General features: G+C 39.9%; 1 protein-coding gene across 2 annotated transcripts; it reads right to left on the minus strand.

Annotated features, from left to right (window-relative positions):
- Window positions 1-2,619: 2,619 nt before the first annotated feature.
- Window positions 2,620-31,485, minus strand: TES (testin LIM domain protein). 2 transcript variants are annotated; one of them, XM_049814239.1, is made up of 7 exons: window positions 31,323-31,485; window positions 19,719-19,804; window positions 11,045-11,297; window positions 9,562-9,897; window positions 5,999-6,214; window positions 5,270-5,428; window positions 2,620-4,076 (listed from the first exon to the last, which is right to left on the minus strand). In XM_049814239.1, exons 1-7 carry the CDS (start codon window positions 31,347-31,349, stop codon window positions 3,885-3,887), a joined length of 1,269 nt encoding a protein of 422 aa, XP_049670196.1. In that variant the 5' UTR covers window positions 31,350-31,485; the 3' UTR covers window positions 2,620-3,884. The 2 variants fall into 2 exon arrangements, with proteins under 2 accessions (XP_049670196.1, XP_049670197.1); XM_049814240.1 differs by lacking the exon at window positions 31,323-31,485 and adding an exon at window positions 21,689-21,772.
- Between the last annotated feature and the right edge of the window lie 40,604 nt (window positions 31,486-72,089).

Genomic DNA, 72,089 nt, shown 5'->3' on the forward strand with positions numbered 1-72,089 from the left:
TAAGTTTTGCTATATGAAGTAGTTAAAAAAAAGATAAAAACGTTAAGTGTGCTAAAGCCTGTCATGTGCAAGAACATCCACATCTCCTGAAATTCCCCATGCTTGGAGTGCCACAGACCTTTGCTCTCGAGGCATGGAAGAGACTGCGTTGCAGTGTTTGTACAACGGGCCTCCTGGGCACCTGAGCCCTGTGGTCAACCAACAGGTAATACCTAGATGCTCCAGCCAAGGTTATCAACACATTAAGTGAAGCAGGATTTACCAATAACCTCAACAGCATTGCACCTTACCTGTAATTTTTGGGCACTAGGTAAATTTCAAAATTTCAAGGAGCATTAGAAGCATAAGCAGAAATCTGGTAATTTTAGGGGTTCCCTGAAAAGGCTGACTGCTACTACCATATGCAAAAGAAAAATCAAGTTCCCAGATGTCCCAATTAGGTCAGTGACAGCATGGTCTCTTTGGTGCCCTCAGCTGCACCCCACTTTTGTTTAATCCCTATTGTTAATCCCTATTGTTAAGTTGTTCTACTGTATAACCCTACCCGTTCTTCACACCCCATTGCTAAAAACACTACTCTAAAACCCTCAAACTGAGTCATAACAACCTACATTGGCACAGTAGCCACATAAAATGCAACACAGAACATAAAGCTAAGACAGGCAGAAAGTTACATCCCAAAGGCATATTTTTTTTTTCTCACACATGCTGATAACGACAAGGCCTAACTTGTCTTCTGCTGTGAATCTTTGTCTTCATTTGGTGCTTAACATGTGAAGACTTTAAATCAAATGTGTCACTCGGGCAGTAGCATGATCAACAGAGCTGGCTAAGTGCCTCCTCAAGCTGTTTCTTGCAGCCAATTAACTATTTCTGAAAATAAGAATATGTTATAATGAGTGCTTATAAGGCTTTCTTACCAACGAAAATCATACTCTTAAGTGTAAAACTTCAACTTTCATACTTTGAGTTCAAAACTTCATCTACAAAGTATAAAAGCTGGAAGATTTTGCAGACTTTTATTACAGCTTCTATTCTTAGTTTACCAAGATAAATAGATCCAAAGGGACCTCCATGATAAAATATCCAAAAAATACAAGATGAAAACCACCCCAATGCTTAACTGCCAATATTTTTGTGGTAGTGACAGAATGAAATCTCCTTAATGCTTGTTTTCAAGCTCCAGTATGTTGACATATCTTTCAGCTAACACAAAAAGCATTATCTTCAGGAACATAAATTCCTTCCTAGCTCATTACAAGAGATGTTTAGCACTCCTAATCACCTCCTCATCTACTGTGTAGTCATACAGCAGTAACTTGGTCTCCCCTATGTATCATCTGCACATTACACTTGACCCTCCTATGACATGATCCTTTCCAATTACTACATGGACATAGATTGAACTTTGGCTACCCCATGGCAGAAACACCTAGATGCATCAAGGTTCCAGGGAAGAGAGCCAGAAGCGATCAAACAGACAAGGGAAGATTCTCAAGAAGAAAGCTAGCTAAAAGACAGCAAGCCAACATGCTTCAGAAGAGGCATGATAAGAAGCCAGTTCCAAAAGATGATAGACTATTGAGATGTTTGGTTTGACATTAATTTCCTTAGCAATTCTGTCTTGATGGAATGAGTAAGTCCTGAGGTAGTGCCTGCTCATCCTTTTAAATGAAGGTTACACAATAATAAAAGTTTAATAAACAAAACTGCACAGAACAAGATTTAAAGTGAAAAGTAAGACTGCTAGCAGTGCAAGCAATCACATTAAGGAAAAATAGCGCTGTTACATGGGGCAGCAAGGGAGGGGCAGAAAAAGTTGCACAACAGCTTTTCACAAAGAGTTCTTTATAAAGATCAGCTGCATCTTCTAGAATAGAAGATAGTGAGTGGATGAGGACAGATGCACTCAAGACAAGTAGAACTCAGACACTATTAAGTCATCTTTATAGATAATCATTAAATAAGACCTTATCCACCCCCCGAATAGCATTCTCACAGCATGTCCTGCTATAGATTAAGGAGCACTTAAATGGAAAAATGGAAATATTTTCTCTTACTGAGGCATCCTGGTTTTCCTTGGTTTAAAACTGCAGATCTGGCAAGAATACAGCCCCATTGGTATGAGCTGAGAGATATATACTTTTATGTACATCCTGAGGATCCCTGAGAAAAACTGTACAGGCTTCCAGAATATGGACCTAAAGTTTACATCTCAATTTAGACAACATACAAAGTATGTATCTCACACCAGTGTCTTATTTTTGCAGTACTCAAAGGATCACAATGTACTTCATTTTCTCAGCACATTAGCTTACCTGTGTGAATTCAAAACTTCCCATGCCGTACCTTAAAATATAATTAAAGCTATAGCTTATGTGAACAAAAACTAAGTTCACGCTAAGCTCTGAAGTTGCGTTTTTGTCGGAACAAGACCCATTTTTCTGCACCTATAACCACATCAACAATATTACACAAGACAGTAAGCATTTTAGAGTAATACAAACTTTAAGTTTTTTTGAAATAATATCAAAGCTAGAGAAGCATGGAAACATTTCCCCTCCTCTTTGCCTCCCCTAAAGGGGATTCAACAAGAATAGAATTAGTAGACAACTCAAGTGAACAACACTGATTTTTATTTGTACGTGTTACAATACAGCCACCATAAAACTTGAGCTGAACATAAGACTTGCATAGATTTTTTTTATTTTTTTTTTTTTTGGGGTAGGGGGGGCAAAGACTCTCCATTCACTGTTTGGCACAAAGATAGCTAACAAGTTTCACTGTAGTTCTTCTTAAGAAAAAGAAAGAGAACCACACATTTGGTTTATCTAGTAAGCAAAGCTAATACACAGCTATGATTTTTTCACTCAAATTGTGAAAGTCTTCTGGGAAAGACTTCTTTGTGCTTTGGTTAAGAACTTACAAATCAAAAGCCCAAGTATGATCCTTTTGCAGAATTACATTCTTGGAAATACATACAGTATTGTGTGCCACATCCCTCTGATGGAAGGCAGAATTTATAAGAAGAACATTCATGAAAAAACAGAAGCCAGTTCTGATAGGCTAAGAGTGACACCCACTGATCTTGGTGGTGGGTTTTTTTGTTCGGGTTTTTTTTCCCTCTTTTTTTTTTTTTTAAATCTAGGCAAGACCTCCTATTATATTTCTCACCCTGCCATCTGTAAAATAACTTTCATAAAATGAAAACTTTTTCAGGCATGAACAGTTGTAAAAGAGACACATGAGCCAACACAGTTTTCTAGTGGTGCAGAGTTAGTCTACAAACTAGGTGTGAGAGTAGTCACTATCCCTCAAGAACCCATGTGTCAACAACAAGCAAAAGATTACAGACAACTTTTTTCTTTAAGCTTCCTTCTCCCTGCATACTTGAGGTCTAGTGAACAAAATGATGTGGTGATAAAGCTGATCATTCTGTCTAAAGTGCTTGATGAAAGCAGGGAAACTATAAAAATGATAAATTAGTGAACCCAAAAGTGGAAGAGTTAGATCTATCACACAAAACAGGAAAAAATTGGAGCATTTTCACATTTTCTTCTTTCATTAGACAAGATACAGCAAAAAGATCCTTCACGGTGAAGAGCTCCCTTAAAGTGTATATAGTTCATAACATTTGTATGCCAGAAATGCAAGAAAAAAGTCATTTGACATAAGATGTGGGAACAGTGTTCCAAAAAAGAAAGTATTATTACAGGTAAAAAAATTAAGATTACATAGCAAGTTTTAGTCATTAAAAAAAAATCTTTGGGAAAATGCTATTTAATGCTTTCAATAACTATAAGTGCCCCAATACTATGTATTTTACAGTAGAAATGCAAGAGCCTTTGGAACGCAGCAATGCTTGGTTCTGTGCATGTCTTCTCTTAAGACATCATCTTTTTCTTACATTCCACTGAGCAAAAGACCATCCCTTCCACTGGCATGAACTTCTGGCCAATTAGACACTTGCTGCAACAGGAACACAAGAAGCATTCCTGCGTAGCGTGCCAGTTGAAGTTGTTGTATGTCACACGCTGAACTTCTGGATCTATAGCATTATGACAGCCTTGGCAGATCTGTTTAGAAACAAAATGACACTTAATGAAGCATACAATCCTATCTACAAGTCCAATAAGAGTTGGAATTCTTAAGTGTTTTTGGAGAAGAGACAGGTGTTAAAAGAAGCCTTTGAAATACATTTCCAGCTTTTGATTTTCCTTTATTTTTAAAAGCTGAGTTCCTGATCAGAATGCAGCTGAGGATACAAAACAAAATAATAAAATGCACACAAGAAGTTAGTTGCTGCTCAGACTAAGCTTAGACAGTTATGATTGTTAGGGTTTCCCAATGCCCAAATAATGATTAAAACTTCTCATGCCAAACAGCACAGATCTTCATATATTAACCCATACATTTGAAGAGATTAGTTACAAATCTTCCTGTGCAGTGGTAGCTGTAAAGCAGTGCCAAAGAATTAAAGATTACTATAAGGTCTTGGATATAATTCCATCTTAAAATCTGGTTGTCAAAAATTATCATTTAGATCAAGGAAGTTAATGTTTTAAGAGGAAAAAAAAAGCCTCTCCAAAAGATAATTCCTTACACCTACCTCAGAAGATTATTAACTGCCAGCTAGAGATTATAGTTTTTCCCCTCCATTAACTACATATACAGTCTAGATGCGAATTAGACTGAACTCCCAACTAACAGCTAGTTAATTGGTAGATATGAATGGACCATCATCTCAGATTAGAGTTCCTAGCACAACTAGGAATCAAGAACTACCATCCTTTCCCAAACTTCTACCTTTATCCCATCAGTCACTCTCCTTTATAACTCATGTGGTTAGAAATACAAAGAAACAAAAGTACCTAGATTGCAGTTGCCACTATGGGCTTTTAGCAGACAAGCTGAAGTTGAATCCCACTGGTCACAATGAGCTATAATTGACATGAACTAAACATTTAGCAGCATAACTCATCTTCACCAACTTTACTCCTCCTGTTACAAAATCCTGCTTCATCACTGGCAAGGTTAAAGGTATTTTCAGAACAGCCTCCCTCCTGCCAGTGTTCAAGTTTATGAACTGACAAAATACTTGTCTGCTTTTAAGTTTTTCTTCAGAGAAAAAGATGATTAACTTGAGCGTAAGCTTGCATTCAATTTATACTCTTCAGATACTCCCACACTGGGATAAAGTGAGAGTTTCAAGCTCCATAGATGTATGTTCCCTTCCTTCACAGCACCAACAAGTCTGTAAGGATCTTACCGCAGCATGGTTCTTCACATAGCAGGGTTTGCAGACTGGCTTGTCATTCACCATTACGTAGATTTCCCCAGCCAGAACGCAATCACAGTCAAAACAGCAGAAGTGTTTCAGATGCCAGTTTTGACCTTCCGCTTGAGTGTATTCATTGCTAAATATCAGCTATGACAAAGATACAAACAAATATTATTATATACATTTAAATAGTATGTCTCTTAATAAAGCTAGCCTCAGGATGCTTTATAATTTCCAAGGAACTCTTGGTGATTCCACCGTTTCATATTATTTCAACAACAAAACCGAATGCATTCACTTGTTTGACTGTTTCCCAAAAGCCTCCATTTCATTTATTAAAAACCAATAGATGCCAAAGACACCAGACAGGCTGTTCTCTGTATGCTGCACAAGGTGTAATTTAGTAAGGCACTCCCCCTAGTGTCGTTCATGAGGAAACAACTGCACAACTGGGACTGCAGAAGCATTTGCACTCGTGTATTACACCCCATGTTCCCGTAGACAGCAACGACCGCTCCCTCTCCCAATCCAAAGTAAACTATGGATCTTCCCGAGTGTGGAGTGTACATATCGGTTTCAGTTCCTTACAACTACAATCAGTTAGAACTGGTGAAGGCACATCGTGTCCCTGTACTAAAATATTTTACTAAAAATCATACTTGCTTCTCAGGGGAGCAAAGTTGTGTGCTAAAACAAAAGGACTAGGATATTTCCTACCTCATCACATCCAGCACAGCGGGGTTTTTCGCTATCACAATAATGTCTTCCACAGTACAGGTTACCATTCTTCCAGAAATAGATCATGTCTACTAGAAGTTCACTGCAGGTGCAACACACAAAACAAGCTGGGTGCCACAATTTGTCATACCCAGCACGTTCTGCATAGACAGCTGGGTCACCTTCTTTCATGTTCAGTTTGCAACGATAGCAGGACTGGAAAGGGATTATTACCAAGTCAAGTCTTTGAAAAGGTACATTTATAGCAATCATATTACCAACATTTAATAAATCCCACCTTCCAAGACTGAAATTAAAGCATTAGTTTCCCATGATCAGACAGTAGCGTGACATGATGCCACAGTACAGGTTTAACTAAGCAATTCAAGATGATGCACATTCTACTGACATAGCACTAGTGCTACTTAAATGGATTATTGTATTTTGCCATATTCACATTCTTACAACTATAGTCCAGTTCTTAAAAAAGCAACAGGCAATTAAAATTCATGTTATGTTCTATAAGCCTTACATACTCAAGAATAAGAACAGAATAATAAGGAGCCCCCATCAAAGCTAACTGACTAGACTACAGCTTAGAACCCATGACAAGAAAATGGCTATACTTATAGGTCATGAGAAGAACAAGCCATACCTGCATCACTGGTGAGAAAAAAAATTTTGAATACTTCAAACTCATTCTGTTTAAAGCTGTGTTCTAGGGATGCTAGTCACTCATGGCTGTTGTCCAATAGTCTGTGATTAAAGATCTTAGGATGGGGAGAGTGATTATAGAAAAGGGACTACAAAGTTTATGAACACAACTACACTACAAAGAGTTGCAAAAGTTCATAGGCAGTCTTCTGCCCCATACCTGCTTACAGGGAGGGTTTTGGCATCGAATCAAAAAACACAGGTGGTTTATGTTACTGAAACAAAAATTTTTATCTACATTTTAATCACCAGTTTGGCATTTCCTGCACTCCAGTTGGTCTGTGGACTGGGTTGAACATTCTGGGGAGGTTTTCTCTATGATTCACATCACTACAAGCCCAGCCACAAATGGCTTTTTTAATTGTGTGTGTGTATATATATACATAAAAATAAAATAAAGTCTCTCAGCTGTAAGGCATATCGATCAGATCCCCACACTTATGTCAGACAAGCAATTCCAAAATATACATAGAAAGATATCAAAAGGGGAGGAAGAACAGCTTGGAACAGAATGAAAAAGGAACTAATGAAAGGGAAAGTGTAATATATATGTATATAAAGCTTTTTGATTCTTTCTACTTTAGACCTCACACTCCAATAGAAGCCATTTTCAAGGTTTATTAGTTGTATGGACCCAGATGAGGGCAAGATGATTCATTTACCTACCATGTGCAACATCCCCAGCCTAGGTGGTTAAAAGATGCATAAAAAGATTTACTACTTTGCAAGATGAAAATATGCTGAATATCCATTTTTCTGTTATTCAGCTTTCAATCATGGTGAAATAGATTTATTTATTTTTTTTAAACACAAAGGAAATTATTATAGGTATATTAGCATTAATAGTAGAGACCTGGTTGTTTGCATTTTGTTGTTGCTTTTTTAATCAGGTTTAAAAGAATTGCTATCCATTCCTATAACGAAAATTAATTTTTCAAGGGATTCTATCTACTACAGCTACAAGAACACATACTTTCAGACTCAGTCTGAAAGACAACATACGAGAAGATTTGGAGAGCAAAAATGCAGAACTAAAAATAGATAGAAAAAAGTGTAGACAAGTATGGCAATTCTTCTGCAAGGCATTTAAGGGCTCTTCTCTGTATTGGTTTATTTTGAACTGATCAAAAAAATAAAGTTGTTGAGATAATGCTATAGCATATAGCTGAAACTAAGTCACATTGCAGAAATCAGACAAAAAATACTTAAAAATAATATATCTAAATGCAATTATTTAGCCCAGGGTAAACTCAGTACCCAGCAATAGATAAGCAATTCAAGTGTTCACTTACACTATTAAACACTTCTAAGTATCTTTCTAAATCCCCGCCCACAGTGATGAGATATACCTGGACTAAACAGTAGGAGGTATACTCAGGTGCTCAAGTAAGAAAGTTTGGAAGTGATAAATAGGTGTAATGTAAAAACAAAGCACCTTTTGATACAATTACTCAGGAGGACAGAGTACCTCCTACCCTTGACTTCATGTAGTCCAAGCTAGTTGGCCAGCAGGGTAAAATGCAAGGTATTTATTTCTGTAGGTGTTTCTTGAGGAGACAAGTGAAGAATTGCTGTGGTGAAACTAAAGTAACCCAGCAGGAGAGGCTGAGTTAAGACAAAATGACAGCAACCTAATCAAGCCATGATAAAATAACTTTTTAGAATCTTAGAATATCCATGACAAGATAATGGTAAAAATAACTGAATAATTAGTTTTAGAGAGTAGCTACAGATAACCAAATGGCACAGCATATGACTGATTAAGGTAAGGGGGCATGTTGAAAGCTAAAACTTAAGTGTTAATTTTATATTCCATGAGAATTACACAAGTAGTAACATACTGTGTCAGTTTAAAAAAAAGAACAAAAAACAAACAACAAAAACACACCAAAAAAGCACACCACAGACACCAATAACACTAAAAGCCATATTCTACAGCCATGTTAAACTTCATTTCCATCTAGAACTTGAATATTCATTTTCTGTAAGTAACCCGGAGACAAATAATCTTTGGGATTCATACATAAAATAGCAACATTTCTGGAAATCAAGTTACAGGAATTTTTGCTACTCTGAAGTGAAGGTCTACCTTCACTAAACTAATTTAATGTTATTTCAGTAATCCTATCCCTCCTTTGTATTCATAATTGGTAGCCAAGGCATACAGAGCAGAAGTTAGCAAGTTATGTTAGAAATACTTTATTAAGGGTATAGTTTTAGAGATATCAATGAAAACTGGGTAATTTTACATACCTTATTTTTTGTTGAGCTATTACAAGGCAGAAATCAGATGCCAAAAAAACCTGACCAAAAAAATAGATCTGAATATCAAAAGAAGGCTAGTCAAAACAGCTGTTACATGGCTTGGCTTGTTGGACATGGGAGGGAGAGGTGTTACTTTACTATTTCTTAGTTTCATTTAATTTTAAACACAATTTGTCAAGTGGGTAATTTTGGTGCTCTTCCAAGAAAGAAGAGAAAACAGGCTTCTAAAATTAAACTAAACTCTTCAAGGGGAGACAAGTGTAGCAATTAGTCTGTAAGACTACACAAGTATCTTGATTATTATTCTGTAAAAGCCACCCTGCTATACTGTATCTCCAAGCTAACATGTTTTTGCAACGAGGATGAAAAGGTCACCTAGGAAGTTACTTGCTACAATGCATTAAATACGGTCAGAAACTAGGGTTCTGTGTAGACATTCACAATGTTTTCCAGTTGCCCTTCTTTCCCTTCCCAGATTTTCACTATTCCAAGTTAACAAATAAGTTAATTGGGTTAAAATGACCAAAGAGAGCACTTGGATGGTAATACAAGTTCTTGTTTTATCTTTCCTTTCTTATACTTACATACTGAGATGCCTTCTGATCTGGGGACCTGCCCTCCATCGCTCCTACAGCAGCTGAGGTGCCTCTGTCACCATTGTTCAAGTTACTCTTGTCAGTATCTCTCGTTTCCACCTCACCAGGGAGCTTGACATCTCCTACACCAAGCGCCTCGCTTTTGTACTTCTTCACAAACTGTTCCATCTGCTTAACTTCATTGGGGGAGAGCTCGTGGCATTTTGAAGGATCCTGATCATGAGCAGGCAGCTGCTTAGCCAACTGCTTCTTCCTGTACTGTGCGCCTTCCGAGCCAGCAACAGGCTGCTTCTCCTTTGGTAGCATCTGCATATACTGCCTAGCCTGAACCAGAAGGAATTAGATATCAGATGCCACTTCAACTATAGACCCATCCTTTTAAGCAAACATGCAATTAAAATCATCTCTGCTGTTGTTAGCAACAGTCAAATTTGTCAAAAACAAGGTTCTTTCCATAAACATTAAGCTCCCGAAACACAGTAGAAGGAGATAAAATACGGCAGATGCATTAATTGGCTTCTTCCCAGAGTAAGAGGCAGGCTTCCTTTTAAGCCTTTTACAACATGCATAATAGTTATTACTTCTTAGAGTAAATAATAACATTTACACAGCACCTTGTCTCTTCAAAACTATCTAAAACTACTAATCATCAGTATAGCTTTAAAAAGTAGAAGCTAAATAGCCTGTGTGGAGCATACAGCCCATTGCTGAAATAATTCTAGCTAAATAAAGAAAAAAAGCTCTAGTTTTAATAAAGCAAGGACAAGCCTAAAAATGAAGGTGGTAAATGAATGTTAAGTAACAGTCAATTTACATACACAAGGTTTGATTAACTGACTGAAAAAGGATATATTGAGAGATAGGTCAGAGATAATGCAATTCCGGCATGGATCACACAACACTGCAGTACAGTAGATTAGCAATCAAAGTTTGAAAAGCAAAATCCTCAGAAGGCTATCTACCATCTCATCTGCTTCAGCTGAAAACATACTGGAAGAGAGTTGCTCTTTTAGACATCAACACTGATCTTGTTCTTACCATATACAGTAAAAGCTATATGCAAGACTGAGTGTTCCCCTTAACTTTAAACAATGACAAACTGTTGTGGGGTTGTTGGTGTTGTGTTTTTTTTAAATTTCTTTTTCTCTTGAGCACACATTCCATGCAAATATTTCAAATTTACTAAAAAAAGGCAGGTTAGAGAAGTTTGACTTGAGGGACTTAGCAGATAACACTTAATCCTATCTATGAAAAACCACCTCATTCCCTGGTTCTCAAGAAGTTCCATAGACAAGCATCCATACGTGCAAGATGATAGAGGCAAGACTCATTAAACAGGCACCATATTTTTAGTTTTGAGGAGAAAGAAAAGATGACTACAATAGGCAAATCTACCCTTCCAGTAAGCTCTACTTCTCTATCTCCTATCAACTCCTGCCTTGAGCATGAAGAAAAAGTGAGTTGGACTTACAAGTGTCTGATTCTGAACAGGAGGAGCCCACTCAAAAGTCACTGTATTGATGGATATATTCTTCTTGGCTGGCACTGGATTAGTCAGTATCATTACATTGCGTTTATACATGGGAATGCCATCATTCTTCAGCTTTGCAATAAGGGTCGTGTATTTTGTATCTTCAAAGAGCTTCCCCACTTTCCGATCTTCCTCATTACTTGTGAGGACATCATGCTCTTCCTGGCCACATTTGCAGTTGCGGCATATTTTTCTGAAATGTATGGAAACAGCAACAAAGTTACAGTCTCAGCTGAAAATTACATCTCACACCAGCTGCACGCATAGTAACAAGTGACTGGGAAACCAAAACCTTGTTTTCAGTGCTTTAATGAGGGAATATACAAGTTATTCTGCAATACGTCAAACACCTCTTGAGGACGTTCTTTACTTCTCCTGTTGTATTAATTACATTCTTTATTCACAGATACTGTGTTCAGATAGATAGTTAACTATACTAACGCATTTTGAATATGATGCTACATCATTCCTTCAGTTACATCTCAGTACTGATCACACGCATACATGTCCGTTATCACCCACCTACCAGGTTTAGTCACCCATGAGTTAACTTAAATGCATCAACATGATCATCCCAGCAATCATTTATTTGGGCTTTTAGTTTTTCAGGTTCTCTTTATACACTCAAAATTACACTATACTATTTTCTTCATATGCATTTCACTGTATGCATGATATTTGGTTATCACGGGGCTGCTATCAAGTGGAAACAAATATTTCCTAGAAAGGAAAAAAATGCACACAGCCATACATACAGTGTAATTGCACCAAGTTCTGTTCAAAGTTCAGCATTTAAAAGAAGATGAAAGAAAAGCAAAAAGCTTATATGGACAAAGCCTTTCAAACAGCTCTGAACCAAGTCAGAGGTACTCTGGCACATGCTGTACAGAGAATTTTCACTGATAACATCCTTAAAAGGTAGGAGGCTTTACTTACTTAGATATAAGTGGTATTCTTTCATATACAACACATTTGAACTCCTTTGATTAAGGGATATTAGATAGCAATTTATTACCTTAGGCATAATTAAAAAATTCACATATAAACCAGAACCTTGGATTAGACAAGCTAGTTTACTATTTATTAATGGTTTCCCCAGAGCTTCAGTTCAAAGCAGTCAGCCACAGCATATGGAAACTAGCTAAGCTAGATATTCACTAAAGATTCTTATTATAGCCTACAAAAATGGATCAACCTTCTGCATCTCTAGTTTGAAGACGACTGAGTAATATTTTACCCCATTATTTATTCTTCCCCTAGCAAATAGCATAAAACTACTACCCATGAAATGCTTCTTAACCCTGCTTGCCAAAACCCATCGAAATCTAACATTGTTCTGCATCTTGCTTTCTAAAGTCTTGAAGGCAAGGCACATACCTTATCTTAAGTCATCTAACAGGTACATGACAAGAACACACCATGACTACAGAAGGCCCATTAGGTGATGGGAAAGGAAGGAAGGAGGACCCGAATATAACTGGTCGTGTGAAGTGATACACAGCCAACCCCAAAGATATGCACTACATATGTACACCAATTTATGATGTGGGGTACTGTCATTCAGTGTGTGATGAATGCTGCCCTGGTCATGTAATTATACAGTAACCATAAGTCATGGTAACCTAAGTTATAAAGGCCACTCCAAACAGAAATAGCTAACTCTGCAATAGAAATGAGCCACGCCACTCTAAAAATAACAAGAAAATAAGAACATTAAGCAGAACAGACTCTGCTATGCAATGCATAAAACCCTAGAGATCAATAATTGAAGTGCAGGCTGTCTGACAGCTTGCATGACTTCCAACTCATTTCCACAACAGGAAAGATGCACAGAATTTCAAATATTTGGATACCTAGTAAACACTAAGCACTTTGCAACCTCCCAGCTTACCAAAACATTCAAGCATGAACTAGCATTGCCCATTAAGCCTAAATGCTGCACTATGCATCTCAAGAACTCACAACATAAAATTCTGCAAGATCTTCAGCAGTCTACGCGAGTCCTTTACCTAGCTAATAGAGACTATTTAATATACTAATAAAGCAATTTATATTCACTTTGCTCATCTTTTAAGGCGTGCATATGATTATACCTTATTACCACATCTCAATCACATCTTCTTTGAAATCTAATATGAGGTGACAGAATCAGACAGACCTTACTTTTTGCAAGCTTAGTTCCTTATTACATCGTGACCATCATGCAGCTATATATCTCACAGCACACATGCAACTTGAATTCAAGCAGTTAGTCCATCTGAACAATAGCTTACCAGGTATTTTCTTCACTTTTTCAACTTAAGTCTTTAGGAATAGTAAGCCCCAGTTTCAGTTTTGCCTCTTGACAGGATGTGATCTAACTACATTGGTGAACGAACAGACATTCTCAGGCAACCTTCACAGACTCATAGAAGTAAAGTATAGTCTTGCTGTCCAGAACTGCTCTGCTTGCAAAACAGAACTCCGTAAGAACAATTCATACTGTTGTACTGCCTGCGTGGTCACAACAGTAGTGTGACAATTTGTGCAGCTCTCCCCACTCTGTACAGCATTCAACTACAGTGAAGCAGCATTGACAGCCTGCAGAGACCAGACCATCCCCAACAAGCTGTGGTGGAATTCTTCTCCTGAGACTTTCACACATGCTGGAAAAGCCACAAGTGCACCTTGTTTTTTCTCATGCTACATCATGAAATTTCATATCTATTTTCTAGCAGTATTTTCTCAGAATGCAGAACAGCTTTGAGATCCTGTTTCTGTTTCCAGCTAGGAGAACACCCCGACTCAATTGCTTTTAAACACCCTCAGTCCCACCTTGAAGGCTTAACATGTTGCACCAACTTCAATATCTGTGAGAGATTTTTCTGTTGTCCTGATAAATAGATGAACAGATAGTTGCAAAAAAGTAAAAACATACAACTTGTCCTCAGGTCCTTCCTGGGTCCCACTGTGAAATCCACCATAAAACTACTGTGCTTTAAACTTGCATTGAAAAGAATGAGCTACTCGCTGATCTCCCCCAACTGCAGACTTAATTTAAGAATTTGACTGTGTACATCTCAGTCTAATGCCATCTCCTTTCTCTTTCAAGATTAAGTGAATGACTGCCTACATGGAGTTTGCAAGAAGCTGTTACAGGGGCTATGTTACAAAATTACAAGTGTAGTGGCCCTGGCATTAGAGCTCGTGGATAATTAAGTCTCCAAATGCAGGAGAAAACAATCCGGAAAGAATGTGGAGAATGCTGAGTCACAACTGATGTCAGCATATCTCAGTAAGTCAAAGGAAAATCCCTGAGGCTGTTGCCATTTTCCCTACTCCCCAAGGCTCCCCTGGATCTCAGCCACATGAAGATGTCTGTACACTGCTAACAGCCATAAAGAAAGGCTTCCTGTCCTGATTTATAAACCCTTTTCAGGACTGGAAATTATTCAAGAAAGGTATCCAGTTGACATTTACACACATAACTCTTCCTGCTTAGTACTGTTTACAATTTAGTCATACCTTCTTCCACTAAGTTGCCACATCAGACTCCTGTTCATTAGTCACTGTCCCTTCTGCAGAAGGGATATGGCCAATTACTTCTACTTAGAATAGACAGGCCGGTCATTTCTTTGACTACAATACAGCTGTCTTACTGAAGCGACCCTGTCCTAATACCTCAAACTTACACTTCACAAGTCTGTCTGATAACTGATGCTTAATTTTTATTTTTGGTGTTAAAGCAAACACCTCACATGTGCCAGGAAACCCAGTTGCTATTATATACACACACAGAGATATATTTATAAACACATGTATATGTATAAACTTAGCTACCTCCTTTGGCTCTATCAAGAAGACAGGCAGTGAGAATTTCTTGTTCTCGCCATCTGCATTATCAAAAAGATTTTCGCTTCACTTGAGGGCATTCAGCAAGATCCCTACTTAAGTGGGTATTAGGGACTCCTGCTTATGTGTTCACAGCTCAGGACTTCAAAGGAGAGAAGTGTTCCTCCAGTCAAATCTCAGCAATTTGTGAAGCTTTTCCCATTCCAAACATGGAAGGTAGGGAGGAAGCTTCAAAATTTGTAGAATTAGAAGTTGCATATCACTGTAAAAGATGGATCTAGTAGATTGTGCCTTGCTTCCAGGTCTTGGGTAGGTAGAAAGAAGGAAGGTAAACAGATTCCACCCTCTCTCCCAAGCTGGTGAATTCCTGTGTCCTGGATGTCTACTGACAGCAAGGATTAAAGACTTCCAGTTCTTTCTCCAACCCCAAATGTCAACCATCCTCCTACTTTTCTATCTTTTGGTGTATGGAGAAGAAAAATAATTCAGATCATGACCCTTCCTACACTGGCTTTGCAGTCACTCTAGTGACAGGAGGCTGCAGCTGCAAGCACAGGGATACCCTCAACAAATACCTGGCAGGTCCCGAGGTTTGTGTCCTCCACACAGAAAGACTAACCTCTTCCAGTGATTCCTTCTGTTATGCTTTCTTGCTATTAATGCAGCTATAGTAATCACAAGTGTTTTGAACTGTGCCTCAGCACTTGCCTGTCAGCTGTAGCATCAGAAGATGTTAAAGCCAACTTAATGCTCTCCCTGCCTTCCAGGGACTGTATCCATGCAGAGAAACCAGATGCTGAAAAAGGTCATTCCCAAGCTTAAGATTCTTGTCTCCAGAAGCTCTTTAATATCTTGGCAAGCTGCAGAGACAATTATTGCTTTCCTGTATATACATGGCCAAGATAAATCTGAACATTCCCTCCTGCTTTTAGCAACTGACTCCTGTCCCACACTTCCCTCTAGTGGGAAACGTGTTCCCAAAGAGCAAACGTATCTGACCAGCAGTGTCTTACCACCAGCCTGCCCTGTGAATTTTGTGGAGACCATTTTGCAGACTGACAGAAATCTTAGCACCTGAACTGAGAAGACCGTGCCCACTGCTGCTACACTTTGATGGAAGCATGATTGTGAGGGCAATTTTAAAAGCAAAAGCTATTAACACACTAAGATAATGCAGGTAATTGTTCAATTGTTCACCATTTAGCTACCGTTGTAGACCATGGCTCTCGCTGTATTCATTTTGTGTTCAGGTCACAATACAGGTTTTCAGAACTTCAAAATTTAGGAACAAATTTTACAAAGGGCTTTGTTTACCACCATTTCTAAACTAGCCTAAATTAACAGTTTTGCACCTATATAAGCATCACACACACTGTGCCAAGAATTACAGCACAAAGTGCCTAAACAGCACTTGCCATCCCAGAAGAGGTATTTTCCAAACACTCCCAGTATAGGGCAGAAGAGGGTAGCAACTCTGTGTAAAACCCTGCTACTAGATAGGTATGCTTGGATTTTTTTCGTGCTCTTTCCACTCTGACTCGTCAAAGGCAGAACTGAGGCTCTTTTGTACTGAAATACTGAAATTACATCTTGGCTTTTTGAGGTACATTGGAGTTTTCACGTATCAGACTAAGAATTATGTGATCTGCTGAAGCTCCTCAGCTCCCCCCAGGAGAGGGCAGTGTCACCCTTACACAGACTACAGCAAGGGCTGCAGCCTGCAGACAAGCACAACTGCTGCCTTACTGTACTGGATCTGGCGCCTATGGAGGTAACTCTCTTCATAATGCCCATATGGTGCTGCACTTTGGATGGGTGGCTAAAACAGCATTGATAGTACTTGCTATTGCTAAGCACCTCTCTCTGCCAGTGTCAAGGCTTCCTCTTTTTTGGACTCTGCCTCAGCAAGTAAGCTGGGCATGGGCAAGAAGCTGGGAGGGGGCACAGCTGACTCAAATTGGCCAGACAGATACTCCATACTAGTGTCACGCTCAGCAATAAAACAGGGGCAGAGGATGAAGACGACAGGGTTTTTGACTTCCAAAGTGGACACTGCCTGGAGACTGGCTGGGCACCAGTCTGCTGGTGGGAGGTGGCGAGTGACTGCCTTTGCATCACTTGCATGCCCACCCTCCCTCACCCATTAAACTGACTTCATTTTGTTTCATGAGTTTTCTCACTTTTCTTTCTCCATTTTGCTCCCTGCCCCATTATGAGGGGACAGGGGGTGAGCTGCTGCGTGGGTGCTTGGCTGCTGGCTGGGGTCAACCCACCACAGTTTTCTTTCATCCCAATGCATAACAGCTTCTTTAACTATAATCCCTACTTCAACACCTGTCTTTTACAGGTGAGTAGCAGTGAAATCCATGACTAAACTTAAACTGATTTTTAGCATTTGTGTTATAAAGACAATATTCTGTCCACTTGTGCTACAGTTTGCTTCTACTTAAAACAGATTTTCAGATTTTAAGGCTAACGTGACTAAGTGAACAGGTATTTGGGATCCATCACTTTCTGTTCAAGTGGTAGACTCCCAAAAATCTCTGTATCATGCAAAATATAGCAATATTTTTTTTCCTTTGAAAGCTGTTTATACAAAACTGATTTCAGACTTCAGATTCACACCCTCACTGTCCCCAGTAGAAGCTCTGCTGAAGAAACAGCTACTTTCTAACCCATTCTTGAATTGCCTCAACGGCTAACTTTTCAACTGTTTCAGAGGCATGTGCCACGTTTGTCTGACACCTAGATTATGCTTCTCAGACTACTTCTTACTGCCTTATTTACCAAGTCTATCCTATATAGATTTGACTTCCAAATTAAATCTTAATCTTAACTAAATAGTCACTAGTTTTATGTCTTTTTCTTACTCGCTCTTCAATCCACTGCTCTCTACAAGCTCTTGCTTTCTAGGAGAGACAGTGTTCTGACAAGCTATGTATTCAGGACCTGGCACAATGAGCCCTAACCACAAGAGCATAGTGAAAAGCTTATAAAGAAAAACACACAAAAACCTCCAAATACGCACAGAGAAGCAAACACACATTCTAACCTTGTAATCATGCTATTACGTGACTAAATCACTTCAGACATTTTATTTCTTTTTATCCCAAATTCTTCCCTGTTAAAGAATAAGCTAGGAATTACAAGGTCTAACAAAAGAGGACAAAAAGAAAGAGTTGAGAAAAAGTTAACTGGAGTAACCTTTTATTTTTTTTCTCCCCCACTTGCAATTTCCCCACCTATCATAGACTATGAACAAAGCTTTCTCTCAAGTAGGAAGTGACATAATTTCTCATCTAACCATGGATAAACAACACTATTTACTCCTGCAATTTTTTATTATTTTGTTTTACTGAATTACCTAAACACATTAACTATGTTCCATTGTAATTTACGAGTACCACTGTGAGTCCCATCACTGACTGAGTGCATATTGAAAAAGTCTTTCCATAATCTAAAGATAAAAAATTATTAATTTATCACATTTATTTACTAGTGTATTACAAATAATGACATGGAGCAAGAAGTGGTAAGTTGTTTCTATAGCTACATATTACAGATATGTAGCCAAGAATATATATTCTCATCAACTTATAGCAAGTCTTTGCCATGGTCTGTTCATCTGAGTATTTTATAAACTGAGTATGGGCTGCAGTTAAATACTTGGGCAAAGTTGTAAAGTCTCCTAGGCCTTATCTGCACCTGATGGCACTATGGCTGGGACATAAAGACTACCTTAAAAAAACCCCACAAAATAAAACCCTACTGCAGATAGTTATGACTGTAGCTAAATAACATTGGTGAAATGTAATCATTTTAATTGCTAGTGTGCGCTAGTGCTACTAACATTTATATTTATGTACCTTCCAGGCTGTTCCCTCTGAGAGAGGGTTGGGGTTTTTTGGTTGTTTTTTGTTTGGTTGGGTTTGTTTTGGTTTTTTGTTTGGTTGGGGTTTTTTGGTTTTTGTTTGTTTGTTTTGGGTTTTCTTTGTTTGTTTTTTTTGTTTTTTGGGTTTTTTTTTTTTGGGGGGGTAGGTTTTTTTTTTTTAAGTCAGAATCACTAAGCTACATCTTGAAGCACACCCAGTATGATCAGTGAACGGGGCTACATAGATATATACATTAATATGCATATATACATCTTGTTTAAGTAAAACAAGAAAGGTCTTAATAGAATACAAAGTTTCTGCAGAAGAAATGGCATAGACCACAGCATAGACTATTTGCTTCTACTATCATCAGCTCTTACTGGTTTAGGAACAGTGCATCATCCAAGGCCAAGTACTAACTTATTTTAATTATGACATCTCTTCCCCCTTTAAGTAATTTGTAGATGTATACAAAGTTTCAACATCTTTTCAACATAGATAAGATATTTCACCTAAAATCTCAGAACAAAGCTTATGTACTTGGTCAGGAGCTGAGAAAGCATTTTATTACTGAGATAAAGCACACTTCCCTGTCATCTCTTACTGCAGGGATATAGATGTTTTTACAAACCTACTTCAACTGTTTATTAAGCTAAAGCAAATGCTTCAGTAGAAGTACTACCATTGACTTCATTGCAGATGAAATGTATGTTCGTAAGTGATTACATACTTAAACACTCTGTTGTAATGCGACTGAGAAGTCCTGGCCCTGAACCTAGACACAGCTTCTTTAAAGCATCTGAATAGCTTAACTGAAGGAGAGAACAAAAGCAGTTACTTACACATTTGCAAGTATGTGCCAAAATCTGCAGTGCTGAGTCACAGCTTAAGAGACATCTGGTGTCACTTACCTCCAGAAATGAAGCTCAAATCCTTCACACTTATCCTTACATTTTAAGCAGGGGGCACCAAATCCTTGTTCATGGCCCAAGCCCATCTGCGTACAGAGCAAAATGACTACAGTCAGCTTCAAGAAATATGCTGCATGAATGATTTTACTGCTGCCTTTACAGTCTACAATCCACAGCTAAAGCAAAAGATAAGCGTTTCACTAAGCTGACATCAGGACAGCGTTTTGAGTTCCACTCACCTTTCTATTGTACCTACATAAGCAACAGTGTTCACACAAGCCTCTTCATAGGGTTGAGCTAGCAGGCAGCAAGTTAGCCTTAACCAAACCCAAGTATTTTTCTGGCGACTTGTCTCCCCAGCCCAGCTTGCTCTGCAAGCTTCACACAAGAGAAGAAGCAGATTCTCTGCAGCTCTTCCTTAGATCTGTGGCTGTGAAACCACAGCGAGTGAGGCCATAAGACCTCAAGTCAAAGGACATTTAATCCAGCTGTCAGGACAAAGTTATTTGCCAAATACAACTCAGCAAAAATACAGAAGAGCAAGAAATAAACAGAACCTACATTTATATGCACTAACCTGGTCACCTGATAGGAATAAAGAAAACACCTAAGTGATTTGTCTAATATTCCCAAGCATATTTGAGACTGGTCTGATAGTGATTGAGAACAGAATATACCCTTTACAATAACATTTTAGCTGGACTAATACCATCTTACTTTCCGAGGAGAAAGAGAAACAGCACAATTAGCAAAAACAATGACCATAAATTATATGCAAAGTTTTTCACCGTGAAAAACATTAAAAGGACAGATGACCAATTCATAATGCAGAGGAAAGACAAGAGAATATAAAAACCAGTGCAGAGTAAAGGCCAGATATTCACACAATATATCAACACATCAGCCAATTTAACTGAGTAACAGCCACTGGGCAGTTTGGAGTGAAAAACAGACACCAAGCACCATAACTTATGCATTCATATAACAGTAAATTTAAAATGCCTCACTCCAGCTCTTTAAATCTTTGGGGAACGTCGCTCTTAAATCAGATGGATGAAGGACCATAGAACTGTGGTCACAGTTGGGTGTGCAGGCTCGTGCCCAACATGCAGAGGGGAACCCATCCCCACACCCCCACCTAACACTCCAGTGGTGTGAGGAACACTCCTAGTTAACTGTGGATAGGCACAGTGGGAGGAGGGACAATCAGCTCACCTTTAGTTTAGCTTTTACCATGAATGGAAAGTGAGCTAGAGCTGACAAGTGCTGGTACTAATCTTAGTTCTGGCAACAATAATACAATGCCAGGCCTAATTAGGTGTGGTGATGCAGTTTTATTATGAAGAAGTTCGCAATTTACTCTGAGAAGTTATACTACTATTTTTTTTTCTGTGCAAGGATATGAAGAGCTCAACTTTCAACTTGTTTCTGTCCAAAATGAAGGAACAGATTATTCACAAATCACTTGCTCAACACAAAACACATGGTAAGATGCAGGGAAGACCATATTTTCAGTTATTTTAAAATTTGAAGGGTCACTGCCTCCATAGTCATTAGATATCCCCAAGGAAATTACAATTTTTTCTTGCAGCTTATGGTCTATTTAGGGAAAAGAGATACTTTGGCAGCTCTTACGTTACTGCTTGCAACTACAGAGATGGATAGAGGGGCATGAAATTCTTCCTTCCTTTCTTATCTGGAAGAAATACAAGCCTGCTGTGATCATGGTGACATCTTTATCAGCCTAAGGGCTCAAGAAGTTCACATGGTATAGGTGCTAACCTGAAGCCAGACCAGAAGACATCTAAAATAAACATAACTTTGAAGATTAAGTTCTTTCATGAACTACATTTTTGTCTATGTTGGACATATAAAGCTAATGGGTTAATAAAAGCTTGTCTCCACTGAAAATAGGTGTTTACAGGGTCTTCTCATCTGGAATCCAGAGCCCCACCATACACACCCATTACCTTGGTGCAGACACACCATACATCAGAAAACAACCAAGCACTCTTGTCAAGTTGCACATGAAGAGAACAAAATGTTGGCCAGGATGTTCCCTAAAGAGAAAGAGGAAGCTAAAGTAATACAAAACAATTGCTTTTTTTTCAGGACAGGTTAGTTTTTGTTTGGGGTTGTTTCTTTGGGTTTTTTGGTTGGTTTTTAAAGTCATACTCCCTAAAAAGCTGTAAAACTTAAAATGTCCTTGCACTGCCCTGAAAAACAGCCGCCGCCCCCCCCCCCCCCCAAGCAAAGCCAACATTAACCCATTCTCTCTTGCTGCTACACCAGCTACAAACTGGAATTACTTCTTTATGTTTATGCTCTCCCCTCCTTTAAAAAGGGGGAAAAGGGGAATAATGATGATTTTATTGACATTGTAATTAGAAGGCTTAGAAACCTAGGATCACTTGTGTATAGACACTATAGTACAGTACCCAGAGAAATAGCCTTAACATTTCAAGAATTACCAAAACAGAATCCGAAACACAAGTACGAAAATGAAAATGGTTTCTGCAATTTTTTAATATATCATTTCCAAGCCTCCTAACATTCAGGGGTTTTTAAGCTAAAAATACCTCTCCAGAAGCAAATTAAGAAGAGGAAATATGTGCTGTCTAAATGCTCCACCCAAAACGTACTCCCTTCTCCAGAGTAAAACAGACAACAACCAGCCAGCCTAGCCTGCATCGTCACAACCAGCAGTGTCAGTGGAGATTTCTTCAGAAATACAGGATCCCACATTACTTCCCCAATAATGAAGAGCACATCGTTAAGTAAATGCTTATGCAGCTTGAGACAAAGTGAATTAGCAAACAAGATAAACTTGTTTTGAAATGTATTTCTCAGTTTGCTGCACAACAGAAAGAAGGGGATGACCCTTCTATACACAATGTCTGGTCACCTTATGGAAAAGGTTTAGCTCGAAACCAAGGGGCACATTGAAGGCCAAATTAGACATGATTCCAGATGCACAGCCTCTGCCTTTGTTCTGATAGAGAAACTATGTGGCCATTTGCCAAAACTGAAAATATAAAAAAGTTGCACACAGTGCTTTTGAGTTTGACTCTATCTAAAAGTCAGTGCACTCCACAGTCCTGTAACAGGACCTCCTTCAGTGGTAAGGAAGCATCACCCTTAGAAATGACTGTTTCTTCTTCAACAGCTGATTCTGCTGTAATTTGGGAAATTAAGAGAGCCTAAAGCTGCAATATGCTTCTTCATTGCTGCTGCCTACATCTATTTGCCATGCCTTCTGAAAGACATGGCCAGCTCTGTGCTGGAGCACCCAGAGATAGAGAGCAGGCTGAGCATGTACTGGAGCGGGAAAGCATGCCTGAGAACAGGAGGGAATCCATTTTCCCCATAAATGGCGTTATGGGAGAAATAGCACAGACAGGTCAGCTGCAATACTGCCAGAAGAAGGGTCCTGCCTGTCTACTGCTATTAATTTTCATTTTACAGCAAAAGTTATGCAAAACCATCTGGTATTACTAACATACCCAATACAGTTTTAAATAGTCGGAGTACAGAAGACGATATAAATATGATTGAGATCATCTGTTGCATGCTGCTTTCAAGATTAAATAGTCCTCAAGGGCAGAGAATTTTAAATGGTTACAGCTAAGTGAGAATTAGTGAAAGACTGCCCTGCTTCAGTTCAGACTGGAATCCAGAGTCAAAAGTTGGCTGTCTTGACAGTAAGCTTCTACACAAGGCTCCTTAATGTAATCTTAAAAAACCAAATGGTCCCATTCAAGTGTCTAATAGTTTGTTCAGATGTGCAAGAGAAACCCAGTAGTTGCTATGAAATAGTCTAGACCTGGCTTATCAGAAGCTTCTGCCCACTGTCTCTCAGTATTATCACTGTACAGTGACTAGAGTCTAATTCTGTATTCCCTCCCATAAAGCAGCTGGGCACAAATGATACAAAGGGTATCCTAGCAGAGTTCCACTGGAAGTCTTCAATTATTTTGCGTTACCATTTAATAGTCATCACACCCACCACAAATATAGCCCTCAAAGCTAGTTGCTCTGACCTTCCTGCCCCTTTACAAAGGGGCCCCTGGGGTGCAGCAATAAGAAGGTAAAAGAGGAACCCATAACAAAAATGGAGAAACTCCATTTGGCATTTCTAGGTCTCCCTCCCACAAGATTTCTTCTACCTCCTCAGTCCCACCAAAGGACCAGTGCTAACTTGAGTCTTGGCTGCTTTTCCTTCCTCCCTCCAAGGAGACTCCTGTACCACCAGACAGGTGAGCTGTATTAATATTTCACCTTGCCATGGACAGCAAGACACAATACCAGTACTTAGCCTCTGCAGAAGATCAGAAGCCCTTTCCACTGTTTGAGACCTCTCCAGAATTTGAAATATTGTGGCTATACAGTGAGAAAGTTGTCATTAGTGGATTGTGATAATTAACAGTGGAGCCCCAGAGTAGACTTAAATCCTCTTCACTGTCCTTTTTGCAGATCTTTGTCCCGTGCCCTTGAGTCCTCCAAGGACAGAAGCAAAGAAATCCATGCTAAAGCTATTCCTGGATTTACTGTAAAATCTCAGGAATCTTCTGGTTTGAAGATTACCTAACTATTGATCCATTTGGATGTTTGAGGGGCTACATCAAGTGATATTGTTTCCCATTTCCAATGTAAGCTTGAGAAAAACACCTGTATAACACAGTTTTCTAGCATATCCTAATGTACTTTAGGAATTTACAAAGAAATGAAGGTAAAGCTAAGTATGCAAAAAAAAAAAAAGAGACTGAGAACAAGACACATTAGAAATCTCACATGTTGTGCAAGCTTTATTGCTGAGACCTGATCTTGTATCACTCTATTCTGTACCAGCAGAAGTCTTCTCTAGTAGGGATACACAGCAAATTGGAAATTAAAATAGGCTACAGCATTTAAATTTTAAAAGCAGCAGAGCTATGTTATTTCTTATGATTCCAGAATAAGAAAAACAACCCAACCACAAGAGACATGGTTATATGTGGACAATGCTTATAAGACTTCTACAGACACTGTACGAGAAGAGAGAAAAAAAGCTCTATCTGAGGTGAAAAGCAGTATCCCACTAACCACCCTATATTTGTTATTATTTAAAATGTCTATTGAAATTGACAGGAAGTCTGTCCTAGCTTTTTTGACATATGCAATTTGATTTAGGAAAAAGTTGACTCAAATTAAGATGTAGAAGCTTAGGTAAGGAGGTCCATTTGCACAGAAAGAAGGATGCCAAAAAGTGGTTGCATCCAAGAAAAATATTAGAAAGATGATCTGGGCAGGACAGGCAGAAAAATAAATCGAGGAGCTGCAGCAGCCTATGATAGCACACAAGTACCAAGAATTTATTTTGTTGTGATGTCTTCAACTAAATATCAAACAGTTCAGAATATAAATATTTAAGACACTGCTACACAGTCTACTGTCAAAAGACTAACAGCTATTAAAGATCTCAGCTGGATAGAAATCAAGTCATGTTTATTCACAAAGTCCAGTATTATGCTAGCTAAGTTGGAATGCAGCTGACGCACCAATAACACTGCCCATAAACCTCCAATACAGCACTATCCATCACCCAATGCTGCAGAGGCTTTTTCACAATACTTGGCATATTTTGTTTTGACATCAGTGCTTTTGCCCAGTTGCATCTTCTAAGATTAGGTTTTCAGGAGCAGACCTGAAAATCTACACACTCACTTATTAGGATCTTAAGTCATGCAGGAAAGCACATGCTTTTTTTCAGCCAGTGCTCTTAGAAGCTGCAGCTAGACAACCTCAGACTGAAAACAAGGCAAAACGGAAGGGTTAGGCAGACATTAAGAAACAAAAAGACCATAAACACACATACAGCAGTACCAAAGTACAGTTACATCTGGTGTAATCTGGAATTATCATGACAGAAGCCTCATTACTCCCTTGACCTATTCATTTGACCAAGCCTAAAACTAGGTAACAGCCCTGACAAGCTTTCACCTTCACAGTCCTACTCTTCCTGAAGGTCTCCAGCACCTAGAACTTCAGCAACTCTGCATGTTAGCAGAAAGTACTTATTAGGGGGTTTTGGTGGTTTTTTTTGTTTTGTGTTTTTTTTTTTTTTTTTTTTTTTTACATATACACCCTATGTAAAACATTATATATACACACACATATCCCATATGCATATATTAGTTGTATATATAAACCAAACATGCATATCTATTTAAAACAGATTGTAAAATACAATTTTTAAATACAGCACAGTATGTATATTTACATCTACCCCATTGCATCTGTAAACTTTGTATTTGCTAGGAAGAAGCCATTAATTTGCAAGGCATGCTCAGCATACTTTAAGATAAAAGAAATGTGTTTAAGCAACTTTTACCAATAAAATTTCATTCACAATTGTTACTCACCATTATTATTATTATTATTTTACTTAGAGGAAAGGAAAAAACATTTCTTTTTTTCCAGGAACACTTGCAGAAACAGATCTTTGTGCCTTTAATGACAGAATACTGTAACTTAAAAGTAAGCTAATTTTCCATCTCACTAAAACTTGGCTTATAGTTATAGCATATCAAAGAAAATTTAACCTGATCTTAAAAGTCATGCAGTCCTGCATTCAAAGTGTTTCTTGGCTTGCTATTCAGGCATTTCATGTTAACTTATGGTCAAACACCTGGGGAGTACTTTTGCACAGAAAAAAGTCAGAAATGTTTAATTTAGCCTTGCCATCTTTGCCAAGCTGATATCCAGGCACATTGGACAAAAAGTAACTAGGGGTGTGCATTCAGATAGGTGTTCCAGAAAACAATTCACAGAATTTATTTTTTAAGTTTGTGAAGGAGGAGAAAAAAAATAATCCCACCACAACATATGCAGGAAGCAGTTACTCAGTTTCCTTGTTAACAACACTGAAGTAGTTCCTCTCATACCTCCACACTTGTTTTCATACTTCTCCTTGCAGGCAAAATTCACCATGAATAAAATTGCATTTCCTTGATCTTACTATACATAAGGAACAGCAAAGAAGCTCTGCTATCGTGGGTTTCCATGGCAGTAACACCAAAACAAACAGTGACCTCAACAGGAAGCATAGCCCAGCAGATATTACTAAATCATGCTTTGCAAAACATGAAAAAGTTGACTTTGCTCCTATACATATTTTATTCACCATTCATTTATCAACAAGCATTACAGTTGTTGACTTAATGATGGCTAAACCACTCTGTGTTTGGTTTTCCACCATAACAAAACAAACCAACCCTCATGCCATAGAAAAATAACCACGCAGGCATTCTACATCAGAGAAGTTGCACCTCTTCTCCCCAAACGCCTCCGCCCCTTCTTCATCACAATCAAAGTTCCTTTTATAAAGCAAGCATTATACTGTGAAAGCTTATACAGAACAGACTCGCTGCCAGATTCTTATTTTCTCTAGTGAAGCACAAGACCATGCTGCCAGCAGGACTGCAAAGCAGGACCGTGACCTACTGATTCATTTTACCAAGCTCACAGAGGTGACAGACAGGGCAGGAATCCAGACTAGCAGAACTTTGTTCTAACAGAGGCTTCAACAAAAAGCATTAAATCTTCATTTTCCCTATACCCTCCAAGCAAGGTTTGAGAACACAGCGTACATTGTGTTTGAGAGAAATAGTCATCTGTTTGTTGCACAAGTACTTTTCAAGCTGGAGCTGCTGTTTTTAGGCTTCAGCTCTGTGTGCAATCTCTTTTTATATACAAAATTATCTTCATGATCCTCAAGTGCAAGAGCAAATCCAATCGCTCCTGAGAAAAAGGAGAAAACTGTATAGTCAGCCTTAAACTCCCCATCCCCTTTAAAGGGAAATTATAACAGACAGTAACGTATCAATCTTAGTATTAACACAGTAGCCAAGAAGACTGCCTCGCAACTGTATTTTCCCACACTATTCACTGCCTAGACATTTGCCAGTCATTTTATGTCTCCGAGAAGCACACAGACTTGACTACAAAAGAGTTATAAATATATGTGGAAAACTGTGTATGTTCTGCATATATTCTCAGTGCTGAAAATTCATTCTGAAATTTGTGTTTCCTGCAGACTGTGGTTGTCCAGAACTCAGGATTCGACCAAGACAGACGTCTGGCTACAGAGCAGACTTGCTTCCTCCAGCTACTTGTGAAGACAGCAAGATGAGTTTTACAGCATAGAAAAGAAACTGAATAGAAGATGTTAAATGAAAGGTCTGAGCTGAAGTAATTGTGTCCCTAGATTCCTCACAGCCAAACACTTAAGAAGAGTATGTTACACAGGACTGCTGCCTTTCTCTCATAAGACAGCAAATATATGAGCTATTCACTGCTAAAAGGGTGGGTTAGAAATCGTGGCAGGTGGGGCAGTAGTTCTTCCTGCTGAAGGACACGTAGGTTGTTTGAGCCCTAGTGGTCTTGTACTGGAGAGGAACCGATTTCTGTCAGATGACCTGTGCTAGAACTGTTAAATTTGGAGGGGGAAGGGGGGGGGGGAATCAAACCTGATATCAACAACAAGAACAGACTTTCCTAAACCAGTTCAGAAGTGAGTTTTCTCTTTGTACAAACCCAGACACATAAATGTAGTATTCACATATATGTGCATGTTTTTCTCCAGTACAATACCAGCTCCTTGAAAGCCAACAGCAGCTTTCTAAAGAGACAATGCAGTAGTTCACAACTGAAGAATGGACTCATGGCCTAGTGACACTTGGAGAAATCTCAGGAATGCCACCTTGGAAACCTCATCTCTTGAGTTTTCTAGAAGCAGAAAATGTCCCTTTATATTACCCTGTGCAGTTATACATTAGCAGTTGTGGGCAGGGCAAGAAGTTTTTCTACAGTTATGAGGTAAGTGTCTGAGTCTCCATACTATGCCCTGCTCCACTGGGCATTCATTTCCCTCTGCTCTGCTGAACACCAGGGTTACAGCAAGAGAATGGCAACTTATCTGGGGACAATGTAGCAACTCCTGCTTTCTTCTGGCCAGTGTTCTTGGAACTTCCTACCCAACAGGCAGGTTAGCCATCCTTAGTCCATAGTGTCTACCTCCATTTGGCAGGCAGTAAATAGGTACAAGTCACTGCAAAATAAAAAGTTAACATAAGGTAGCAAGCAAATTTTGTAAAAGGACTCAAGTTATCTTATGCCCTGGGCTGAAATAAGAAGACAGGGGTGAGAACCACAACATGTAGTTAAATAACCCATTACTGCTGATGGACTAAAAAACTGACATGGACATCTCCACCTCAAGACAAGTTTCTCTTGAAGGCCAAGTAGTTTACTGGTTTTGATAAACTTTACTGGAAACTTCCCATAATGTTCTTCCACCTTTCAAGAAAGGGGGGAAGTTGGCAAAGAAAAGAGAGAAGATAAGAAAACAAACAGGTTGAGAACAGGAATTAAAGGATGGAGGCTGAAGCTACTGCAGCTACTGCAGAGTTGACATGAACTGTTACTCATTCATTCCAGTATACAAAATCTGAAGAAGTTTTAAGTAAATATCGGTTGTCAAAAAAGAAGGAAAGAATTTAGTACTGAACACACTCATACACAGCAAAGCTTCCCAGTTCTCCCTGCATTGACTTGTCACAGATCCTTGTCTGTTCTCTTGGGAAATGAGCTTCACCCAAGTTATAAAGAGTAAGAAGGTGATGAGGAGATATGAACAAAGGAGGAGAGACAGAGGAAGAACAGAAGTAGTTTTCTGAACATACGTATAGTAGAAACAGAAAAACCTTGAAGTTCTTCACACCACAAACATCTCTTTGCAGTATTAATACTAAAGCTGAACAGCACAGAAAATACAAATTACTCTCTACAAACAGAGCTTTGCTAGTTTCTTTTGTGGCACTAGTTTCCATGTCTGAACAGGTTCAGAAAAGTCTTCAGGATTCTTTGAAGTTGATGAAGGAGAAGAGTAAAAGATGACCAAAGAAAAATATGACAACAGTAGTCAAATAAACATACAACACACACAACTACCCAATAATTACAGTGCATTTTAAAGCAGATGTTCAGCAGCTACAAGTTCACTCAAACCAAGACTCCACTACCAGCAGAATTTTATCAGTATTTCACAGGACATATTAATTTTCTCTTTAGATGGAGAAATTGTGAATAGGAATGCTCCATCTTCCGCAAATATACATCTCTCCCCTCTTGGGCTTCAAAAAAAACTTTCAGCAAACAAGCTCTGTGACACCTTCAAGTTTAAATTTTGAATTGCACTTAGAAATTATAAGCAAATCTACTCAAGAAGCTTGTTTTCATTACATACACGCAGTCACACAAGGGGGACAACCCTGTGCACACAACTAGCTTCTAAAGACAGTGATAGTACTTAGCTACACCCATCTATACACTGATGGCCTCATGTTGACTGGGGACCGAGATGTGTAGACTCTCCAAACCAGGACCCTCATCCAGGTGATTTTATCACATAGTAACATCACTCAGAGAAAGTTGTAACTCAGGGCTAGCCTGCTTCACTAGGATTCAGCCTTGACTTAACAGGTAGCCTTCCGCACTGCACAGCTACTTCTGTATCTGAGTCAGTTTCTAGCCTACACATTGGAAAAGCATTCGGGTATAGGAAAGTGCATATTCATACTTTAAAATAAGTTACTACCCTTAAATGTAACAATTCAGGAATACACACTATGCACGTCCATATAACATGCATTTCAAATGACTAGTTTCCATATATCAATGAGGGTTATGTACAGATTTAACCCATGTTCATATACAAATCTCCTTCTGCCTTTATCAAATAGTGCCATTACAAATACCATAAAGAATTTCTTACTGGAAGAAGTCATTGCTTAAGTGCTGCATTTAATTTCAAAAGCACTAGAAGCAAAGATTGAGAGGTGCATCCCACATGAAGTCAGTTTTACCTATGGAGCTTTAAATAGCAAGTTTTAGAAAGAGATCCTATACAAGTGGATTATCTATCACTTTCTGTTACTTATCCTTCGCTTCTTGCCAGTTTGACTCCAAAGAAACTAGTCAATACGCCTTTAAAAGAAAAAAAAACCACCAAACACAACCCTAAGTTTCTGTCTCGGGAGCGTAATCCATACAAACGCTGACAACACACTTGTAATGAGCTAGTCACATCAAAGGTCGGAAATTAATCTGCAGCATATCCACAAACAGCATTCCGGCCGCATGCAATTTGGGTTTCGCCCACACCTACATAGGCACGGCACACACCTGAACACAACTATTAGATCTCAGGGTTTTTTGGTGTGTTTGTTTTTTTTTTTTTTTTTTTGGGGGGGGGGGGGGGAGGGGAAATACGGGGTTTTACTTTCAGGACAGGACAGGAGTACCCACTTGGCTACCTGGGGGACAAACCGCGGCGTCTTAATTATAGCGTCGGGCGCAGAGGAGAAGTTTTTTGTTCCGCCCGAGGGCTCGGCGGCAGGAGGTCATCCCGCAGGCAGCTCCCCCCGACTATCACCTCACGCACCCCCCCCCCCCCCCACACTCCGAGACGGGCCGAGGGAGCCCGAGCGGCAGAGCCGGGAGGGGCCCACCCCCGCGCACGGCGGGTCCGCGGCAGGTAGGCTGGGCGGGCAGCCCCCACCTTACCTTTTTCACTTTACTCTCCAGCTCCATGCTGCCGCCTGGCCGGGCCGAGGCTCCGGAGCAGGGCGGTGCGGGCTGCGGTGCGAGGCCGGACTGCCCGGCCGGCGAACCGCCGTTCTGCGTCGCGCCGAGGCGCTGAGGTGAGGTGACGCCCGGCCGCCCCTCAGCGCCCGCCGCCGCGCTCAAACTTCCGCTGCCCTGCGGCAGTGGCTGCAGCCGAACAAAGGCAGGGCGGCAGCCAATCCCCGCCCGGCCGCCCGCCGGCCCGCCAGCCAATCACCCGCCGCCGCCCCGCCCCGCCCGGCCCGGCCCCGTCTGCCCTAGCCGGCCCGGTGGCGGTGAGGCCGGGCCGGGCGAGGGGCCAGGCGGGCGGCAGGGCTTGTGAGTCCTCCCCGGAGGGATGACAAGGTCACGGGGAGGGCGTCCGCTGGCGCAGCGGTTTACCTTCGAAGGACGGACGCCTGGAAGCGCGCTGCCTCCCCGAAGGAGGACGAAAAAAAATAAAGAGTCTCGGGCTCCGATGATTTATCGCCACGAGTAGGAGAGGGCGGCGAGGCCTCGCCTCGCCGAGACTCTTCCCGCATCCCGGCGACTCCCCAGACGGTGCCATGCCTGCGAGGGCTGGCTCCCAGCCTCCACCTTCCTGCCGGCGGCCCGGGGAGGCTGCCCGGAGCTGGGGCTGCGCTGGGGACGGGCCCGCCACGGCCTTGCAGAAACGGGTCAAACATGGCGCCGGTAGGGCCGAGCCGTCGCCGAGGCGGTGGAGGAGCGGTGGTTGCGCCCGTTGGCAAAGGGGGTGGCGAGGAGCGGGGCTGCTGTGCGGCTGGTGGCCCAGGCGGAGGTATGGCAGCTGGGGCGGGGGGTGTGGCGGTTGGGGCAGGGCCCTGCCGCCGACCCTCTACCTGGCCCAAACCCTACCGCCAACCTTCTGCCCAACCCAAAACCTATTGCCGACCTTCCGCCCAGCCCAAACGCTACCACTGACCCTCTGCACAACCCAAACCCTATTGCCAACCCTCTGCCCAGGCCAAACCCTACCGCTGACCCTCTCCCCAGCCGTTCTGCCCAGCCCAAACCCTACTGCCAACCTTCCACCCTGCCCAAACACTACTGCTGACCCTCTGCCCAGCCCAAACCCTATTGCCAACCCTCTGCCCAGCCCAAACCCTATTGCCATCCCTCTGCCCAGCCCAAACCCTACCGCTGACCCTCTGCCCAACCCCACCACCCTACTGTCAACCCTCTGCCCAGGCCAAAACCTACCACCAAACTTCTGCCCAGCCCAAACCCTCCTGCTGACCCTCTGCCCAACCCAAACCCTACTGCCGACCTTCTGCCCAGCCCAGTCCCCTGACATGTGTGGAACTGCTCCTTGATGCAGGTTCTGTGGCCTAATTCTGCTCCCTCTCACCCCCACTACATCTGGAGGAAATTACTGGGTTTGCCCAAGTGGGTTTGCTTCCACCTGAATCCACTCAAGAGGTTTTGACACTCCAGAACCTGATCTCATCAGGTGTTACCACACATTTTACAACAGTGTTTTTTTTCTATTCATTGAACTGAACAACAATTTTCTTCTGTTGGCACTGGATGAATATTGTGAAAAAAATTTAGACTTTGATCCCAGTCTTCAAACTCATATGCATGTGATCAGTCCTGGAATGTCACTGATAATATAAAATATCTTTTATATATAATGTATATGTAATATGAAATGACAGAATAATTAAGCATTTGCAAGATTGACTACTTCCATAAATATTTTCTTCTTTCATATTTCTTTTGATCTTTGGAAAAAGTAACAAAAATTCATACTGACTCTATAGTTACCCTAGGCAGTGGTGGTGAATAATTTTGTAGATTATGTTGTCATTCATCTGCAGAATCTAATCTTTTCTCTCCACACATACCAACTTTTCTCAAGTAACTCTTAGGTCATTTTGTTTCTTCCCCAGAGGCCAAATATACTTCTCCTTCAGTGTTCAATTTTTTTGTCTGCCATCACTTGTTGAAAGATGTTTGCAAGAAAGCAAAAATGAGACTAGGTCTGTTTGTTGTCTGTTAACAGGTAAAAGCAAAACTCTGTTTGACTTTTCTGCTGGGAGAGGCGTCATAGTGTATGGCATGGGCCCACCGCTCCTACCAATGAATCTATGCAGCAAGAAGTTCAATACAAAACTGACAGGATGGTCTCAAGCTGTAACGTTAGAAAAAATGAGAGAACATAGACCATCAGGTAATGCTGCTGTGCTCAGTGTGTGTCTGTTCCGAAGAGAGGTGAATAATAAGGGCTGTTGCATTAATTTTCTTTGGTTGATTTTGAAATTTTGTTTTTCATTTCTTGTTCTCATTCTGTTTTGTTTGGTTTAGTGGTTCCTTTCTGCTGATTTTGGGGGTGAAAGACAAGGGGAAGTTAGAGTGCCTGAAATGTTGGTATGCCTGGAACCATATAGTTTGAATACCATCCATGCTTGCAACTTCCTCAGACTAGCATCAAGGGACTAAGCAGGAGATTATTCCTGTTCAGTAAATGTGCTGTTGAAAGACATAATGTAGTAGTGAAAAATGCCAGCAATTACAAAGACTTGCTAGGTACCTTTGACTGTGCTAAGCAAAGAAATGAAAGTATCATAGTCCTCATTATATGCTTTTTATGTGGGAATGGATATAAAAGCATATTTTCATTTGAGGAAGCTAAAAAAAGTGAAATAAAATCTTATATAATTTAAGTGCATTTTGCTTATTCTTATCTCCCTGAGAATAATAGCATAGTAATAGTTTTGCTCTTTATATTTTTCTTCCCCCCCCCCCCCCCCCCCCCCCCCATGCTATGACACTGCTGCGTTAATAGTAATTTCTTTTGCTTATATTTTTCTTGAACCTCTTGAGTTCAAGATGCTCTGGTTGTGATTTGTGCATCTTTCAATTGTGTAATTTAGTGCCAAAATATAGTAAACTTTAACAGCCTTCCTATCTATTAATTTGTATATGAAGACTACAAATTCATATATGTAATGGAAAATGCAGACAGTAATTTAAGACTTCTATTTTGCAACCCAGCAGATTGCTGTTGGAACACACTTCCTCTGAGACCTGGATCAACAAAGAATGCATTTTAAGAATGCATCTAACTCTTCTCTGTGTTTTCTGACTTTAATTAGTCTGGCAGAAATAACTTCCTATTCTGTGAATGTGATCCTGTATAGCTCTTCCCCTTAAGGATTCTGAAATTGCCAGGCACACATCATTGAAATGTGCCAGGCCAGAGAGCTGGGCTTTCTCATAACTGTCTAGGAAATACCAAATACCTGTTTTAAATATTAGATTTTTTTGAAGAAAGAGCAAGATGCGTCCCAGCATTAACTTTCCCACAACAATGTTCATGGAAACAACAGGCAGAAGATGGGAAAAAGCTAATACTTCTACCATACACACTTCTGGGAACATAGACAATAGAGAATGAAGGATCTGTCAGATTGTCTTCCTGGTTTTACAATTTTCTTTCCACTCAGATACCATAATGATGAATGCATTTGGAGTAACTATATATCTCCAAACATTAGATATGTAGATTATATAGATGATTTGTAAGTCCATCCTCAAATGAGAGAAAGGATAGTATCATAATGACTTAGCAATGCTGAAAATTTGTTTCTAATAAAGCTGTTATTTAATAATCAGTTCTTTTGTTTAAACTTTGAAGCAAATACTTCAGACTCGCTTCCAGCTAAATCCTTCTAGTTGCACTGTTTATTCAGTGCTTCATATGGTATAACTAATGACACTGTGTGCTTTTAAGATTTTTTTTTTAAGTATAATCTTAAGTGTAATATAAATATAGGAGTCTGTCTTGCCTCAAAGTGGCTTAATACACTAATTTAGTTTTCAAAAAACATTTCAGTTTGAGAAAGGAATAACATTTGCCTTTTTATATCCATTTGGATAGAACAAAGGAATGTTACATGGAATGTCTTGGGGTAGGTCCAATAAAAAACCCAGAAGGGAACTTCAGTGCCTAAATCAGAAGTTGCAAATCTTACTGCATTACTGTTAATCTGCTTCCCCGCTAAGCATATACTTAGTTCTCCATTGTACATTAATTGTTTTACTTTTTGCTTACTTGGATTTGAGATTTTGTGAATGTTAGTATTGACAGAGTAAATTGTTACCTGTTTCATGCTTGGTCCATCCAAGATCGAAAGAATAAACTTCATTGTATTTAACTCTTCAGAGAGGCTTAATGTGTTAGGAGGTTTCAGACCATGCATGATGTAGAGGCTGATTTAAGATCCTTACAAAATTCAGTAACAGCTATTGCTTTTTTAAAAGAATATAGTGAGGAGAGGTTCTGCCCCACTTTTTCTGTAATGTTCAAGTAGATAGTAAACTTGCCCCCAAGTTGGAATATGACGTTGTAAGCTTTCCTCAGCCTGATGGGGATTCAAACTACAGCTTCCATCTGTTAGGACTGTGGCCTAGCTGCTAGACTTTGGCTACATAGTTAAACGAGAGGTTTTAACCATGCTTTTGAAGTAGTGCCACTGTATAGGAGAGAAAAAAGTCCACTGAAATAGTGAGAGAGCAGTATGTCTACCTAAGTTAGTGGCTATGCAGTCCCAAGACCTACATTAACTAGATATTGGGTAAACCTACGGTTCTACAAGTCGGGAGGACTTGTTATCCCAAGAACCCTTCAGACAGGCTGCAGTCATGCTCTTTTTTCTTCTCCCTGTATGCCCCTGTGAGTCTTCAGTTCTTGAAACAGTGGCAAAGCAAAATAGTGGAAAAATGTGCTGTAGTTTCATGATTATGGCACTTGCTGGGAAAATCAAAGCTTCCTTCAATCAGAAGAGGAGCTTGAACCTGTACCTTCCACCTTGTGGATGGTATTAGAGACAGAAAGAGAAGGGGAGGGGAGGGGAGAAAACAATAAGAGAAAAACCTCTTCTAAGAGGGAAGAATGAGCTGTGCTTTGTTCTTTGAAAGAACTGGGATAGGGGGAGGCTCTGTTTCCCAACAGGCAGGTATGTTTTCTATCAAGTATGGATGATTCAGATAAGTTGGGAGGCAGCTGCTTGTTGACTGTGGTTCTTTTCTTGCTCAGTGTGCTTCATGGCTTGGAGTCTGTTCCAGATTATGGAACTGCTCCATGAACTCTATGTGCTTTAGGTGCTCTAGCATAGATACCAAGTGTTATAGCATGTAACTTTTAGGCTTTTAAGTCCTTTACTGGATATAACTCAGACATTATGTAGTGGACAATGGAGATAATTCTTCAATTCATCTCTGCTTTTTAGTCCTAGTCACAAAATCAGTAGTTACAAACGTGCCAACATGAAGAAGGATCCTGCATTATTAAATCTCTAATTGAGGTAAATTTACTTAGACCAAAAAACCCCCAACACTTACTCAAAATGTATTATAAATTATGTTATTAAAAATTATAAATATGGTATCGGGAAAATACTAAGTAAAGCCAGAGATACACTTCTTGTTCTTCGAAAAGTTTATTGTATAGTAAGTTTCCATAAATATTTCATTCATGGATGAACAAGTGGCTCCTGCCAAAACTCGAACATAAAAGAGGAGCCTACAGAAGGTGGAAGCAGGGACAGGTAACCTGGGAGGAATATGGAAGCACTGCCTGAGCATGCAAAGACTTGTTTAGGAAAGCCAAAGCCCACCTGGAGTTGAACCTGACAAGTGATGCCAAAGCTCCGTCTGAACAACAGGAAACACTTTTACTGTGAGGGTGACTGAGCACTGGCACAGGCTGTCCAGGGAGGTTGTGGAGTGTCCCTCCCTGGAGAGATTCAAAAGCCATCTGGACATGGTCCTGTGCAACATGCTGTAGGCGGGCCTGCTGGGGCTGGGGGGCTGAACCAGATGACCTCCTGAGGTCCTTGCCAACCTCGACCATTCTGTGATTCTGTGATTTGACTTTTGACAGTATTGAGAGATGCTGTCTCACCTAAAGATGTGAAAAAATAGCAAAAAGCAAATACAATATTTTTTAGGAATTCTGTTGTGCCAGATTTTCCTTATGGTAATTTCTGTTGGATGCTAATATTTCATTTTGATTTGGAACAGCTATCTAGACACTTGTATTTTCCATCTGAAGAGACATCCAAAACTTTGATATTTATCTATTAGCTGCATTGACTTCATCTAAGTCAATGAGTTTAACCCTTTCTTGTTGTTGAAAATTATGTCAGAGGTCTCTCAATGTCCGGTAGCATAATTTTGAAACTAGAATTATTTGGAAATTTTATGCCAGACAGTTTTTATTTTATGCTGAGAACAGGCCAGTTCTTTGAAATCAAAACTTTCTGCAGGAATTCAAACACTGAGAGTGGAATTTCTGTTCACACCGAGAGAACACAGGAAAAAGATTCCCATCTCACCCAGGATTATGGTATTTACATGAGTTACAGAAGACCAATATCTGATCCTGCTCTGCCTGGCTCAGACTAGAAAAATGTAACCATAGTGAATGCTTTCAGTAGTGAATGTTAGTTCAGTAAAGGGCAAAGGGTGTTTCTGTCAGGTTTCTCAGTTTGAACATTCTTGGTTTCATTCCAATGCAATGCAAGACAATTTTTGATCTCTCAAAAAACTATGGGATGGGAAATAATTTCCTGTACAGCTCTGCTAACAGTATAATGTTATGAGCACTTGTTTGGCTTCTTTCCCATGCAAGAGAGCTCCAGCAAATGTTCTGTGGTTCTCAGATTTTCCATTAGTAATAATTTACATAAAGATTGTATATAATGTCTAAAAAGGGGTAACATAAGTACCAGCTGGATAGAAACATAGTGACTCTTTTGCTATAATGCATATTTAATAACCTCAGCCTAGGCTTGCAGAGATGATGTCTAACACTATTGAAAGAAAGTAGTTACAGTATATGAGATCATGCTTTTATGACTACAAAATTCTTTATGTGTCCGTTCATAATTACAGACTCTTACGATACTTGCCACCCACATCTTAGAAAAGCAAGCCTGTTAAGTCTTAGGAAATAGGCACTGATAATCAGCTTTCCTGCATACCAGACTCCTTTTATAGCCATCGAAAAATGTTCTGTCTTGGCTCTGCAAGCAGAATTTTTTCTCTCAAGTGAATTGAGGTTGTCATTAGGGTCATACATCTCCAAGCTGCCATTTTGATAGCTCAGACGCTCTTGCTTTTTCTGTCACTGATCAAACCCACTCTTAGCCCAACCAGAATGGTACTCATCTGAGATCTTACCCAGAAACTTGCAGCTTGTCAAAGGACTAGTCTCAGTGGGAATGATTTATAATTTCTGGTGTTATGTTTGATATACAGTAAGAAAAATTAAAATCAGGACAATTATCTAAACTACAGTAAGTAAACTGCCTGCTTGGGCTTGCTACTTCTCTTTCTTTTCAGTCCTGGAAGATTTTCTACTGCACTCTAATCTTTCTTCAGACTTGCGTAGTGTCATATAATAATATGACTTTGCTATGAGTCTAGCACTTGCTCCCTCTATTCAAATACAGGCTTAGGCCCTAGTCCAGCAGATGGGAATGCTAGTTGGGATTCATAAGTCATCCATGGAGAGAATTTCCCTACATTTGTGCCTTCATTTAAATTGAAAAGATGTCATTTATATCTGCAGCAGCTGTGAAATCTGTCACATGCAATTCACTTTGGTCGTTGTACTCTGATGTTTGACTTGGAGGCCTTTGGTGTAGAGGTTTTCTAGCTCTGAAACAGATGAAAAGCATGGCTCAAGAGGACTGATCTGCGAGAGTGCTATTCCCTATGAAAAAGGTGACATTGTCTCAAGAACAGATCAACAATCAGAGGAAACTGCATTTTCAGCAAAGGAAAAAGAATTTTCAAAAGCTTACAGGAAATTTGATTTCTTTTCCTGTGACAAAGAGCCTACAAAGGCATGAGTTCAGTCACAGGTTGATGCTTACATACACTGACTGCATTTGCTTTTTGTTAGGCCTTGTCCTACAAGTAGTTTACCTATGTGTTTAGCTTTACACAGCTACATAGTGCCAGTGACTTCAAATGGTTTATTGACTTGCATACAATTAACAGGAGTGTTTTGGGGAGAAGTAAAAAGATTTTCATGTGCTTAAAAAATTAATTCAGTAAAGGTACCTATGTAGCTGAGGAGCAATTAGAGAAGACAACAGATTATATCTAACAGCCATTTCTGACTAAAGCAGCAGTTCTGTTTCTTCCTCCTTCCCTCCCTGCTGCCCTTTGCGCAGCCCCGTGGTCTTCCTTGTGCCACCTCTGGTGCTTCTCTGATTCCTTGAGCAGCCAGTTCAACTCAGTAGACCAGAAGAAATCTATTCATCTTTTGATTAATTAGTTTCCCGTCAGCTTAGTGAGCTGAACTGGTTGTGGAGGAAATCAAACAGCAGAGAGGGCAGAAGGCGAGGGGTAGAACGGTGTAGCTGGGAGCAGAGAAGTTCTCATGGAACTCCACAATGAGGGAAGGGAGAAGCTATTGCAGAAGCAGAGGTGGTATACAGCTGTGAGACAGCTTTACTACAAAATGATGTCCAGAGGGGATTAGGGTTTGGGCCTTGAAGGTGTGATAGGCAGAGGCAAGCATGGGTGTCCGGTTGTTCAGGAGACACTCTAGAATTCATGTCTTCTATAATGTATCACTGGGAGAACAGCTGTTGTACATACCACAGGGCACGAAACAAAACTATGAGTCCCAAAGATTATCAGTATGTTTGCACACTTTGAAGTACAGTACTGTCTAGATTCTGGCTTGTTTAATGGGCAGTAGTAAAATAATTACAGTATATAGGCTAAGGACTGAAAACCAAATCATTCACTGGTCTAGCATCTAGTTCTAATGAACAATGGGTATATTGCTGTCTCAAAGCTGTTGGATAGAATATGATGCATGAATGCTGAAGAAAACCAAAGCTGTTGAAATTGTATCTCATTTTGTGGTTTCACTTCTTCATTGCCCATATGGTGTATTTCTCCTTTTCTGTATGTATTAGGCATGAAAAATTACAGCAGAATTTCTGACAGCTGTTTTATATGTGCATCAGCTGTACTCCTTTACTGGTAAAGACTAAAGGATTCACAAGACATTAATAAAAAGAAACAGTATGAACAACATAGTTCATCAGATTAAAGCTTTTCATATATTTTCCTTCTTTTTCCCCCATGTATGCATTCTCTTACCCTTTGCTGCCCTGTTATTTGGTTTCCATCTTCTTCCCACTCCCTTATACGGAGCGACTGAAGTCTTAGTTTACTTTTCTCATCCATGTTTTGCCTTCCTTTCTCAAAAAAAGTATTTTAATATAGCTTGATAGCATCTTGTATTTATCTGTTACTAAGGGAATATATACAAAAAGGTGCACAAGCAAAGTCAGCAGTCAGTGTGCCCACGTACATGTCTAGCTCTCAATGCTTTTTTCTTTCATTTCATTCTTTGCTCATTTTTCCATGAATGACAAAATACAGCACCAATAGCCAAGGCTATCCAACACTTCCTGGTACAGGGTCTATTTTCAGTTTGTTATAACTTTGTCAAACATCAACCATTTGAGATGAAAGCTTTGCTGCCTCACATCCTACCTAGCATAATTCTTTTTTTTAAATTTGTTTATTGTTGTTTCTTTTTTTGTTTTGTTTGCTTGTGGACGTGGGACAATAGAGAAGAGAAAGAAGTTTATTTATTGTTAATGCCAGATAATTAAGGTGTTTCCTAGAACACTTATTGTGGAGAATATTTTGCCTTCTTTTGTCAGAGTTAAAAATTCTTGTGTGTTTCACTGGAAATTTTACTGACAGCTAGAGGCTCATTTTGGAGGCATTTTGAATAGACGTTAATGGCTACCTCCAGCAAACAAGCTAAGTGGATGGACTGATTTCCTCTTGGATAGTCTTGTGGTTAGGGCCTTCAACTGTGGAAGTATGGAAGATCCTCGTCTAATACTTTGTCTTTTTATATTGAATCTCCCACACAAATTCTGTAACCTCCAAGGTAAGCAAGCATTCTGTCCCACCAAGTATGTACTTAAAATATTTTGTACTGAGCAGAACAGCTTTGACAAGAAACGTTCTTTTTCTGATATATCCCTTTTTGTGCAGAATGCCTGCTGTGAAGGAGCAAACCCTGCTTCTGGATAACTATCCATACCATTTAATGTGGGATAGTAACAAGTGTAGTCACACTTAGAATATATAGACTGGGCAATTTCTATAATCCCTGACAACTTTATTATGCACTAGCAGATAAGGTTTGGGAAGAAAATATACCCTTCTTTCCTGGTTTTGTAAATGTCCCCTGTAAATATCTTTTTTTTTTTTTTTTTTTTTTTTTAAAATAAAACCTATTTGTCAAGTTCAGCCCATCTTCACAAATGCCATCAGATGAAGTAAAACTGCCTTCTTGTTAAGTCACTTATTCCCACCAAAAGTGCATCCAACTGTGAGTCTAGTATTTCTAATCTGTGCAATGAATACTTGAATTTTTGCAGAAAGTAGGTCTGGGTTTTCTCTTTTCATGTTTTGTACAGAACAACTGAATTTGATTCTAACTTTGCCATATTATAAACTCGTGAAAAATTGTGTTCATAAAACTTGTCACAATTTGTCAATACCATGTAGCTCAGCAATCATTCAGCCTAGGCTTAGTAACCTGAAATGGTTACATGACTGAATAATGTATTGGAGATAAAAATTTCGGAGAAAAAGTCAGCTAACATTCTTTAAGTCTTACTGATTTCTCTTTTGAAAAACCTGATGTTTCTGTAACTCAGTATTCATGTATAAAATATGAATAATAATTCTTCCTTAAACCCATATGACATTTGGAAAAAAAAATACAGGAATCCAAACGCTTCACATGCAGCGAGGGAGTAACTTCATAAATATCTAAAATAGATACATGGCTCTGGAGCAATCAAACAGAGACTCAGTTCCAACATTTTACAATTTCCTGATGTTAGTTAGGTCAAATAACATATATCTATTTATTTCTTCTGGACTAGCTTATCTTTCCTGTTGAGAGGATGCCTTGTTTAAACCAGATAATTCACTTAAGATTTTGATCCACTCAGATTATTAAGAGAAGTTTTTCTGTCGTCAGTGTGCTTTGTGTCAGATGGCCAACTACATCAAATAACAACAAATCACAGACTTGTTTTGTCAAGTACTGGTATGCTTTTAAAGGTCTACTCCGCACTGCAAATAAAGATTCTACTCCTCCTGGCAGAAGAATGCTGCATTTTGGTTTGAATTCAATTTGCAATTCAAATCATGTCTTCAAAACAGGATTATCAAACATCAGGTCTATGCAGGATTCCTAAAACATCTTAATGCAAGTTGGCAGTCACTTATCACGCATTATTAAACAGTTTTCAAAAATCACAATGTTGTCACTGTAATTAGAAGCCTCTTGATATTGTACTACAAAAGTGGCTTGTTAATCTGAAAAGAAAGTTATTAATAGAAGGGTCTTAATTGCTATAATTACATTAAAAGTAGTCTTGTTGTGAAGTCTGAGAATGCTGTAGTTGCTTTACAGACTTTCACATCTTTGGATGATCATTATAAAATGCCAGTGATTTTGAATTAGCTTTCAGAGATAATTGCGATTTAAATTGTAACCCCCATTTTAGTACAATGTAGCATGAGTATACCTTCTGCTTTGAAATTCTAATATAACTAAGGATGAAATTCTACGGTGGCTGCCATCACAATTTTGGTATCAATTTTTTTTTGTGGGAAAAATAATTCATGATTTTCTTTTCTCTTTTGAAGGAAAGGTGAATCTGTTGAGAAGCAGTTCATCAAACTACAATGAGATCTTAGAATACCACAGATTATAATCTTGCCGTACTTCAAGGATGAGTGAAGGGAAGGTGATACTGGTCTCAAAATACTGATTTTTGTAAATATTTTTAAGGTTCCCACCTATAAAGAAAAGTAAGAATTGAATTTTGAAAGCCAAATGGGATTTCCAGATTGCTGCTGCATGAATGGGAGTGGGAGTCTTGCCATTCTCAGTTATGTCCACTCCCACTACAGTGCAACCCTCAGTGGTCTCTTCTCTGACCCTGATTTACAAGTCCTCACCCAGTCTGTTGCTTATTCCAGAGGAGAGTTTCACACACTCAAACTACTCCTTCACATATTCCTTCACATAAAAGGCAATGCCCTCTCCTCTTCTCCTCTGCCTGTCTTTTCTGCAGAGCTTGTGTCCATCCACCCATCAGTGACATCTTGTCATTTGAGTTGTCCCACCACTTAGGAACTGTTCCAGTGATGTCACAGTTCTGCGTCTGCATGCAGGGCTCTTATTCCTCCCAAGCTGTGTGCAACTACGTATGGGTGGGAACTCTTGCCCTCTTTAATCCTTCCTGAGGGCTCTCTTTTTCCCACCACCTTGCCTCTTGTGCTAACAATTGCTAACCTCTGTTCTCCCACTTGACTGCAAGCTCTTACACCACTTTACGGGGGTGCATACCCAAGTTGGCCACCTTTTCTGAATGGACCTCATCTTTTGCCAACAGTCCTCATTTCTGAAACAGGGACCTGTGGTTGTCCTAAGAACCTTTTCTGTGTGAATTTGTGTGGATGGGTTCTATAGGTATCTACGGGTGTGGATGAAGAAATAGTAACCAGAAAACAGCAGACTGAAGAGAGGAAAAGTACATGCTGAGAAGTAGCATGTGAAGAAGATCTTCCAGGATCTCCACAAACTAGTGGTCCTTTTGAATCCACAAGAACTGATAAACTCAGGACATGAAGAGATTGCTGAATCTGTACTTGGCCACTAGCTTGCACTAGCATCAGCAATGGGTTGTGTAGCTCAGACCACATCAAGAAGCAGTGGTGGCTGCTGTGTGCAGATGAATACTTCAGGATTGCATATACAGCTGGTGTAACGAACTGTTGGAGTGACTATTCTCAACACCTATGTACAAGCCACTGATACATCAATATAACCCTCCGCTTCTGAGTAAGCAGCTGTGGTTGGCCTTTTAACTGTTGCTCCAACTAGTAACTGTGGATGTGTGTTTAAGTGATCTGTGTGAGGGAAATGTACTGTGTGAATAGTTATCTGCTGTTAGCAACAACAGCTTAATTAATAAATGCTTTAATAAATATTGGCTGCGACCTGCATCTCCCTCTGACTTGATCCCCTACCAGGGAAAAAGGAACTTACAACATGGTCATAAAAGCCAAAGTGTGACACCAGCCATGCAGCCAGCTGGTAACTCAGAGGATGCTCAGTCCTACCAGGCCTTTCCCATTCACCTATAGGATCGAGGAAAATTCCCCTCAGATTCACATGTCCTTCACCCTTGCGTCTCAAGCTCTGTGGACCCCCTAATTTGCTCCAGGTCTCCCTTGGTGCCTATGTGCATGACCAATGAGAAGTAATAGTCTGAGGGCATCATGATCCCCAGCAGTTTCTCCACAACCTCCTGGATCAGGTCCACAGCAAAGAGCAAGCCTCCCATGACAGCAGCTCCATCCCCTACATAAGGGGATCTCCAACCCCTATCAGCCACCACTTTGCCCTGGTGCTAATGCACATTTCTGGCTCCAGAGTCTCCCCAGTGGAGCTAGTGCCCCTTCGTTGGCCCTCAGGACACTGTGAACTCCGATCTGAAGGCAGAGGAGGACCCATTCTGTTGGTGCCAGAAGCCATAAGCTTCCAGTTTCCCCCACTGTGGGAGTCTTTGTCCACCATGGGTTCAAGCATGGCCACCTGCCCTCCAGATTGCCACTGGGGTCGAGGTCTTTTATGTGCCAGGGTGCTTTCTCCAGCTGGTGACAGAGACTGTGCCACGCGGCACACCACCGTTGCTGCACAGTCCCATACCACTTGGAGCAGGTTTTTTTTAAGCCTTCTCTGAACAAGCTGCCGTACTAACTGCCAAATTCTGTCTGCTGCATTCCTATTTAGCAGCTAAATAGGTGTCCCCACTGTGGATGAACAGTAGATTGCTTCCTAATCAGTAGGAAGCTAATGACTAAAGAGGCAGGAGATTTTTAATCATGAACCAGCCTGAAAAAGCCTCAGTCAGCCAGATGCTGTTATCTGTGGATGTTCCCAGAAGCTACAAGAAGCAAAAATCTGAAGAAACCAATAAACAGAACAATCCCCAAACCAGAATAAGTAAATAGAAGAACAAATCCCAGCTACTGGGGAGCAAAGTGCGACCAAGAGGAGGTGTATGTGGTGTAACAGCAGTGCTGCTGGTAAGGGTACCTACTTTTACCACAGATCATTGCTCAGTAGAAATCTGTCCAATCATTCTTATTGCTCAGGTATAAACACAGATCGTAGGGTAGTCTACAACTTCTTGTATTGCCTCTGAAGACAGATGGAGTTGTCTCTCATTATTAAGCAAGAGCTTTTCATCATTCAGCTGTAGATGTGTAGGAGTTAAATGTATGAGTCACAGCTAGTCACTGAGCTCCCTTTAGAGTCTATGGAAAGAAATAAGTACTACTACTGGGTGATTCATTCGGCTTATTTAGACACCAGTCTTAGGGTGATGTGATTCATCCTTTAGAGACAGCAATTTCTTTTTATCTTTGATGTTTAGTTAATCACAGTCTTTCTTGTCGGATCACCCCTAGCTGTGATGAGTATTTGCCACCTTGAGGCCAGAGTAGTTTAACTCATTTTCACAGAATCACAGAATCGCAGAACCACAGAATCACAGAACAGCTGAGCTTGGAAGGGCCTCTGGATATCCATCAGAGTCAAGCAAAGGTAGCAGGAGGACTGTGTGAATGAACATCTTTACCGGGAGTAACCATTAAATAAGGTTCCAAGAAATGTTGCTTAGTTTGGCTACCTCGGATATGATTAGGCATGCAATTTCCTCTTAGAGTTTTTAATCAAAAGCAAGACTATTGGTAGAAACACAGAAGAAAGTAATCTTGAAAACTCCTATGGGTTGGAGAGACCCAACCAAATAGTTCAACCAAATTACTCATAGGACCCAAAGGTAATCTGGGTGCTGAGTCAGTAGTATTTTGGTTTATCTAGCTGTGAGCATAATGCAAAGGAGTTTAGCCAACAGGTTTCATCTTACAGAGATGACTTTGGTTTCTTTGCCTCTTACTCCTCCAATCCATCCTGCTTAACCCCTTCCTGCTGCCAAATTCTAATCAATGCTTGAATCAGTTAGTGATGGCTATACTACTATTTTTTGCCCTTTTATAATACTAAGGGATTGAAGTTGCATTTGTCTGTGACAAAGTAATAGAGTAAAATTAAGATTTAATTACTTTTATGTGAAGCAGAAAGCCAAACAAATAACATCATAGGCACCAGTTAGTTTTCTAAAATTAATTGCTGGTCTCCAAAGCTTCCCACTACAACAGTCTAAGTTTTGTAAGGTAATAGCTTATGGTTCCCCTCACCCCCAGCCACCTTCTTCATTTTGAAAGCCACAGAGTTGTTTCCAGTGAAATCTGCACCTTTGCACTTCCCTTTCCACATTAGTTCAAGCTGATCAAACTTGGTGTTACCAGGAGGCTGCCCCACACCTTCTGGCTCCTTGCGTCAGGGTTTTATCACCTCTCTTCTGCTGGTCTGATCCTGCAGTGAACTTTCTCATCTTCCTAAGCCAGCAGGAAACCTAGACAGGCGTAACACTCTGCCAGTTTACCTGCTTGAATTAGTTCAGTCTGCCGGTGTTGGCATCAAGGGATGGGAGGAAACAAGTGACCGGAGGGAACTGTGATGCTTTTGGCTTAGATAGGCCAAAGTTGTCGAAACAGCATCCTCGGGTTGTAGTTTGAGATACATCTGAATCACCAGTGACTCCCCCAAAGCAGTCCCCTTCCTTCTTAACTGTGCCCATGTGCACATATCTGTGCCCACATTGGTGTGGGTGGATCACAGCAGCCTCGTTTATTATATGGCTCTGAAAACAATTTAATTGGCACAACTCAGCAGGCATCTCAGAAAGCAAAATGGAATGAAGGGGTGAGACTGATGATAACTTCTTACACTGGTAAGGAATCCAGCTCTGGCAGTGTTGTTCTCTATTCTAAATGCATGCCAACCATTTCAGTTGAAATTACATACAAATAAAAACTCCAAGATGTATCTTGCTTAAAAAGCTCAATTTTCCCAAGGTTTCAGCTTAGTAAACAAACTTCAGACTGTTACATCTCGCATGGAGAAAAGAGAGAGGTATGAGGGAACCACTGATACAAGAAGTAGCAGTATGAATGGCCCATGTTCTCCATTTCCCAAGAAGGCAATCCTAAGAGCTGTTTCTAGCTATGAAGGAACCAAATAACTGTATGACATCAGAGAATTTATTCCTGTCATTGGTTCATGTATCTTTAAGTAAGTGCCGAATGATGATTTCTTTCCCATGCCACAATTTTATTCCGTGTATAAATATTTGTGTATTCAATACATAAAACATTTCAGAATTAGACCGCTGTATTTTATATGGTTTCATTAAACCATTCCCAAAATATGTATGTGTTAAAGCAGGAACGTTTCCAGCTGCCTGAAGAATTATTCTTTGTTACATAGAGAAGACATCTTATTACTTATTTGCTTTGCCCCAAGAGTCAAAGTTAGTTTAGCTTTTGAACAAAGTCCAAAGAAGAAAGTATAGTGCTAACTAAAGGTCACAGTGCTTCCATGGAAAAGGTCCGTTGATAAATCTCGACTAAACCAGCTCAATTTTCTGACAAGTTTAGCTCACGGCTGATATCATATTAATTTAATGAGCAGATGTGGGACTTGTTTAATTCTTTTTCTTTTTCCTTCTTTTGTTTTAAAGTAATGTATAGTCATTAATATTGGTGCATTAATTATGACAAAGTACTATACAAACTTATATGGAACCAGGAAAGCATAAAAACAGATGGCTCACAGTAATGCATGAAATGCAGATAAAAAAGGATGTCATTTTGGAAGGTCAGAGGAATACCCTGACACTGGCTATTTCTATATCAGCACAGTGTGCACTGACCTCTTTTGTCTCAGCTGACAAAATGCAGCGTTCGGTGATCGTTTATGGAAGCAGAAACAGGGAAAACAGTGTCTACTGAACTGCACAAGAACTCAGTTAGGAGAGGCCTAGGAATAGGAAACACCTGTGAGGAAGTCAGGAAACAGCAAATGCAATCCTCCTCGCTCCTTCACAGGCAAGGAAAAGGTGACGGTCGTAGCTGTAAGTCCCGCAGACTCCGAGGCAGTGTGATCTCGTTCAGGTCTGGTTCCACAGGCTGCTGCGTCTTACTGGTGTGGATCTCTGCAAGTCGCTTGCTCATTAGTTTGTTGAGGAAGCCAGGGAAGGCTCTGACAACTCAGAAATGCAAGTCTTTGTTCTTGCTATGTTTTACAAGCCGAACAGCTTTTAACATAGCTTGATTTGCAAAATGCCAGGCTGAGATTGCCAGGGTAGCAGGCATAAAAATCATCTTTATTTGGAAATTGAAGAATCAAGCTCTTGCTGTTAAATATAGACTCCAGTAATGCGGTTAGGCTTGTGTATATTATGACCAAAATTAAAATGGCTGCTATGTACGCTTAACTGTGATTTTGTGTGTGTGTGTGTTCGTTAGTGTGGCCTATGCACAGTGGGTGCTATAGGCCAGCATTTGTACAAAATCAGAAAGCGTGATGAGATTATGGGACTGTTTGTGCTATATGGAGTCAGTGAATCAAATGCTTTGCAGAAGTAGCAGGCTAAACTAGATGTGTACGGAGATTAGGAATGCATATGTGGAGTATCCGTGTCAGGGATTTCTGCGTGGTTGGGAGTCGAGCTGAAACTCTGTGCCTTGCAATCCTTGACAGATGTACAGTACCACTCGCTCTGCCTGGACACATTTTCAGTGCAAAAAGATTAAATGTATCTGGGGAAACCCAAGCATATGGTAACCTGTTTCCAGCAAAAAGCAGATTTGAAAAACCGGACAGGGCTTGTCAATGAGACTCTCACAGAGTTGTCAGCACCACAGATACTGTGTTGCAGCTGTAGAGTTGTAGAAGCAATCAGAGTATTTCATGTACAGTACAGCTTGTTCATTTCTGACAAGTGAACCTCTCCAGTGCACAGATGGAGAGGTTTCTTAGCTGCAAACATGACTGTGAAAAGTAACATATTTTCCATGCTGCTTGCAAATATATATGCTTTCTGGAGATACTGAGTATTAAGCTGAGTATTAAACTGAGCATGGAGCTCAGTAACGTGAAAACTTAGAAAAGGGGATTTTATTGCAGTGAACCGTTGCATAAGCCATGTTGTTAGTTATGCTCATTCAATAGCCAGAGCACTGAGATCAGCTGATTTCTCATGAAAAGAAGTTACCAGTCAGTTCACAGTGGGGCACGTTCTGTCCTTTCATTGTGGGAGGTTTGGTGTTGGTTTGTTTGTTTGTTTGTTGTTTTTGTTTTGTTTTGTTTTGGGTTTTTTTTGTGTTTTGTTTTTTGTTTGTGTTTTTTTTTTTTCTTTTTCTTTTCTTTTCCCCCCTGAGGATCTAAATGGCATTTGGTTTTACTTTATGAAAGCATCTGATGTTCCTGGTGAGAAATAATACTTGTTAAATTAGAGGATTACATATGCTACTGGTGTACTAATTTTTGTGTGCCTGTGTTAATTGGACGATGGCAGGGGTGGGGGGTGTGATGTTGAAGCAGATCAAAAACATCAACTTTGTGCAAAACAGAGGACAGTTACTGCTCTCAACTAAAAAGGGGTTTGCTGCCACCTTATGGGTTTGTGAAGTATTTTTCTCCTAAAAGTAATGCAACACTTTTATGATAGTTCTTAAAATTCTTTTCCTTAATGTGTAGATGACCTTGTGAAAGCCTAGCCTGTTCCTAGTAAAATTTTTTTATTTTAATTTTAAATTTAAATAAAGACCCCCCTGCCATATTCTTGCCTTATTAAACTGCATCATTTGGTGCTTTAACGGTCAGTCTTCTCAGTAGATATTAACACCCCACCCCAAATACATATTTCTATATTTTATTAATTGCAGCTTATGTATATTTTTTTGTCTATTACGTTGTCTATTAATTATTTTGTGGAAATTCTTTTAAGATTATTTTAAGAATTACTACTTTTAAAACCCTATTAATAGTCTGGATGTCAGACACTTAACTAACTTCATGCTATACTGCTTTACATTGGTGGACTTGCCTGTTCATGGCTGAAGGAGTTTCCTTCTATATCTACTGAAGATATACTGCTCTTGCCATGTACTCTGGAGTGCCATACATAGGGAATACCCTTCTCTCTGGCTAGGGGTCAAGAAGGTGTAAAACTTTTTTCATCTTAAAAGCAAACACTTGTATTAAATAATAATGGTTTTCCATACCTTTTAACACATAAGTAACTGGTACAGAAGAAATCATAAGTCAGACAATCTCACACTTAAAATTGTGGACTTTTTAAGTACATGGGAAGAAAGATCAACAAACAGAATTGGAATTCTTGTATTCCTGTTAGTGTTCTTCCCAGCAAAGAAAAAAACCCCAAACATGGTATTGTTTGGGACAGCTATGCAGAAGTGTAAATCTGGATGGGGCAAAGATTTTCTATTATACAGAAGTTTCTGACCCTAAAAAGTCCTGTGTTGTCTTAGAATAAACCAGAAACTTTACAAATTTCTTGGAGAAAGAGGTTCCAGAATAGTAAACATGCCTCTAGTTAGGGTATTCACCTCATAAAGAAAGAAATCCTGCTTTGATAAATTTTCTCATTTCTTTATGCAAACTAAAACAGCTTCTGAAAAACAGACCAGTTCAGTGTTATCCAAGAACTTCTTGGTTGTGTCTCTCACCCGGGATGTAAGACAGCCAGAAAGGAAGGCAGAACTGCTTCTCTGTTATTGCAATTCACACTTCTGCTCTGCTGAGAAATTCCATGGAAGCTGAAATTGGGAACTTATTGAATTTTAATATTTTTTTTTTCATTTCTGCAGAAAAAGATTCTTTAGTGAGGCAGCATTTTCTGTTAGGCTATTTTCCTTGAAAAGTTCTCACTCAAAGTTACTCACAAACGGCTCAGTGATACTGTTTGGCTTTTTGGCAAATCTGAAAGAAAATGGGCAGATTGGGTTGCAAAAAGTTGAATTGCAGGTAACAATTTTTCACTTTCACTTTCAGTTAGACCTTAATGCTGTACTTTCTCTGACTTGAAATGGCTCAGTAGAGCACATTTCAGAAACAATATATAAACAGTTAAGAAAATGCAAACATTTGATTTTCCTGTGTTAATAATTCCAGCATGTACGTGTTCCCTCTAGTGGTTGACTGCAGGTTAGGGATGGCTACTGATGGTTCTTGGACCAAAGCACACTGCAGCAGCGATTTCTTCCGAAATATCTTTCGGTACCTAACACCTTACTCCCTGCGTGGGCTCCCCACTGAAGCCAGAACCCTAAGCCTTTTCACTTAGCATTTTTACTGTTTTCTTCATTGCAGCAGTTGGTGCCTGTTGAGGACGGTGGTGTTGGGCAGCAGTGGAGGTTGCTGTCTCTGGGGCAAAGCTGCCAAACTCTCACTGAGTAAGGCCAATATTAAATATACCCAGAGAGGTGAAAGGATCATGAACCTCATGCTAGTTATAGAAATATATTCTTCTATCTAATGCTTTTCCATGTCTTTACCTGGCTACTCATTTAAAGGCAGGTGCGGTGAGGTGAGTGGTTTGTATGCAGCTATACTTCAGTTGTATGAATTGCAGGAATCAGGTTCTATTTTAGGGAATTTAAAAGTATAAGCCACATGACTAAAACTGCAAGCAGACATAGGACATGTATGTCACTGTATAGCTCTTACTCCAACAATCTCTCCTTTTGACTTTAAAGAAACAGTTATTGTTCCTGTTCTAGCATGACATGCAGTTATTTACCACAAAGAAAAAACTTTTTTGTTTGTGACATAATTTATCATTTGTCATTAAACATTTCCTTGATAGTACATGACCAAAGATAGAATTGCCTGATTACAAATGACTAATTCTTCCCTTATAGCTTGGCTCCTTCTTCTCCTAGATGTGGATAATTTGTGCATTCAGATAGCAGGCAATCAATGGAGAGTACATAGATATCTTTTTTGAGAAGAGGTACATATCGAGCATATATTAGTCAAGGGAACCTGTAAGGGACATCAAACTTAGAATTTCATTGCTGAAATTAGATTTTCAGCTTTGAGGGAAAAAGTGGGACAACTAGTTTGCCTAAGGCAAGCATATAATCAGTGTGGACTGGTAGGTACTACTGGCAAAGCTCATCTGTTGCAGGTCATATTCTCGCCTCTTTGTATTCCTACCTTTTTTTATTCCCTACCTAGGGAATCACTAGGAAGTGCTGGCAGAGTGCCCCCCTTCCTGGGTTCCCCTCTGCTTGTCTCCTTCCTGAGGACACAGCCTGTGATGGTACCCAGCCTGCAACATCTGTATTGAATTTCTGTGTTTCCAGATTTTTGGAGGGACAGAGGCCATCAATACCTTGGTCGTCTCCTTGTCTTGGTAATCATATTCTTTTTCTTTTATTTATTTCCATCTTCCTATTTGCTGTCATTGTCATGCATTCAGTTTAGTTTTTAAAAATGAATGAATGTCTCTCTCCATAGACTGCTAATGAAATCACTGTCAAAAGATGTTGCATCACCTATGTTGGTTCTCTACATTGAGGACCATCAGTTGAGGCTGTATGTCTAGGGTTTTCTTTCTTGTTAAGTTTAAGAAGCACTATTTTCTTGCATAAGGACTCTTCCAGGGTGACAGGGACATGCATTCCCACTAAGCGGTGGATGGGAAGCTCAGACACTGTGTCCTGCTGAACATGCCACTCCACTGTAAAGGTCTGCAGAAAATTTTCTTAATCCTGAGTGCTTTACAGTAGTTATCTACACATACAGAGGAAGAACAAAGAATGTTACTACCATGTAGTGATTTTGATTTAATTTTGATATAAACCTGTAAATCTAGAAGTCATTTTTGGTATGATCAGATGACAGAATGACTCAGCAGTTAAACTCCAGCGTCTGCCGCAACAGCACCTCCTGGGAGTTTCTAACAAGAACTAGGTTGTTAATCAGTTTATAGATTAGTCATATAGAATGAAGAGGAACTAACCAGTAAGTAGAGTAGGGAAGCATAGAAAAACTTCCTATACAAAAATAGATAGTAACTAAAATGCCAGTAATATTTCCTTTTTCCTACTTCAGCATGACTGTCAAGAAAATAAAAAATTCTGGAGAAAGAGACAAAGTGGTCAGAAGCTTTGGCTCTTGGAGGATGCTCTGGAATGGCCTACCCCAGCAGACTATGTAATATTACAGGCTAGAAGGTCTGGTTCATCTCTGAAGGCTTAGGAGATTTTGCTACTGATGCTGAATGAAGGATTGGACACAACAGATATATTCATTACAAAGAAAAAATTTATTAAGCACTATTAACAGTGACTTACCAATTTCTGCCATTTGCTGTTACTACTCTTCGGCTTCTCATGATAGCAGTGAGGTTAAACTATGGAAAAGGGAGATCTTTTGGGGGGATACTTTCCCTTAAAGTTCCTTCACAAGAGTGTGCAAACCAAATGGCATGCTGAGGCGCAGCATTTGTATGCGTGGGTGGGGAGCAGGGTATCTAGTCAGGGAATTTCAGGTGAAGCAATATAATGAAACCGTGGGAGTACAGAGAAGGGTAGCGTGGGAGGAAATCAACTAAAACGACATCCTGAGGGTCGACAAGCCGCATTTGATCAGATTTTGTTATGTCTAATGTTAAGATGGGAATGTGGCCTTCAGTCTGCTCTCAGCAAGGGTGGGAGGAACCCAGGTGGTTCCCGTACACTCGTGGCGTACCAGCCTGGCTCCTCCGTGGCCAGCAGAAGGGCTGCGGGTTTGGCCTGACTGACAGCAGTGCGAAAACTTTGTAAAGTGTCAGTGTGTAGATCGGTCGCTTGCATTTCAGTGGCAAAACTTGGAAACAGCAAGCAAAATGGTTATAGTAAAGAATTTAGAAATGAAACACGAGGAGAGAGTTGCTAATCTTTGTGGTTATGTACTCTTGACCTTTGGATTTGGAAGTTGCTGGTAGGTGTTAGGAATGTCAAAATCTAAATGTTGATCCTTATTTAGGGGAAAAGTAGGAGCACTTGAGCAGAGAATTTCCTGGACAGATGTGTTACTTCTTACAAGCATGCACTAAGAAGCTCAGAAGCTCTAAAGCCAGAGGTTCTGAAGAGCACTGAATTACCTGCAGATGTTAGGCTCCTACATCTACATATCCAGAAATTTTCTGACATGGTGACGTGTTTCACAGGTATGAATTAGCCCTGATCATACTACCTCTGACATTTCAAGAAGCCCATGTACTTCAGAAATATCCAGAGCTGACTGCATCTTGAATACATTGAAGTGCGTCTTAAAATGCTAAACAAAGGCAAAAAAATCCTGAAAATTTTGCCTGGAAAAAGAATTTCTTATGGAAAAAAAGAACATGCCCTAGGCAAAACCATATATTTGACAACTTTGGAAAACACTGCTTCAAACTCATAAAAATGGTTTGTAAACCTCCATGAAGTGAACAGTACTTTTTCTATTCAGAGATGTCATTTTTGTGTACAGTAAATGCAACATTAATGAAGAAATGAGATTTGACATAAAGAGTTTCTTGCCTGAAAGCTCCCAAATTGGTCAGAAAAACATCTAAAACTCATCTAGAGGAAAAAAACATTTGAATACCAAATGCGATAGAGGAAAAATTGGATTCAGAGCCATTTTCAGAGCAGAGAATATGTTTTGTATCCTGAGTGTTAATAATGAAATGCCACATGCTATTTTCCGAATCTAACTGTTATAATGCTTGTTAAGTATACTCACAATTTTACTGAAAAAATCTATAAAAGATTATAGTCTACAAAATGTACCATGAATTGTGTATTGATTTGCTGCAACACTTAAAGTGAATAAGGAGAGAAGTCATACCCGTAATTTAAGATAATTTAAAAATATTTACATGTATTACTTTCTTCTAAATGCAGTTCACCTTATAAGGAAATAGTCATCAGTTGTACTCTTTTTCGTTTAGCTTTTGGTATTGAATGATATTGTTATTCTTTAGATTAAACACGTGTATTTGAGGTTTTTATCATATGCAGTGTTGGACGCTTGCTAAAACATGCTGTGCTATTTTTCATGGCCTCTTTAGTGGAATGGTGTTAGAGGAACAGCATTTTAGAAATACCTATGGTTTCTAATTTTAAAGTAATATCCTGAAATTTCTCTGAGAGGCTGACAGTAGTCAAAATAGTTATGCTTTTACATTAGTCACAGCTTAACATTTCTGTTTAATAAATGGGAAACGAGCTTTCTGCCAAAAAGAGGAAGCGACTTCGGTTTATATAGCATGACCTTGTCTAAGGGGAGACAGTCTCTCATTTAGAACTGACGGAGAACATGTTCTGTGTCTGAAAAGCCAATACAGAAAATACTTACAGCAAATCATGTTCCTGCAGCATTACTGAAGGTAACATTTTTCAGAATATTTCTTCAGGAAATAGAAACAAGAAAGCAGATACTACTGGTTGAAATATATTACTTGTTTTAAAAAAATCAAAAGACATAACTTCACTGCAGCAAGCTGTGAGAACTGAAATACTTTTTAATTATGTGTTCATATTACAGGATGCCCAGAGATGTTCTGAACAGGTTGGGGGTCATTGTATTGGACAAACAGGAAAAGACATTTCATTGCCATAAAATGCTTTGTATCATAGTTTAAAGGGCCAAGGAAACAAGAAAACTAATGTGTTAAGGGAAAAGGTAACACTAATACCAGGGTGTTTATCTGTTTGATGAAGATGCTGTGAAGTTCATTATTATGTGTAGAATTTTGCATGTGATATACTGGGTACACTGATGTTATTACATGGCTATAGTAGTGTTTCACAAGGTTGGTGCTAAGACATTTACATACAGGTCTGGTGTTCTTGGTTGAATCGTATTCTTTGATGTATGCTGCTAAAAAGCACTGTTACGGCAGTGTGTGCAAGTGCAGCGCTCCTTAGTTGTTGGTGCTGGTGGCTGCCCTGGCCTGAGTCAGCTTCTCATCCCTATCCATGCTGGGGCAGGGCAAAGGGAAGAGGGACAGGGGAGGGAGCCGTGGCTGTCCCTGTCCTGCTGTCCGGTCCGGCGCATCCCACAGCGGGGTCAAGGCCGATGTCTTGGTCCTGTTTGAGCTCTGGTGCCCTCCTTGGGGCCACGCTTCTCCAGTTGAGCTTTTCTGGAGGAAAGTTTTCCAGCCATGCAAACACCAATGTGTGGAGGTGAAAGAATAGTTTACCAGCCTTGATCCCTCTTCTCTTGGCTTTTTGTTGAGCTTTTGATGAAAGGCAGAACAGCAAATCTGGTGTGGGATTTTGAAAGATGTAGAGACTGGTGTAACTTAATGATTTCACACTCAGTTAGACTCTCACACTCTGACTTCCTCTCACCTCTCGATGCAAAAAAGTAGGTATAAGTGGCATTAGACATAAAGTTGCATCATCATTGCTGATTTTGGACAGAAGTTTTAGAATGGCACAGTGACAGATCCAGAACTTGATTTTCTAATTGGAATAGCTGGCCTGGGTGCAAGGTAGTAGGAAAGTAATCTTCTCTCTGACAGACTGTCAAAGGTTTCTCAAGCTGAGAAAAAGGAAGCTAGATGAAAGAGAGAGAAAAAAATTAAATGACAGCGTGTTCTTTAAAATCTCTGTCACTGAAGAGGTAACCAGGTCCTGATTTTTCCATCCCTTCTTTGGTCAATTTATATTTAAAGCCCATTATAAAAAAAAACAACAAACAAAACAAGGAAAAAAGCAACTGATGTTTTATTGGCATTCAGATTCTGCAAATTTGATGAAGGCAAGAAGCCTATTCATGTGCTACTGCCCCCAAAGCATCCAGAGTACAACTGGATGTCATATAAAAGTAGGTGTGTTCAGCAGTTTATCACAAAAGCTAGAATCGCTCTCAAAAATCCAAGATGTTTTTTCTTTCCTACTAGCAGTCACTTCCCTCATATTTTCCAAAGCACTTAGAACATTTCCTTCAATTAACAGTCCTAATTAATAGAAAAAATTATGGCTTCTCAATTCATCTGCAGAGCATTATCTTTTCATGGCATACCTAAGATTTAAAGTAACTATTTTACTATTCTACTCTGCTAAAGTTATATCAATGATTGTTTCAGTCCATTTACCCTTGAAAGAAAATTTCTTTCAAAATAAACCCACGAAAATAGAAGGATGTTTTTATATTTACTTACATTTTTAAAGAACAACAAAGGAATATTAAAAAGTAATACAATTTTAGAATATGTTTATTCTTATTGCACGGGTGCTACCACTGACATAAGTGAAGCTCCTGAAAATGTAAAGCACTATTAAGAATGAGCAAAGACAGCAAAATCATGCCCTGAATGGATGGAAAATACGCAGTGTCCTATAATTGCTCAGTTTCTGGTAATGGCTCTGTGTCTATGGAACAATGGGTGTTTAGTTATTTTGTCATAGTTTTTAGCAGCACAGGATGACAATGCTGAAATCTCCCACATCTATATTTGGACCATACTTCCTTCTTTCAAAGGTCACTACGTATTTTTAGATATAAAGAAAGGGGGATCTATATTCTTTCAACATATTGCAAAACATGTGATGTTTAAACAGGAGACCGTGCATGCCCTTTTTAAATTGATCTTAAATGTAGTTATGCTTCTCCACCAGTTCCTTCTCTGGCAATGACTCCTGAAGGCTAGAGCGAGGACGTGGCCTCCATGAAGGAAATGTCTGTCTTGCATCCAAGGGCTTGGGCTTCCCACAGATGAGATGCCCCTAAGCGTGCACGCCGTGGCTCCAGAGGCACAGCCTGCCCTCAGGTTGTGCTGCTGCACTTGTTTTGCACGTGTGTACATTGTGTAAGCGCCGAGTCCAGTGTCACCCAACTTGTGATGGAGATGGAGTACCTGGAACTGTGTAGGCACATATAGGTCATATATAGGTGTACATGCACAGAATACATATACACACCTACATAACATATGTGTATACAAAGCAGGACGCCTAGCTCCCTATGACTTTGAAAATAGATTTGGGTGGAAAGTGTCATGAATCCTCCTCTTCTCTGCTTACCCTCAATGGTCAGGAGCTCATGGCCTAAGAAGGAAGGAGCACTATGCACTTACCTGAAAAAACCTGCCCTCATGGTAGAAGACGTTATGGTAGGCCTGGATGCTAAGCAGCTAATTTAAAAATAAAATTTGATGTAGCTTTAAGAAGCTCTTCTAATTGAATGCATTTGAATTCCAAAATGGTGGGGTTTCCTTGCTGTTATTGTTTGGACTAATTTCTTGTATCTTGGCTATGTTTTTATCAGTAGCTTATTCTGTAAGATTGTCTCTATGTCATGTCTGAATAGCTCCCTATAGTTTTGGGATCTTTGTGACCCTTTTCCCTCTAACTTCCGCTATCTAACACAGAAAGTTTCTCTGTTTGCCTTATATCTGAGAACATGTAAAAAAATAAGATGCCCTGTTCTCAGTAAGACTAAGGCTGTTGGGTGATAAGGCTTATCTTATATATTGTAGATTTTAATGTCACCATTTTGCTTTGGTTTCATTTTACACTCAGTTTTCATGAATACAGACATGAATACTTATGTAAAGCATTTAGCCTGGCACTTGCATGTCATTCTCCTTTCTGATAGAATACAAGTTTTTCTTTATTCTTATTTTGTAATGTATTTTTCTGAAACATTCTCAAAATTCTCAGAGACTCTGTTCGCTAGGTCCTGAGCATGTTGCCTGTGACTCCTACCCAATGTGAAAATTGATAGTGATTTTTAATGCTGTGAGTGCTCTAACCCCAACAGAATAACCATTTACTGATCAGATATCACTCTTTCGTTAGTAACTGAGAAATCATCCATGCCAGTTTTGTTTTATCACTAGAACTTAAAGGCAGTGTCTATGTTTGCGCTAACTTGTGGCTTTTTTTCAGTCTGCCACTTTCACATCATTCTGCCATTTTAGAAATCACTATCTTGTTCTTGCCTAAATACTCCCATTGGCTTTTTTGAAATTAATATGCCCATAGTTAAATTTCTAAGTTTGGAAATGCCCCATTGTTTTCTCTAGCTTGACTATCTAGCCTTTTTTTTTTCCTTCTTACCACATCAGTTCTGCTGCCACCCAATATGCTGATTTATAGTTATTTATTTTTTTTTTCCCTTCTTCTGAACAGTCCTACTGAAAATAAGAGAGAACTTGACTACTGGCTTTTCAGAAATGACTCAGTTTTCTCCCCTCCTAAATACATCTGGTTTACTGTTATGATTTCTTTCTGTCTCCTCAAGTTTCTCACCTGCTTATGACACAGAATGAGAGAGAGGTGACAAAGGTGACTTTTTGTCACTTTTTCAGTGTCCTGGTTCTGGCCCATTCATTGGAAGCTATTTTTGTAACTGCAGATACCACAGCCCTGCTCCTTTACTTATGGCTTTTCTCATTCCGACTAAGCTTTAGGAAAAAGGGTAAAGACAATATCCTGGCTCAAAAGTATGTAAGGAATCCCCTGATGGAGGGAAAATCCCCTGTTGGAATGGCTGAACCAACTTAATGTCTCCTGAAACAGGTCTCAGGATATGATCCCATGTTGGCAAAATTTCATTTTCAGAGTGTTATGTTGACAAAAAGTGAAACTAGAGTGAAAGCACCCGTCTAAGACATTTGAGGTATGAAGTCTCTGGGGTAAAAAGTTGTGTATATTATTTTTCGTGTGTGGGCACTTGAAGATCATGTGAATGAGAGTGACTCAGAGCTGTCTTGAATTTCCTCAATTGAATAAAATACCATCAAATTTACCAGTAAATAGGTGCCAGCCATTTTTGGTAAACTTAGTTTATTTATTGTATGTTTTGGCATGTGTTAATGTAAATTCTTGTTAGACAGCAAGTGTCATTTATAGATGAATAATATAGTTTGGAGGCTTGCAGGCCCTGGTAAGTAGAATAGTTGAGATTAAAAGAAAACAGTCTCTGTGCAGCTTCTAAAAGATACTTACTATTTCTAATAGTGAGGCATATTTGTCTAATAAAATTAAATAGCCAGGAGAAATTTGATTTTATAAATATAAAGTTTATAAACTATGCTATAATATATATAAATATTTATGTATATGTATATACTTTAATATATAATATAGATATGACATAAATATAAAAATAAAGTAAAAGTAATTTCTGATTTAGCAGATATTAGTAAATGGGTAATAGTAAAAACTGAGTTTATGCTAAGGTCTACACATGCTGCTACTGAGAAGTGTCTGGTTTTCTGCAAAGGAGTTTCTACTAGTGGAGCTTTTAAAAAGCATATTATATGAACATCTGTCAGGAATGATATGGGTACAGTTTATCACACAGTAGATCTGGGGAATGGATGAGGTGATTTCCTGATGACCCTTCAAGCTGTTATTTTCTATGATTTTGTGTAGGAGGCTCTAACGTTGTTTCTGATTTCTGCTGAAGTGTTGGGAAATTAATTAGTCTGAAGAGCTTGAGGAAAAAAATAAAAAAATGACTCTGTTTATGCAAGACAAACAGAAAAGGTCAGATGAATGTGTAAAGAAAGCGAGATTTAAAGGCTGCTTTCGTGGACTTTAAGCAGATTTTTAAAATGTGAACTTTTCATGTTTCTTCCTACTCATCTGCCATCCTGTTTAGGATCTAACAGCAGAAAATCTGGCAGCAATCATGTGCATGTGCTCCTCAGTGCATGCTTGGAAAAAATTTGGCAGAGTAAAGCCAGTTGCTAAAGAAGGGATGTAGTGCATGTGAATTCCCTCACTTCCTGCTGCTTGCTAGGAGGGTTACTCACTCGGGTGCTCTGAGCATCCTACCAGACTCAGTTCCGCTGTTTTGCTAAAAGCATCACTATTCCCATACATTAATAACTTATGGGTCAAGTTATAGATGATCACTAAATTGGATTCAGTATGTATGGACTGTAAGGATTCAAGTCTGTTTGGCTTTATTTTTTGTTCTAGTTTGTTTTCCTTTCTCGAGCTTTTTGTGGTTCAAGTGTGATAGCATTCCTCAAAACTGGTGGTACCCTGTCAGTGACATGGCAATACCAGTTTCCTTTAAATGGTGCTTTTTGAAGCCTCAAATTTATTTAGGCATCTGTGCTTACTCCCAGCACATTTCTCAAGTACGGTTTATTATAGCAGAAGTACTACCTTTCATTCATAAGGACAAATAGGCCTATCTCTGCATCAATATTCACACTTTGCATAAGCCCCTTAGAAGAAGATTTCCATTTTTAATGGTTTTAATTAGCATTTATGAAAAACTGTGGTTTCACATGATATAAAGCGACAGATTAAATTTGTTAAGTGGATAATAATAAAATGTGAGTTGATTTGTTTCACTGGAGTTTAAAAGGCTTTTGCTCTACGGGGCCTCCATGTTAATTCATTAAGCATGCTTTAGACCTTATGGAGATTTTTTTTTGGATTTAATTAACACAGATCAAACTCCCAGGAGGTTTCATGTCCTCCACAACTGTGTGTGATAGAGACAGTAATTTAAAACCTATTTATAGGTCTTTGTGTTCATTTACTTGAAAAAGGGATTAAAAAAAAAAACTTTATGAAATCATTCTAATACAGCAGAAGCTACTGAGTTCTTTAGAGTAGGAGCCAAATGCATTTATAAATGATGGAAGGGCAGTGGCTAGGGCCAGGCTTCAGAGACCTGGTTTGTTTTCCTGGCTGCAACAGTGGCATCTAGTCCCTGCTATCCAAGTCAATTATACGTTTTCTCCACTGATGTTTTAATCCATGATGCATGAGCAGGCCCTTGAGTAGGGTCCCAAGACCTTGACCCCTTCCTCTCATGGTGTTATCAGTGGGCTATGAGATCAAATGACCCAGTACTTGCTTTCTGTACCAGGAACTCCTGGCTGAGCTGTGGCCTAGTTTTAAGACATGGGATGAAAAAATGTGGTGTGGTTAGGGCAATCTCCTGGGAAGTTGTGGGTTGTAGGTTTCAGCCTCAGCAGGCTGAGGAGGTCCTCAAAAGCTTGGTTTGACTGTTCTTGGAGTACTGTAATAATTTCTTAATATAAGAAATCACTGCTAGAGCCTTCTTTGCACTCCTCTTGTTGTGACTACTGTCATTTTTCATTGAAGCCAGTGATTTCTAAGCACATTAGATGTAGTCTGAGAATGGCTCACAGATCAGTTCCTTCCTATCTGTTTTTGATGATGTTTTGGCCAAACTGAGGTATCCAGCTTTTACATGTAATGTGTTTCTCAGGATGATCTGAATTAGGAGCAAAGAGGGGGAAAAAAAAATCACTTGCCTGCAAAAAATTAATGAGAATTGGAGAGAGAGATGCAGAAAGAGAGAAGTAATCATTGAGGAATACAACGGCAAAGGACATGATAAATACTCCAGAACCGGATTGGGTAAATCATATGAGAACCGTGGAAAGAGATCTCTTGTTCCGTGCCTGAAATTCTCCTTTTATCACATGTACCATCAGGCTTCTGCACTGATTAAAACAGGGTCTTAAGGGAAAAAATAGCAGCATATGATCTCACAATTAAATAATATATCCTGTCACATATACGAAGGGTAGAAGAACACGAATTGCACGCCCTAATTGGCATACAGCATTTAAGCTGTTCTTCCGTGCCGGGGACCATGCTGAATCTTAGTGGAAACAGGTTGGAAGAGAATGAAACTCTGCTGTACGCAGGAAGTGCCATAATATCATGCTTTGAAGTCCTTTAAAGAGATGGGATTTGTTCCGGGATTCAGACACCTGTGTGTCTACATCTGAGCTAGCTGTCTAAACTCCCTTAAACTCAATGAAGATCTGGTCAATACTGACCAGCTGCTCCAAGGTGAACTGAATTACTCTTTGATTGCTGCCTTGATATCGACTGTAATGGATGCTTAGATACCTAACACAGTGAGGGTTTCTACATACAGGCACCCAAACTGATGTCTCTTAATCTTGAGCTGAACCTCAGCTGGAGAAAGTCCCCTTGATATAGACAGGTTTTGAACCTTCACTACCTGAAGTACTTCTGTAGCAGTGAATTTTAATCTGTATGGTCTGCTGTAAAAAGTTTTTACATTCTATTTTATGATTGTAATGCTGGCTACTTTATACTCTTCAGAGTTGGGTAGAGATTTTTCAGTAGTGAGTAGAATTCTGTGTGCGCTAAGGCTTAGTAATGAGTATTTTAATATTCCACTCTCCCAGCAATTCTCTGAGAGGTGCTGGTGTTATGTGATAGTAATCAGGCATGTCTGTATTTTGGTGCTAAGACATGGGATTGCTGCTATTCTGTGTTCCTATTCTTTGCTAGTTAGGAAAACCTGGAGCTATATCTCCTTTGTGATTTAGTCAACAACAAATAGAAAATGTGTGGGCTTGTGTTGGAGGGCTGCTGCTCCCTCAGATAAAATGTCAGCACTGTCCTTCCCAGGTTTGATTTTATACATCTCTCACATTAGTTTTAAGTCATTATTACTATTCTTCTTCTTCTTCTATTCTCTTGCACTTCACAGATTTTAGCAGTATTCTTGTGGGATTTTTTTGTGTTGCATTTCTTAAAATGTGCAATTATGATCCTAAAGGATCATGAGGATTTTCTCTGCCCAGTGCTATGCCTTGCTAAAAAGCATTTATTTTGTCTTTGAGGACTGCTTTTAGGGACTCCCAGAGGATTACTGGCAATTCCTCTTCACTGCTATTAATTCTTGGGAATATTTTAATCTCCATCAAAAAAAGAAGAAAAAAGTGTAAAATGAGCATCTTTTAAAGGTGCGTTCCTAGACTGTAATGATTTAATACAGGGTCTGAGGCCTGCCTGAGGTCTAGCAGAACATCTGAATGGTTTGGCAGCTTTTATGTTAGAAAAGAGAATTACATTCAGAAGGAACTCCTAGCAAGGCAACTAATAATGCTGTTAAAATTGAACTTTTAAGGAAAAATTAATTTTTTAAAGCTAAACCAATTTAAATTAATATTTTATCCAGAAATTAAAATTCAGAATGCTTCAGCTTCCCCAACGCTTGCACACATACTTAAGGGCGAGAGTTCAAGTAACACAATAACTTTACCAACTTTATTCTGGACAACTGATGAAGAATATTCCTGAATCTGGGCTTGTTATTTCTATGATAGGAACACAATCTGTTCTGGAAGAAATATTACATTTGACAGGAGAAAGAGTGCTGGTTCAGACCATTTATCAGATTGTGCTAATAACAGTTTTTCTGAACACTTTATTAAAAACCTAGGCACAGAAAGTTTTTTTGAGTTTTATCTTTCAAGAACATAAGAGCTATCTAAAAAAAATAACCGATAAAACTGTGGAGTTCAGAGGGAAAATCACCCAATCCCATCTGAACTCTGTGTCATAATACACTTTAGTGCCTCATAATATCGTGAAATTATACTGTTTTTAACCACAAGAGCAGCAAAGATTCTACAAACTAGTCTTGTGTAGTTAGGCTTTATTATAATACATAATTTATGAGTATAGCAGGGAATTTTCAGAACACCCTCTATATGAGTGTTTATACAGAACAAAACATAACTTTTTATTACAAAAAAAGACATATAACAAAATATTTACCATCTTCTTTGCATTTTCATATTCATATTTTTATCTCAATTGTTTATGCTGTTTAAAGATGGGAAATTAAAAAATCTGAAGGGTGAGTGATATTTCTGACTGCCTCTATAGAAGAAAAATATTCTTCTGGTTCAGCAGATTGTAAGGAAAGACCACCTGCTTGTATTTCCTGATGTCTGGATCCAGTAAAACATACAGGAAAGGGTTAGAACACCTTAGGCCTGTATGCAACTAGGTGTCACATATGTATACAAAATAGTATTCATGTTGGTAGTTCTTCATATAGGATCCTGGAGCTATAGATATATGTCAGTCTGTGCATAATTTTAAACTCATTACAGTGTTAGATATTTGGCCTGTGCATGGAGTCTTGAGTTATCGTAATTTGGATGTTCTTTTTGAGGGTACAACTTCACTTAGTGCTTTCTTGGTTTCTAATTTGTAATTTTTGAGCAGTGACGTGGTGAGATGGTGGAGGTTCTTGAAAGTAATGTATCCCCTTTTTCCAAACATCCCCTATTTTGCAGGCACAGATGTGGCAGGCAACACTAGCCTTTTCCAGGAGAAGACTGTGTAGTGTTTCCAGTCCTTTTTTGGCTCAGTGGATCAACTGCTTAGCAAGCCTTATAAATCATGGCATGACTCCTTCCTTTTGAGGCTCCTTGAGAAGCCTCTGCAATTTCCAAAAATAATAGAGAGTGAAGGGGCAGAGCAGCTACTTAGGGGGAAGCTTTTGGTAAGGAGGACTGAAAGTCATCCCGTCTAACTTTCATCAAAGAAATGTTAAGCATTCAGTCTAAGCTTGTTGCCTAGACTTCCTCTAGAGAGGGAGAGAGAAGGGAAGAGGTAGAAAAACTCCTCCCAAGGTGAGTAATTTTATCCTCTGAAATTTTAAAACAGAGATGAAATGAATAATTTTCTATGTCTCCATTAAGGAGCCTAGATGGCGAGCTTAGACCACACATGAACTTTCAGCAAGATGAATGTAGTCTGGAAAAAGATGAGAAGGATAAATAAGGCAGAGCTCAACTCTGTAGAAGAGGATAATGAGTGGGCTTATGTAGTCAATGAACTTTCTGTGCTTTGTGGCATCAGGACACTTGAGGCATGGAGAAAGCATATGGTTTTCTAATAGGGACACGACAAAGCAGGGAAGATGGGAATGGCGAGGGAAAAAATTATGAGTGCAGCATACGACAAAAAGAAAAGCTGAGGTTTCTACCTTGTCCACCAGACGAACTCTATGGGGTATCAAAGGGGAGTTCTGTCCGCAGACAGGAAAGAGTAGAAGAAAACAGATGATCTGATATATTTGGCGATATTTCCCCTGCTTGAAATCTGCAGAAGGGGAACCCCCAGAGAGCTTTAGTCAGTCCACCACGTGAACTTCAAGAAGGAAATGTTCTCCTTTTACATTGTCAAACATCCCTTGTGAGCAAGTTACTGTTTGAGCACTCTGAACACTATTTCTGCCACAAAAAAGTCAGAGAAATTTTGCACTGTATCAATGCAGATACTCTGTCCTAGTTTTGGAGAAAATCCAGCCAATCACAGACCTCCTCGAGGTATTGGGATGCTTTTGCGAATTTTAGGGTACAGAGGAGGGAAAAGTAAACCTCTGCACATTATTCAGGGAAACCTTAACTCTGTGGTAACTTACCTCACTCTGAGTGTCTGTAAGTCATTATAAGATGCGATGAGCGTGCAGAACGTATGAAAAAGACCAGTTCCTAGAAGCTGGTATGCTCTCACAGACTCCCACAGAGTTAGGATGGTTGAGTATTATCTCTGCTTCGCAGACGGGGATGCTCAGACCGGCAGCTCTTCAGGGACCTGAAGGTGCCGCAGGAAGCCAAGGAGTAAAACTGTGCTGTAAGCCCTTGTGGCTTTTTGGCCTAATGCCCTACCCGCTTATTGCAATTTGTTTGGCTTAGTTTGCTTGAGGCCTAAGTGAAGAAGTACCAAACCGGTTCTGCTTCACGTAGACCTTTCAGGAGGTGCTGCCTCCAGCTTGTTGTACGTAGAAGAGGATACACACAGCTCCGGCTGGCTGAGTTAAAAAAGGATGAAACAGAACGCACCAGGGATCTCATCTGGGCTATGTTTAGCCAAGATGGCTACTTATTTTTCAGATATTTGTGATATTGGTGTTCTTCTGTTTGATTTCTCCGCCTAAGCAAGAGGCAACTGGGCCTGCACGTTGCTGTGGGTGGGAGAAACCACCCCGTTTGGTGAGACCGGGCGAGCAGAGCAGAAGCAGCTCTGCTTTTGCCATCCTGCCGTCATCTTCCCACTCTTCTGCCCCACGCCGGCCACCCCATGCCGGGACGGCCTCCCCCGGCTGCTGTCCTCAGCCCAGCAAGGGGACCGGAGCCTGGTCCACCCCACGGCAGGGCCACAGAGGACACTGCAGCCCCCCAGCGCCCCGCGTGGCCCCCAGCGTGTGGCGGGGGTCCAGCAGCGTGGCCCCCAGCGTGTGGCGGGGGTCCGGCAGCGTGGCCGTTCCTCCCCAGGGCCACCCTGCCGCCTCTCAGGCTGCCGACCCCATAGCTGGAGGCGGCAGGCACAGCCTGCCCTGGGTGCCCGGTGGTCCCCTGGGGAAAAGGCTCGTGGCGAAGCAGGAGTTTGCTCCCCACGCCACTGGTGGCGGGGCTGGAGCCTCCCCAGGCCCGGCCGCAGAATGGCGGCCCTGCCTCAGCACCAGGGCGGCTCTGAGCGGCCCGGCGGACACCGAAAACCTCCCAGCCCACACCTTTAACCGGCCCACGTGCAGCCCAGCAGCCGAGGGATGGGGCTATATAGGTGGGAAGGTGTGGAAAAGTTTTAAGACTGTGAAAGTTCGGGCTGATTTGTGGAGGGGTTAGTACCAAACCCTGGGCACAAGGTGCTGCAAATGACAGCAACGGAGAGCTTCTCATGGGCCAGATGCTCAGCTCCTGCTGATGCATAAGGGGGCTGGAAAGCTGCTGTAATGGGGTCGATAAAGGTTTTCCCTGGCATGGGGGAATCCCTTCATTGCTTACTTGCTAATGAAGAGAAAGCAAACAACAAAAAGTTTTGAAAATATTTCACTCTCTTCTCTTTTACTCCACTTTTGACTGCTTGGTTTTTGCTTCCCTGAATCCTGTAATGTTGTGGTTTCACCAGTTTTTCAGACAGCACTGTTCATCTGGGCTACAGAGGAAATTGTTTTGAGGAACAAGCCAAAAATTAGAAAATTAATTGTCTTTCCCAAAACAAACCCTGCAAAACCCATCCAAGATTCCTGTCATAAAAAGCAGAAAAAGCCTCTCAGCAGCTGTCTCAGCCAGCTCACTTTTAAGAATGCTGGTTTTTCACTGTAAAATTCTTTAGAGCCTTTTACACAAAAGAAAAAAAAAAGACAAAAAAAGCTTGTTTCTGGTAGCAAATAGCATCTCACTTGAGTTCTGGAAACTAAAATACCTAAGTATCTGTAGCAAATGCATTGCAACAAAAGCACCTGGCTTTGTTTCACTGTTTCTTACATCTATTCTTTGTTGGTATTGACAGAGTTATGCCTTTTATTGTCACAGTGAGTCCTGGTGGCTCTGCTGATGTGACGTGAAACCACTGGAGGTTGTGGACCCCCAGCCAGTGTTTACCATTGTTTCAGGGATGTGTGTGAGCTGCAGAGTAAAAGGTCATTCAGAGTACTTGCTTTGTTTTTTTTTTTTCTCTCTGGGACAGGAACTGCTCATCTGCATAGCACTAACATTTTACCAATTGCCCTGAGAGTCAGAAACATGCTGCTAGTGTGTTTCCAGCTGGGAGACCCACTCGCACCTTTTAGAAATCCTTATTGCATCCCTGAAAGCAAGAGACACACAGCCCTTCACTGCACTGCTCTGTTGTGGCAGCACTTACAGCTGAGTGACTGCAAAACCTGAAAGCTTCACAGAGCTTACGGCATTTTCAGAAAAGCCGAAGTATTGCAAGATTAGTTCTAGCTCAGCTTACCTGCTTTAAGAGTCTAATATGACAGCTTTGTTTCCAGCCTCCTAGGCTTTGTTGCAGGGCCCATTTTGGGGAGGTGGGAAAGGCTTAAAATGATATTTGTGATCATTCCACGTTTTGCTCTCATCTTACTTTAAAGATCCATTAAAGCTCAAATTAAGCAAGGCTCCTGCTGTTAGCTCAGTCAACTGTGAATGGGTCTGTGCAACTGTTACACATCCTTTCAAAATGATGGAGTAAGGGGAAAAAAAAGACTAAGGCTCCCCTTTTGATATAGAAGGATTTTTACTGGGAGGATTTTCGTTTGTTTTAAGGCTTTGATTGCTTAAGTATTTTCAGAGAAGAAAGCGTACATGATTCTTAATTGCTTCCTAAATTGGGAAGCTACTATATCTTAAGCAGAGAATGAAATTATTGTGTTCTTCTTGAAGATCTGTGTCTTGCTAATCTTCCAGATAAAATGAACTCTGGAGTGAAAGTCATTAATCATGATATCTTAATAACGTACACTTCAAAAGAAGTATATACCCTTTCAGCGTACTAAGATACCATCAGTGACTGCAAAACGTAATGTGACATGCTGGGGCCATCTAGTGGAGAAAAAGTAAAATACTAAAATTACACTAAAAAGTATAATACTAAAAGGATCATTGCTTGCTCTTACAGTGACATCAAAATCAGGACTCGCACGACTGAACAAAGGTTCACTCTATTTAAACCCTAAGTAAGTTAAATGTTTCCGGACAAAAGAAAACTGTTTTCTCTTTCTAGAAGAGCCAACTATGCCTTTGTAGTTGGCTTTAAATAATACATTATAATTAATTTAATTTCATTTTGGATGTGGGAGTTTACGTCATGGTTTTTTTTATAGTTTTATTTATTTGGCAAGTGAATTGTTTACATTTATTTCCTTGCCTACAATAAAACAAAGGTAATACTTACCAAATATTAGTTGCCAACTATTTTATTAATGTTGAGTTGTTTAGGTGGAAGATGTTAAAAGTGGTACATACAGGTAGCTCAAGTATTCCCTTCTTGTCAGAATTAAAGCTGTCAATGAAGTTGATTTGTACGACTTATATTACCAGTTTTATTACATTTCATCTTTGACATTTTATATACAACCTTACAACTCAACTTGGTTTTGGAGCTATAGTGTCATATTAGGGAGCAAAATGCTTACTTTGTCTACCCTCACCACAGATTTAGAATCCTGAGTCCTTGTCAGGAATAATTTCAAATCTCCAGGAAGCGATGTATTGACTTGCATGGGCTCCAGTGAGACTGGTATACCTTGAGATTGGTCAATGGAAGGAGCCTGCAGGTTTTAGAAACTACTTGGAAGTAGTATCAAAGCAGTTACTGACCTGCCATTATGATTACAGATGGGCCAAATAATATTTAATACACAGAGTAACCTTCTTCCCATTTCTCTCACTTCACTTACTTACCCAATTCACTTATAAACAAACCCACACAGGTATGTACGTGCAGGCTTGTAATATGCCAAATCACTGCTTATGGGACTGATTTCAGGGGCCAAGGCCAAAGAGAACCACCTACTCCCAAGCAAGGCTTCAGACTAGAAAGCATGGGAGGCCACGTGTTACAATATAATTATAGAATCACAGAATGGTCAGGGTTGGAAGGGACCTTTAAAGATCATCTAGTTCCAACTCCCCTGCTGCTGGCAGGGACATAATGCTGGAGTGTAGCTAAATGGAGCTATGCTAAGTCCCTGTAGGGAAGTAGGACGCTACCAACACATGTTGATATACATTTTTGTTGGTGAAAGACAGTTACCTTTTTGGGCCAACAGCAGGAGCAGTTTCAGACAGGGACATTGAGTAGTGCCTCTGTAAAGAAGCAGAGAAGCATAGATTGTGTAACAACCACCTTAAGGAAGAACTGCGTTATTTAGGAACTGAAACTTGAGACAACCAGAAAACAGATAGCATTCCTCAGAGGTATTGTTCAAGCTATTCTATTCAGCCTATACCACACTATTCTCAGTGCATCAAGAGATCTTTGGATAAAGGAAATGGTCCCACGGCTTTTTATTTTAGTGTAGAGGTTTTGAGGTAGCTCTTCAGAATTGCAAAATCTGCAATTACTGTTCAAGGGGAAAAGTCGAATAGATGTACGTGAGTCCTAGGCCTTCCCCATTGGGAGGAGTTATAAAAAGAAGTAATCAGGAAGGCAGGTAGGTTGAGGAAGAGTTATCTTATCTGTAAGCAGGGGTAAAATCTGCTGCCTTAATTCCCTAAAACAGTGGCCTTTCTCTCTCCAGATAAACACCACAATAATCCTTTCTCCCACAAAATGGGTTACACTAGCCAGGTTCTCACCAGTCCTGACTACTGTTTTCCAAATACTTGTGAGAAAAAAGTGTGATCTGGTACTACGGCTATGGAGTTCTACTGTAAGATCAGCAAATGAAGAGACTCAACATATCATTGAAGTTTTCAGGTATTGGAATCTAGGGGACTGTGATAAACTGTTACTTTATCTGCTGTTTGTTTACAGGAATTGTCCTGAGAAATCTACCCTTCTGCATCCTGCATTTTATAAGGGCTGAGGGGATAGTAAAAGCCTCTTCGGAGAAAGAATCAGTAGTGAAAGTCTGACAGCTATTTAAGTAAAATTTTAAGCTTAAGAGAAATGTAATATTCGACAAGATTATGCAGCATATAGCTAAATCACACAGTATTGAAGTGCAACTCTTACTCCAATGAGAACCAGTCCATTAGGGTCTCTAAGTAAATAAATGAGGCAAACTACATTTTTGGGCTGTTTTTCAGGTAATTCCTACAGACAGGTATAGTTCACTTTATAGTTCTAATGAAACTGCATTTGAACAGAAAATAATTTGGACCTAGTGGTGTCTGCACAGTGGATTAGGAAAAAAAATATCAGCCTCTGTTAGACCAAATGGCACCAGAGAATGTTTCCCTGCTGTAAGCAGAGTCCCTCTTGGATCAGTTGACCTCTTTAATAGAAGGAGAGTCTGTCCTTGCATTAAATCAAAGGGAACAGAAATCAGTCCTGTAAGCAGGTGTTTGTCTCTGGCTGATGACCAAGGTCAGACTTTCTAACTCTTATATGAGTTACTGGAGAAACTGC

Source organism: Accipiter gentilis, chromosome 11, assembly GCF_929443795.1.
Source record: "Accipiter gentilis chromosome 11, bAccGen1.1, whole genome shotgun sequence".
NCBI lineage: Eukaryota > Metazoa > Chordata > Aves > Accipitriformes > Accipitridae > Astur > Astur gentilis.

Excerpts from the sequence above, each read along its gene's own strand:
- TES (XM_049814239.1), bottom strand. The coding sequence starts at position 31,349 with ATGGAGCTGGAGAGTAAAGTGAAAAAG. Across the intron at positions 11,298-19,718 it reads TTTGAGCTTCATTTCTGGAG|AAAAATATGCCGCAACTGCA; the intron begins GTAAGTGACACC and ends CATACATTTCAG. Across the intron at positions 5,429-5,998 it reads GCTGTGCTGGATGTGATGAG|CTGATATTTAGCAATGAATA; the intron begins GTAGGAAATATC and ends TCTTTGTCATAG.